The sequence below is a fragment of the Lagenorhynchus albirostris genome, chromosome 5, assembly GCF_949774975.1.
Source record: "Lagenorhynchus albirostris chromosome 5, mLagAlb1.1, whole genome shotgun sequence".
Taxonomy (NCBI): Eukaryota; Metazoa; Chordata; class Mammalia; order Artiodactyla; family Delphinidae; genus Lagenorhynchus; species Lagenorhynchus albirostris.
The window spans coordinates 106,103,475-106,175,563 of record NC_083099.1 but is presented as its reverse complement, the minus strand read 5'-3'; the positions used below and the strand labels follow the sequence as shown (position 1 = coordinate 106,175,563).

At 35.5% G+C, this 72,089-nt stretch overlaps 1 pseudogene; it reads right to left on the bottom strand.

The window, feature by feature from the left end:
- Positions 1–49,426: 49,426 nt before the first annotated feature.
- Positions 49,427–69,879, bottom strand: LOC132520285 (eukaryotic translation initiation factor 3 subunit E-like; annotated as a pseudogene).
- Positions 69,880–72,089: the final 2,210 nt, after the last annotated feature.

Sequence of the window (72,089 nt, the reverse complement as noted above, 5' to 3'; positions counted from 1 at the left end):
AGGGTCCCATGATCCAGGGACAACTTCCCTGGGAGAACACATGGCACGCCTCAGGCTGGTGCAACGTCAATGCTGCAGGCTTCCCCCGCATTCCATACCCCTTCCTCCACAAGGCCTGAGTGAGGCAGAGACCCCTAATAAGCAACTCCTTTAACCCCGTCCGGTCTGGGCAGGAACAGAGGCCCTCAGGGGACCTACAGGCAGAGGCAGGACCAAATCCAAGCTGAACACTAGGAACTGTGTAAACAAAGAAGAGAAAGGGAAATTTTTCCCAGCAGCCTCAGGAGCAGAGGATTAAATCTCCACAATCAACTTGATGTACCCTGCATCTGTGGAATACCTGAATAGACAACAAACGACCCCAAAATTGAGGCAGTGGACTTTGGGAGAAATGATATGTATATTTTTTTTTCCTTTTTCTCTTTTTGGGAGTGTGTATGTGTATGCTTCTTTGTATGATTTTGTCTGTATAGCTTTGCTTTTACAATTTGTCCTAAGGTTCTCTCTGTCATTTTTCTTTTGTTTGTTTGTTTTTTTTTTTTTTGGAGTATAGTTTTTAGCACCAGTTATCATTGGTGGATTTGTTTTTTGTTTGGCTGCTCTCTTCTTTATTTTTCTTTTTTTTTATTACTTTTTAATTTTTTAGTTTAATAACTATTTTTTATTTTAATAACTTTCTTTTCTTTCTTTCTTTTCTCTCTTTCTTTCTTTCTTTCTTTTCTTTCTTTCTTTTTCTCTTTCTCTCTTTCTCTCTTTATTTTTTCTCCTTTTTCTTCTGAGCCATGTGGCTGACAGGGTCTTGGTGCTCCAGCCGGGTACCAGGCCTGTATCTCTAAGGTGGGAGACATGAGTTCAGGACATTAGTCCACCAGAGACCTACTGGCTCCATGAAATATCAAACAGCAAAAGCTCTCCCAGATCTCAATTTCAGTGCTAAGACCCAGCTGCAATCAATGACCAGCAAGCTACAGTGCTGACACCCTATGCCAAACAACTAGCAGGACAGGAACACAACCCCACTCATTAGCAGAGAGGCTGCCTACAATCATAATAAGGTCACAGACACCCCAAAACACACCAGCGGACACGGTCCTGCACACCAGAAAGACAAGATCCAGCCTCATCCACCAGAACACAGGAACTAGTCCCCTTCACCAGGAAGCCTACACAAACCACTGAACCCACCTTAGCCACTGGGAGCAGTCACCAAAACAACTGGAACTACGAACCTTCAGCCTGTGAAAAAGAGACCCCCCAAAATAGTAAGTTAAGCAAATGAGAAGACAGAGAAACACACAGCAGGTGAAAGAGTAAGGTAAAATCCCACCAGGCCAAACAAATGAAGAAGAAATAGGCAGTCTAACTGAAAAAGAATTCAGAGTAATCATAGTAAAGATGATCCAAATTATTGGAAATAGAATGGAGAAAATACAAGAAATGTTTAACAAGGACCTAGAATAACTAAAGAGCAAACAATGATGAACCACACAATAAATGAAGTTAAAAATTCTCTAGAAGGAATCAATAGCAGAAGAACAGAGGCAGAAGAACAGATAAGGGACCAGGAAATAAAATAGTGGAAATAACTACTGCAGAGCAGAATAAAGGAAAATGAAGGAAAAGAATTGAGGACAGTCTCAGAGACCTCTGGGACAACATTAAATGCACCAACATTTGAATTATAGGGGTCCCAGAAAAACAAGAGAAAAAGAAAGGGAGTGAGAAAATATTTGAAGAGATTATACTTGAAAACTTCCCTAATATGGGAAAGGAAAAATCAAGTCCAGAAAGCACAGAGAGTCCCATACAGGATAAATCTAAGGAGAAACATGTGAAGAAACATATTAATTAAACTCTCAAAAGTTAAATACAAAGAAAAAATATTAAAAGCAGCAAGGGAAAGCAACAAACAAAATACAAGGAAATTCCCATAAGGTTAACAGCTGATCTTTCAGCAGAAACTCTGCAAGCCAGAAGGGAGTGGCAGGACATATTTAAAATGATGAAGGGGAAAAAGCTACAATCAATATTACTCTACCCAGCAAGGATCTCATACAGATTCGACAGAGTAATTAAAACTTTTACAGACAAGCAAAAGCTAAGAGAATTCAGCACTAACAAACCAGCTTTACAACAAATGCTAAAGGAACTTTTCTAGGTAAGAAACACAAGAGAAGGAAAAGACCTACAACAACAAACCCAAAACAATTAAGAAAATGGTAATAGGAACATACATATTGGTAATTACTTTAAATGTAAATGGATTAAATGCTCCCACCAAAAGATACAGACTGACTGAATGAATACAAAAACAAGACCCATATATATGCTGTCTACAAGAGACCCACTTCAGACCTAGGGACACATACAGACTGAAAGTGAGGGGATGGAAAAAGATATCCCATGCACATGGAAATTAAAAGAAAGCTGGAGTAGCAAATCATATCAGACAAAATAGACTTTAAAATAAAGACTATTACAAGAGACAAAGAAGGACACTACATAATGATCAAGGGATCAATCCAAGAAGAAGATATAACAACTGTAAATATTTATTCACCTAACATAGGAGCACCTCAATACATAAGGCAAGAAGGAGGGGAGGGGAAGATGGCAGAAGAGTAAGACTCGGAGATCACCTTCCTCCCCACAGATACACCAGAAATTCATCTACATGTGGAGCAACTCCTACAGAACACCTACTGAACGCTGGCAGAAGACCTCAGACCTCCCAAAAGACAAGAAACTCCCCACGTACCAGGGTAGGGCAAAAGAAAAAAAGAAAAAAACAGAGACAAAATAATAGGGATGGGACCTGCACCAGTGGGAGGGAGCTGGGAAGGAGGAAAGGTTTCCACACACTAGGAAGCCCCTTCGTGGGTGGAGACTGCGGGAGGCAGAGGGGTGAGCTTCGGAGCCGCGGAGGAGAGCACAGCAACAGGGGTGCGGAGGGCAAAGTGGGGAGATTCCCGCACAGAGGATCGGTGCCGACCAGCACTCACCAGCCCAAGAGGCTTGTCTGCTCACCCGCCAGGGCAGGCTGGGCTGCGAGCTGAGGCTCGGGCTTTGGTCGGAGTGCAGGGAGAGGACTGGAGTTGGCTGTGTGAACACAGCCTGAAGGGGTTAGTGCACCACGGCTAGCCGGCTAGCCGGGAGGGAGTCCGGGAAAAGGTCTGGAGCTGCCGAAGAGGCAAGAGACTTTTTGTTTCCTGGTGTGCGAGGAGAGGGGATTAAGAGCGCTGCTTAAAGGAACTCCAGAGACGGGCGCGAGCCACGGCTAAAAGCGCGGACCCCAGAGACAGGCGCGAGCTGCGGCTAACAGCGCAGACCCCAGAGACGGCAGGAGACGCTAAGGCTGCTGTTGCCACAACCAAGGGGCCTGTGTGCAAGCGCAGGTCACTATCCACACCCCTCTTCCAGGGAGCCTGTGCAGTCTGCCACTGCCAGGTTCCCAGGATCCAGGGACAACTTCCCCGGGAGAACGCACGGCGGGCCTCAGGCTGGTGCAACGTCACGCCAGCCTCTGCTGCCGCAGGCTCGCCCCGCATCCGTGCCCCTCCCTCCCCCGGCCTGAGTGAGCCAGAGCCCCCGAATCAGCTGTTCCTTTAACCCCGTCCTGACTTAGCAAAAAACAGACGCCCTCCAGCGACCTACACGCAGAGGTGGGGCCAAATCCGAAGCTGAGCCCCTGGGAGCTGTGAGAACAAAGAAGAGAAAGGGAAATCTCTCCCAGCAGCCTCAGAGCAGTGGATTAAAGCTCCACAATCAATTTGATGTACTCTGCATCTGTGGAATACATGAATAGACAACGAATCATCCCAAATTGAGGAGGTGGACTTTGAGAGCAACATTTATGATTTTTTCCCCTTTTCCTCTTTTGGTGAGTGTGTATGTGTATGATTCTGTGCGAGATTTTGTCTGTATAGCTTTGCTTCCACCATTTGTCCTAGGGTTCTATCCGTCTTTTTTTTTTTCTTAATATTTTTTAATTTAATAATTTTATTATATTTTATTGTTTTATTTTACTTTATCTTCTTTCTTTTTTCCTTCCTTCCCGCCTTCCTTCCTTCCTTCCTCCCACCATCCCTCCCTCCCTCCTTTCTTTCTTTCCTTCTTTTCTTCTTTCTTTCTTTTTTTCTTTCTTCCTTCCTTCCCTCCTTTCTTTCTTTCTTTCTTTCTTTCTTTCTTTCTTTCTTTCTTTCTTTCTTTCTTTCTTTCTTTCTTCTTTCTTTCTTCCTTTCTTCCTTCCTTCCTTCCTTCCTTCCTTCCTACTTCTACTAATTCTTTCTCTCTAATTTTTCTCCCTTTTATTCTGAGCCATGTGGATGAAAGGCTCTTGGTGCTGCAGGCAGGAGTCAGTGCTGTGCCTCTGAGGTGGGAGAGCCAACTTCAGGACACTGGTCAACAAGAGACCTCCCAGCTCCACATAATATCAAATGGCGAAAATCTCCCAAAGCTCTCCATCTCAACACCAGCACCCAGCTTCACTCAACGACCAGCAAGCTACAGTGCTGGACACCCTATGCCAAACAACTAGCAAAACAGGAACACAGCACCACCCATTACAAGAGATGCTGCCTAAAATCATAATAAGTCCATAGACACCCCAAAACACACCACCAGATGTGGACCTGCCCACCAGAGAGACAAGATCCAGCCTCATCCACCAGGGCACAGGCACTAGTTCCATATACCAGGAAGCCTACACAACCCACTGAACCAACCTTAGCCACTAGGGACAGACATCAAAAACAATGGGTACTACGAACCTGCAGACTGCAAAAAGGAGACGCCAAGCACAGTAAGATAAGCAAAAAGAGAAGACAGAAAAACACATAGCAGATGAAGGAGCAAGATAAAAACGTACCAGACCTAACAAATGAAGAGGAAATAGGCAGTCTAACTGAAAAAGAATTCAGAATAATGATAGTAAAAATGATCCAAAATCTTGGAAATAGAATAGACAAAATGCAAGAAACATTTAACAAGGACCTAGAAGAACTAAAGATGAAACAAACAATGATGAAAAACACAATGAATGAAATAAAAAAGACTCTAGATGGGATCAATAGCAGAATAACTGAGGCAGAAGAATGGATAAGTGACCTGGAAGATAAAATAGTGGAAATAACTGCTGCAGAGCAGAATAAAGAAAAAAGAATGAAAAGAACTGAGGGCAATCTCAGAGACCTCTGGGACAACATTAAATGCACCAACATTCGAATTATAGGGTTTCCAGAAAAGAAGAGAAAAAGAAAGGGACTGAGAAAATATTTGAAGAGATTATAGTTGAAAACTTCCCTAATATGGGAAAGGAAATAGTTAATCAAGTCCAGAAAGCACAGAGAGTCCCATACAGGATAAATTCAAGGAGAAATACGCCAAGACACATATTAATCAAACTGTCAAAAATTAAATACAAAGAAAGCATATTAAAAGCTGCAAGGGAAAAACAACAAACAACACACAAGGGAATCCCCATAAGGTTAACAGCTGATCTCTCAGCAGAAACTCTGAAAGCCAGAAGGGAGTGGCAGGACATACTGAAAGTGATGAAGGAGAAAAACCTGCAACCAAGATTACTCTACCCAGCAAGGATCTCATTCACATTTGATGGAGAAATTAAAACCTTTACAGACAAGCAAAAGCTGAGAGAGTTCAGCACCACCAAACCAGCTTTACAACAAATGCTAAAGGAACTTCTCTAGGCAAGAAACACAAGACAAGGAAAAGACCTATAATAATGAACCCAAAATAATTTAGAAAATGGGAATAGGAACATACATATCGATAATTACCTTACATGTAAATGGACTAAATGCTCCCACCAAAAGACACAGATTTTCTGAATGGATACATAAACAAGACCCATATATATGCTGTCTACAAGAGACCCACTTCAGACCTAGAGACACATACAGACTGAAAGTGAGGGAATGGAAAAAGATATTCCATTCAAATGGAAACCAAAAGAAAGCTGGAGTAGCAACTCTCATATCAGACAAAATAGACTTTAAAATAAAGACTATTAGAAGAGACAAAGAAGGACACTACATAATGATCAAGAGATCGATCCAAGAAGAAGATATAACAATTGTAAATATTTATGCACCCAACATAGGAGCACCTCAATACATAAGGCAAATACTAAGAGCCATAAAAGGGGAAATCGACAGTAACACATTCATAGTAGGGGACTTTAACAACCCACTTTCACCAATGGACAGATCATCCAAAATGAAAATAAATAAAGAAACACAAGCTTTAAATGATACATTAAACAAGATGGACTTAGTTGATATTTATAGGACAGTCCATCCAAAAACAACAGAATACACATTTTTCTCAAGTGCTCATGGAACATTCTCCAGGATAGATCATATCTTGGGTCACAAATCAAGCCTTGGTAAATTTAAGAAAATTGAAATTGTATCAAGTATCTTTTCCGACCACAACGCCATGAGACTAGATATCAATTACAGGAAAAGATCTGTAAAAAATACAAACACATGGAGGCTAAACAATACTCTACTTAATAATGAAGTGATCACTGAAGAAATCAAAGAGGAAATAAAGAAAAATACCTAGAAACTTATGACAGTGGAGACACGATGACCCAAAACCTATGGGATGCAGCAAAAGCAGTTCTAAGAGGGAATTTTATAACAATACAAGCCTACCTTAAGAAACAGGAAACATCTCAAATAAACAACCTAACAATGCACCTAAAGCAATTAGAGAAAGAAGAACAAAAAAAAACCCAAACTTAGCAGAAGGAAAGAAATCATAAAAATCAGATCAGAAACAAATGAAAAAAATGAAGGAAACAATAGCAAAGATCAATAAAACTAAAAGCTGGTTCTTTGAGAAGATAAACAAAATAGATAAACCATTAGCCAGACTCATCAAGAAAAAAAGGGAGAAGACTCAAATGAATAGAATTAGAAATGAAAAAGGAGAAGTAACAACTGACACTGCAGAAATACAAAAGATCATGAGAGATTACTACAAGCAACTCTATGCCAATGAAATGGACAACCTGGAAGAGATGGACAAATTCTTAGAAATGCACAACCTGCCAAGACTGAATCAGGAAGAAATAGAAAACATGAACAGACCAATCACAAGCACTGAAATTGAAACTGTGATTAAAAATCTTCCAACAAACAAAAACCCAGGACAGATGGCTTCACAGGAGAATTCTATCAAACATTTAGAGAAGAGCTATCACCTATCCTTCTCAAACTCTTCCAAAATATAGCAGAGAGAGGACTACTCCCAAGTACATTCTACGAGGCCACCATCACCTTGACACCAAAACCAGATAAGGATGTCACAAAGAAAGAAAACTACAAGCCAATATCACTGATGAACATAGATGCAAAAATCCTCAACAAAATACTAGCAAACAGAATCCAACAGCACATTAAAAGGATCATACACCATGATCAAGTGGGGTTTATTCCAGGAATGCAAGGATTCTTCAATATAGGCCAATCAATCAATGTGATAAACCATATTAACAAATTGAAGGAGAAAAACCATATGATCATCTCAATAGATGCAGAGAAAGCTTTTGACAAAATTCAACACCCATTTATGATAAAAACCCTGCAGAAAGTAGGCATAGAGGACACTTTCCTCAACATAATAAAGGCCATATATGACAAACCCACAGCCAACATCATCCTCAATGGTGAAAAACTGAAACCATTTCCACTAAGATCAGGAACAAGATAAGGTTGCCCACCTTCACCACTCTTCTTCAATATAGTTTTGGAAGTTTTAATCACAGCAATCAGAGAAGAAAAGGAAATAAAAGGAATCCAAATCAGAAAGGAAGAAGTAAGGCTGTCACTGTATGCAGATGACATGATACTATACATAGAGAATCCTAAAGATGCTACCAGAAAACTACTAGAGCTAATCAATGAATTTGGTAAAGTTGCAGGATAAAAAATTAATGCACAGAAATCTCTGGCCTTCCTATACACTAATGATGAAAACTCTGAAAGTGAAATCAAGAAAACACTCCCATTTACCATTGCAACAAAAAGAATAGAATATCTAGGAATAAACCTACCTAAGGAGACAAAAGACCTGTATGCAGAAAATTATAAGACATTGATGAAAGAAATTAAAGATGATACAAATAGATGGAGAGCTATACCATGTTCTTGGATTGGAAGAATCAACATTGTGAAAATGACTCTACTTCCCAAAGCAATCTACAGATTCAATGCAATCCCTATCAAACTACCACTGGCATTTTCCACAGAACTAGAACAAAAAATTTCACAATTTGTATGGAAACACAAAACACCCCGAATAGCCAAAGTAATCTTGAGAGCGAAAAACGGAGTTGGAGGAATCAGGCTCCCTGACTTCAGACTATACTACAAAGCTACAGTAATCAAGACAGTATGGTACTGGCACAAAAAACAGAAATATAGATCAATGGAACAGGATAGAAAGCCCAGAGAGAAACCCACACACATATGGCCACCTTATCTTTGATAAAGTAGGCAGTCATGTACAGTGGAGAAAGGACAGCCTCTTCAATAAGTGGTGCTGAGAAAACTGGACAGGTACACATACAAGAATGAAATTAGAACACTCCCTTACACCGTATACAAAAATAAACTCAAAATGGGTTAAAGACCTAAATATAAGGCCAGACACTATCAAACTCTCAGAGGAAAACATAGGCAGAACATCTATCACATAAATCACAGGGAGATCCTTTTTGACCCACCTCCCTGAGAGATGGAAATAAAAACAAAAATAAACACATGGGAATCTAATGAAACTTAAAAGCTTTTGCACAGCAAAGGAAACCATAAACAAGACATAAAGACAACACTCAGAATGGGAGAAAATATTTGCAAATGAAGCAACTGACTAAGTATTAATCTCCAAAATTCACAAGCAGCTCATGCTGCTCAATATTAAAAAAAAAAAAAAAAACCTAATCCAAAAACGGGCAGAAGACCTAAATAGACATTTCTCCAAAGAAGATATAAATATTGCCAACAAACACATGAAAGGATGGTCATCATCACTAATCATTAGAGAAATGCACATCAAAACTACAATGAGGTATCACCTCACACCAGTCAGATGGCCATCATCAAAAAATCTACAAACAATAAATGCTGGATTGGGTGTGGAGTAAAGGGAACCCTCTTGCACTGTTGGTGGGAATGTAAATTGTTACAGCCACTATGGAGAACAGTATGGAGGTTCCTTAAAAAACTAAAAGTAAAACTAGCATACGACCCAGCAATCCTACTACTGGGCCTATACCCTGAGAAAACCGTAATTCAAAAAGAGTCATGTACCACAGTGTTCATTGCAGCTCTATTTACAATAGCCAGGACATGGAAGCAACCTAAGTGTCCATCGACAGATGAGTGGATAGAGAAGATTTGGCACATATATACAGTGGAATATCACTCAGCCATAAAAAGAAATGAAATTGAGTTATTTGTAGTGAGGTGGATGGACCTAGTGTCTGTCATATAGAGTGAAGTCAGAAAGAGAAAAACAAATACTATATGCTAATGCATATATATGTAATCTAAAAAAAAAAAAAAAAGTTGTTCTGAAGAACCTAGTGGTGGAACAGGAAAAAGACACAGACGTAGAAAATGAACTTGAGGACAAGGGGAGAGAGAAGGATACACTGGGACGAAGTGAAAGAGTGGCATGGGCTTATATGTACTACCAAATATAAAATAGATAGCTAGTGGGAAGCAGCTGCATAGCACAGGTGATCAGCTTGGTGCTTTTTGACCACCTAGGGTGGTGGGATAGAGGGGTTGGGAGGGAGATGCAAGAGGGAGGAGATATGGGGATATATGTACATGTATAGCTGATTCACTTTGTTATAAAGCAGAAACTAACGCACAATTTAAAGCAATTATACTCCAATAAAGATGTTAACAAAAAAATAAAAATAAAACTATGTGTTTTATTTTTCTGTGAAGATAAAAAACAAAACCAGAAACAAAACATGACTGTAAAAGAGATGAGGGAGGAGTGACTTGAGTTAATCATGCTAATATATTTTGATAGTGACTTTTATAAAAAGATCTTTGCAGCCTTTTTATTCATCTTAAATCAAAAGTGAGTGTGAGTGTGAATATATATATTTGAAGAGATTCAGTCTAATAGTTGCAGTCCTACAGCTCTCTCCTTTAATACAAATTGCAATTTTGTAGCTCTTTAGCAGTTTAAATATTTTTTTTCAATATTGCTATTAATATTCTCCAAATATTTAGTAATGTGTTTCTGCAATATTTAAAAAATTGTTATTTGGAGATATATCTATATTTAAACTTTTACTGTGATGAAGTTAATCTACAATATATTGTTTAGTTAGGGCTTACAATGTTAATAGAATGGATAAAATGGAATCTGAAGAAATATAATTGTTAACAAGGAAGCAGAGAATTCTGTAAAATTTTAGATAATTGACAGAATCAAATGGCTGGTTCAAGTAATCTGGCATGCCAAACCATCATTCCTGGAATCTAATCTCAAGTTTAATTATTTCAAGAGTAAGTCTTTATATTTTAAAAATCAATGTGTTTACTCCTCAGCTCTAGGGTCTAGTGGTGTGGAGAAAAGCTTTTATAATTTAGCAAAAATAGATGTAGACCGGGTTAAGTTAATAAAATATTCCAAAGAGTATGACTGCAAAGTAAAAAATGTTAGTAAGATCTTTTTAGGATCAAATTTATTTTTAATTATTCCAGATATGAATACTAAATCATAGATTTCAGACAGTAAAATGTAAACTCACCAATCTTATTCGCATAGTGTTCTTTGCTAAGTGACAAAAATATGAGTAGCAATTTCTAGATCTTAAAAGACCTAACAGTGAAAAGAAAAAAATCTTCACAGCAGTTTTCCTTTATATTATCTATATCTTAAAAAAAAATAGGAATAAAAAAATATTAGGAATTATACATTCAGAGTACAGACCCTAAACTTTGAGTAATGATCATTTCTTGGTAATCTCATCTATGTTTATTTCAGTAAAGCAATCATAAAAGAAAATTTGGTGTTTTTGTGGCAAGCATCTCAAAATCCATCCACATTTTCCTGAAGTCAAGAAGAAAATGTGACTAGGAGAAAACCCACTCTGAGCAAATAAGTTTTCTGAATCTTTAATTTGATGGTAGCTATGTCTGGTGTGTTAGATAATTTATATGCTAACACCAAACATTCCCAAGCTTTCAAGTATTTCAGAATGCTGAAACAATCCACTTTTTTTCCTCCTGCAACCCACTCTCCCCCTAATGCTGACTTTAAGATTTTGAAATCCTGTCCTTTCTTCTGAGCATCTGGCATAAATCTCCATCAGACACGAAGAAGGAGGGGCAAATTCTGTGGTCTGCATGAGAACAGCCCGACAGCTGCCAGTTTAATCCCTTGACGTTGCAAAAATTCCTTCAAGGAGGGAATCCCACTTAACATGCAAACAGTAAATCCTGATACATTTGGTTTCTTTCCATTTTAGTGATATTAATTAGAATGAAACAAAACAGTATTCATTTTTAATCTTTTTTTTGAAAAACATTTAAAATTCTAGAAAAGAAATTTTGTTATGTCAGCATCTAGATGACTCAGATTTACATAGTAAGTTTAAAATTATATTGCACATTTGCAGAATGTCACCATCTGACATCTTGATAAGTGTGACAATACTATACTGCAATAGTTTGGTAAAAAAAACTTTGAGGACTTGAATGTAGGATAAGGATAGGAAAAAAGAAGAGGTGCCGTGGGTGGACCTAGATAATTTTTATGCTTTTATATTTGTGCTTTTATTCTTTTCTTGAAGTATCCCATAGCTTTCACCAGATAATCCTCACCCCAGGGGGCACTGGTCTGGTCCATCCTTGTGATTCTGGGTAGAACCACATTTACTAGAAACCTTCTAAGCTTTGCTCCCCAAAGTTGTAGCTGTTTGTCCTTCATGACACATTCCCTGACTCCAGTCTTCTTTTGGGAATGCCTTCTCCCAACTCACAAGCCTTGGAGCCAAAGAGATAGTACTAAATGGAGACTTCCAGAGAGAAAGTCAAATACCGTTCCCCATTTATTCTTCTGGCATTCACTCCAAAACCATGGCGGAATTAGTTTACTCCCCTCTGCGGTCAGTACCCCTGGGTACATTGGCCATCATCCAAATTAGAGCTGAGCCTGCTCTGAAATCACTGTCTGTGTCTTAGCTGGGAAAAAAAAAAAACTTAGAAGAATTGACCATTTCTAGCTCCCTCTTTGTGTTTTTAATCTTTAAGGGAAATTGTAATTATGTGTCAATTTAACCCAAGACATCAGAGACAATCTTGGGACAATTAGAATCTCATTAAAATCACTATCGGGTGCAACCCTTTATTTACAAGCCTCATTTTTTTAAATTGCTGTATGAGTTTAATTTTATTTTCTCAAGATACATCAAGTGAGTTTAGGAGTGAAGAATAAAATGGATAAATAAATAGGTAGGTAGATATAATATGCTAAATAGAAAATAAAGAGCAAAACACATCATTCATATATGAAAACGTAGAATCAAATTAGTGAACAATGTAACCACATGTAAAGATATTCCTTCGAAAAACAAATTAATGTTTTCATAAATGTAGATTAGCAAAAGTAATCTGTATGTAATATTTTAAATTAGGTTATTTGGTTGCTTGTTCAATGGAAATAAATGGGTCTGTGTGGGCCTAGAACATATGTAGAAAAACTTAGTGTGAAAAATAAGAGGTTATATATTGCCTAATATCATGAATAATTCTGAAGTCAATTAAAGCATTCCAGTAGGTTTGTTTTTCTTAAAAATGAACACATGAGGAAGTTACCAACAATGCCATAAACTTGTTTGAAGCAGCAACTGAACTGTAGCTACATTCTCCAATAGTTGCCACCAGTTGGAATACAAGCCTCATTCTTACTTTACATTCTTTGCAGCCTGTCTCAGAGTAATAATAGCTAACACACATATTTACCGTCATTGGGTGCTTTTCTAAGTGCTTTACAAATATTAATTCATTGTGTTAAGCACTCTGGACACCTTCTCAGATTTCTCTGATGGCCTCCCTCCCACAAAGTCCTCCCTTTGCTAGGTCTCTTCTCTACTTTCAGAGTCAGATGAACCTCTCCACAGGTTTCCTTGAGAAAATACCAAGGGCTGGATGACAACCTCAAATTGCATGAGAACCAGCTCTACATTGAGGTAAAAACTTTGACTGATGGGAACAACAGATAATGAGTCATGAGGATAACTCCTTTCTCTTTCTCCCTCCTTTCTCTTTCCTGTGGCTGTTCCTCATTATATCTCTTCCAGGTAATTCCCATGTACATAATAAACATGTCTACCAAGAGACCTGCTTTATCTCTAGGTGGCTTGCTGTGAAATAGAACCCAGATTGATAAACATTATATAGCATAATTTTACCTACTTTGTTAACAACTGTTTCCTTTTTCTCTCACTCTTACCACCCTAGGATGGAAACACAAAAATAAAAGGTTATCCTCTTAAATCTTCCCTCCTGCTCCATTTTCTAGAAGGCCTAGACTAAGGTGATCATTTAATTTTCATAAAAATCCTGTGAGGTAAGTACTATGAGTTTGCCCATTGTACAGATAAGAAAACTGAAGCATAATGGGATTTTAAGTAACTGATGCAAGTTAGCACATCTAGTAAAGAGCAGGCCAGGATAAAAATACAGGCAGTTTGGGTCCAGAGCACATGCTCTTAAATCAATGCTGTATGATGTTATCTGGATCGAGAATGCAGCTTGGAGCCAAATCTGTATGTCAACTTCATCTCCATAAACACAAAGAATTATTAGTAAAATTTAAAAAAAAATTGGAGATAGTTGTCTTGGATCCTGGAAAATGCCACAGAAGAGATGAGAATTGACAATCCTACCGTGTCAGTTAGATCTGCTATCTAATTGAAATATCTTTGCCAAAGGGTGTCTGCTAGCTCACTGCTTCTGTTTATATATAGCAGGGTAGAGGGTTTTTTAGTACTATCAGTTCCAGAATATTCTAGAATTACCAGAAAGCCCCGCCAGTAAGTATACTCTGGATTACCATACTATTCTTTTAAATAAACTTCTGGGAGAAATCCTAAAGTATATCTCTTCCTCTGTATATCCCTCATGTAATAACATTTCTATTTAATCTTAATTAATAAATCCAGCCATAATTTAAGACTAAGCATTTATTAGTGACTGTTCCCATCAACTTTTGGTTATATATCTTTTTATATAGAAACTTCCCTTTTCAAAGTCAAACCTAATGAATCCTCAAATTAATGTAGCAGTGCAGACTTCTACCAGCCAAACCTAAAAAGCAGTTGTAATAAAATTATAAAACAGGACACTCAATACCTGGCTGGGAAAATATAAAATTAATATTTGCTGACTGTGGTTTAGAACTTGAAATGTTAACATAAAAAAGTGGGGAAATCTAAACATTTGTTCCTAGTAAAATTTTTTCACCTATATACAATAATAAATCTGACAGCCTACTTGTTATTGCAGAATGGACTATGGTTTGCTTCAAGTACATACAAACCATTCCATTCATTCCAAAAAATCAATTACAGTTCTTCCAGGAAATTGTGGGGGAGTTTCAAAATCCAGCTGAATTCTTTGGAAGTTCAAACCCCAAACTCCATGTTCTTCATGCCCATAAACTAAATATTATTTTTTGAATCCTTAATCCTATACATCCCACATTCACATCATCAGATTTTACCATTTCCTCCTTTACCACATTTTCTCAGCTTTAACATTTCTTTTCCACTCTCAGAGCTGGGACGCACTCATTTTCAGGTTGTGATTCAACCAGTATGGTCTGGACTCTGTTATTGCTATATTGCATCCCACAGATTTAGGGAGGAGCATTTCCCTAAGTTACTCTGTGAATTGAACCCCCTGCCCCAAGCTGTGATACAGTTCATAGTCCCTCACAATCCCAGTTCTCCATTTGATCGAGAATATCTCTTCACGTACAGCTGGATTCAAATTTTTAAGTCACTTCCATGTGTTCTCCTTCCCATGTACAACCATTAACACTATTCTTCTGTTGATCTTCACAACCTGTCACACCAAGCTTTCAATTAAGTGTGAAGTCCATAGACAGAGTGATGTTGAATTCATTTGTATATTTCTCTTTTGGGTATTATGTTGGGTTTTCTCTAGGTATATTTGACTTTTTTTATCCATCCAACCAAATCTCAATAAGCATAATGTAATAGTCATTATTCTCCAAAGTAAGATATATATATACATACACACTCATATATAACCTATTGTATCCTGTGTATGTGTGTGTATATATATATATATACACCATGTGTGTTTATACCCTATGTATGTATATTTATATATGTATGATACATACACACATGCACACACACAAAGAGATTTATTTATTATAAAGAACTGGCTCGATTATGGAGACTGGTGAGTCCAAAAACTGCATTGTAGACTACCCAGAAGAGCCAATGATGCAGATGAAGTTCAAGGCAGTGTGGCAGTTTTCTGGAGAGTTCCCCTTGCTCAGGGAGGTTGTAGTCTTTTTTTTTAAACTCAGACTTTCAGCTGATTAGGTGAGGCCCACCTGCAGTATGGAGAGAAATCTGCTTACCCCAAATTCACCAATGTAAATGTTAATATCATCCAAAAACACCCTCCAAGTTGATACATAAAATTAACAATCCCACACAATAACTGTCCCTATTATTGCACTTATATTTTTTCCCCAGGTCACAATAGCCAGCACCCAAGTTCTGTTTAACAGTAGATAGTTTACAACTTAGGTGACAAGCTCACATTATATGTTGCTGATGTCTTAGAAATAAATTAGTCTGGCAAAGATAATTTTGCATGGCATAAATAAAAATATAATGGGTAATAAAAATAGATTTTTATGAGCTTTGTTTTTATGCTATATACTTAGAAATTATTAGGACTCACAAATAGGTTACAAAAGCAAATTTTAATTTCCAAGCTCTATATCACATTTAAAAAATAACTTTTTGGTAACTTGCAATATAAGGTAGAGACAAAGCTCACACTGAAGTCAGACTGCTTGGGATTTAAATCCTGGTTCTTTCCATTAGAAGCTGTGTTACTTTAGGTAAGGCACTTAATCTCTCTGTTCCTCAATTTACTCACTTATACAATAATATTAATAGAATCTTCTTTATAGTCTGTGCTATTGTCTAAATGTTTATGTCCCCTCAAAATTCATGGTTGAAACCCTAAACCTCAACGTCTGATATTTGGAAGTGGGGCATTTGGGAAGTAATTAGGGCAAGATTAGGTCCTGAGGATGAGACCCTCACAATGAGATTAATGTCCTTTCTTGATGAGACAGATCTCTTTCTTGGTTTTCCATGTGAGGAAACCAGGAAGAAGACTTTCACCAGAACTTGACCATATTGACACCCTGGCCTTGGATTCAGCCTCCAGAACTGTGAGAAATAAATATTTGTTATTTAACCTACCCAGGCTATCTTATTGTTATAACAGCCCAAACTAACTAAGATTGGCCACTCAGAAAATTAAATGTAAAATCCTTATAAGGATACTTGGCTCTTATTAAGTGTTATGCATATTTGTTAAACTGAAAAAAAAGGAAAGAAAATAATTGTCCTGCATTAAGCAGAGGTTTTCTCCCCTGCTATGAATTGACTCTGGAGAAGTACAAAATCAGCATGACTATCTTAGCTAATAAAATCTTCACATTCACTTAAACACTTTATGGAAGTCAAAACAATGATCTTTAAAGTGTTTGCATGAGATATTTTCTTAGGTGGTTAGATTTGTTTGTGTGAGAAGGTTAATACTAGCTCACTCTAGTGGAGAAATAAGTTGTCTGTGTCTTTAAGACACTCTAATCACAAGCAGATGAGCAGACAGTTTAATCTTTTTGGTAAGGAAAGGGCAAGTTTGGTGAAGTAGGCCGGTGAGGTATTTGGCATTGTAGACACTAAATAATTTATTAACCAGTTTTCCTTTTCCAGTTTTCATTCACTGGATGTCATGATACATAAACCCATGTGCATGGAAAATATCCCTGAGAGAGAGGTGGCAGAAAAGTTGGGTAATGTCTTCTTTTGCTGTATTTGTTACAGTATAAATTAGAATATCCAATCTCTAATCTATTAAAGAACATACTTGCCATTTTTTATGCTCTAGGGCAGATAATAAATCATGCCATGATCAAATATTAATACTAATAATTATATCAGGCTGCCCTAAGGACTTTGAGATGTTTCCAAAGTTTGAAAATTTTTTTTTCTAGATTTCTAATATCAAATGTAATCTCTAAACAGCTCCTACAGAAAAATCATATCTACTGTGCTGGGTCAAAAGACAAGAGAGCACATATCAACCTCCTTAGACTTAGGTGAGCAAGCACAAGTTGACTGACCGAGGAGATTTATATGGCTTCTGTACCGCAGTTGCATTCAATCTCTGCTTGATCAGCAATAGATGCTGATGTCTGTTTCTAATTGCTGACTGACTCTCCAGCTCTTGTACTATAAAAGATTGGGTCACAATGACCCAGAAGAGTAAAAACCTGACAGTGAGGTAGCTCAGCATTTCCACACAAATGTATCCTCTCATGTTTATGGCAGACTTGGGGTCTGAATCCATACCAAGTAGAGCATACAGGGGTGTCTCAACACACAGAAATAGGAAAAAAGATCATGAGAGCATAGCATTAACTGTAGTGGGGAAAATATGTAAAGAAGCTATGCTCCCATGCCCACTTGAGTCAAATATAAGAGATTGCTCTAACCCCCAGCATGCTCCTAGCCAAACATCACATGTTCACGGAAACGTGAGGATAGTTCGAGAAACAGAGAACGGAAATGATCCTACTCTTTCCTTACTATTGAGAGAAATTTTCAACACAATTTTCACATTGATTTATAATAGTTTAATATATATTTGATATTACTCTTTTAACCTATGTGTTGCAAGTGTAGGCTTACAGAATTTCTACCTTGTGTTGGGGACATTAAGATGTTAAATGTATTTTCATTTTATGTTTAATTTGTGGTTAAGAGGCTTTCTCTACACTAAGATTGCAGATTATATACCCAGGATTTTGCAGATACATGATTTCATACTGTACATTTAAATCTATTACTTATTTTGTGTAAGTAGTGAAGAAATGTCCATACTTATTTTTAACACCGTTTATGTAATGATCCAATTAGTCTTTACTAATTTTAAATGACGTTTATGACACTAAATTTCCATTATACTTGAGTCTAATCTAGTCCATTTAGATCTATGACCTATTGATCTATGTCCATACTATGTTTTAATTTATGAAACATTATAGTACAATTACTGTTAGTAAAGTATGTCTTTATATTTTTCTATTATTTCCCTGTTTCCTTATGTTTATCCCTACAGATGTCCTTTAGAGTCATTTTTTTCATGTTAAAAAAATACATTAAGAATCTGACCAGGATTGATTGCATAGCACTAATAGATTAACTTAGGAAAGTTGACAAATTTCAGTATTTTCCTATTCTAGAACAAAATATATTTTCTCTGTCTAGTAATCTTCTGTTCTATAATAGGTTTCAGAGTTTTAATTGTATTTATTCTATATTGTTCTATCGTGCTCTGTGTTGGAAATATTCCTAGGTTTCCCTTTACCTTTTTTGTAAAATTTTTATTGTGTTTATAGATAGGAAAGCTACTAAATTTATTTCTGGAAACATTTAAGTGAATTTCTTAATAATAAAAAGAATCTTCATAGATTTATTAAAAAAAAACCCTCTGTATACTATAGATACTTTATTTACTCTTTGAATAATGCCTGAGGAGCATATACAAAAAGAGTTCTCAGACTCACTGAGATATTTCCAAATTCCTTCAGCACTTAGAGGTCCATAGGTTTGTGAGCAACTGGATCATATGACTATTTAAATTCATTCTTCCTGGATGAGTCTGTATTTCACATTGACATGAGTCTTTCTTTTTTAATAAAGACCATTAAAACACAATTGATGTCATAGAATTTGAGAGCTATTGAGAGCTACAGACATTATGAAGTCCAATCCATTACATATTTCACATACATCAATATATTGAAGTCTTTAAAAATATTTGTCTTTTTCCATTTTTTTTTAAATGAAATACAATCATCATCATTCCATTGTTCCAATTACTGGGCTTCAGTTGATTGTGTTAAAACATGCTCAGTTGAGCAGGTGGCCAGGGACCAACTAGAGTAGTGGCCCTTATTTTACAGAAACTATAAAACTGATACCAACTGATACTGTTGGTGCCTGCAAGGCAGTTCACTTCTTCAACAGTAAATCTGAGTCTCTGGGTTCTCTAAGGTTGGGCAGAGCCTGGGAGAACTATTTATCAATGTCAAAGAAAAGATTACTTGGAGAGGCCTGGATAACAGACTGACCATCCATGATTCAGCAAATTTCCTCTACCAAGCTTCCTAGTAGCAAAAGTCATAAATCCATCTTGTTTAGGAAACATATGGATCATTATTTTTTATATCTGTCAAACCATGAATAGGTCAATCCCTATAGGTTCATAGTCAAGAAACAAGTCAGATACTAAAGATGAGAACTAATCCCTAGGCAACTGCTCAGAAACTAGGAGAGAAGACTCATGTTTTTGATAGACTCCTTAACAGGATATATTATTCAAGTACATTAAAAAAAATAAGTATATATGTCAAAACATCAGCTGAAGAAGACTAAACTTCCTTGCAGAAGTTCCTTTTAACTGACAAAGGTTTATTTTCTCTTGTCAGCTGTTTGAATGGCAAAAGTCTACTAAGGTAGTTTTCTCTTATTCTTGTCTATTCTTGCAGAATAGCTTTCTCTTAAAGACTTGTTTAACCTACAATGAGAATCACCTAGGGTTAAAGTTAACTATGTTTTTCATGTTATTAATGAAGTATGGTGAAGCTACTGTTAGCACCATCTACTCAGTCACTCAAGCTCCCCAGTTCCCCTTAAAAGTGGATTTCTAATCACTTCAGTCATTTTCTGTTGGCCAAAATAATAAAGCAAAAATCTGCATATACTAGGCTCTCCATTATCTGGCGACTGCCTTATTCTAGCCCAACACCTGCCTGAGGTGTGGCAGTTGTGTTGACTGAGTGGCAGGGAAAAAAACATGGATATTTCAAGGGACAGAATTAAATCAAGTTCAGAAACTCAGATGAAGTATAAGAAGGCTACAAACTGATTACTTATGAAGGCCATATCAAAGGCTTATTTTACATATACAGGTGAGTGGACGAAACCAAGCATGAAGACAGTGATCAGGAATCTTTGGCTTTATGTCCAGCCTTATTTCTAACCATTCCTCCCTACGTACTTCATCATGCTATTTTATGACTTTACGTCTTTGTTGAGGTAGCACCTCCTAGGAAGGCTTTTGCCATCTGGCCAGCACGGTGAACTCCTACTGACCTTTTACAACTGAGCTCTGATTAAGCCTTCACTAACTCTTCCACTACTTCTCTGCCCCCAAAACCTGACAATCACTTTCTTTCTTTTTCTTCCCCCATGACTTATTTATTTTTTAAACATTTTTATTGGAGTATAATTGCTTTACAATATTGTGTTAGTTTCTGCTGTATAACAAAGTGAATCAGCGTATACATATATCCCCATACCTCCTCTCTCTTGCATCTCCCTCCCACCCTCCCTATCCCACCCCTCTAGGTGGTCACAAAGCACCTAGCTGATCTCCCTGTGCTATGCAGCTGCTTCCCATTAGCTATCGATTTTACATTTGGTAGTGTCTATATGTCAATGCTACTCTCTCACTTCATCCCAATTTACCCTTCCCCCTCCCAGAGTCCTCAAGCCCATTCTCTATGTCTGTGTCCTTTTTCCTGTCCTGCCCCTAGGTTGGTTGTGACAATCACTTTCTGCCACCACTTTAGCTGATACTTAAAGGCAGGGCATAGAGATTGAGGAATGACTCTAAGAACCTAGAGATCATGAAAATAAGATTTGCCTAAAAGATTTAAACTTCAACATTAATGTGTAATTAATTGCTACAGAAATATATACAGTCACAACAAGGAGTCAGAATAATCTCTGGGCTATGGAAATTCCACATTAATAGAATTGTTGATACTAGTTCAGAGTGAGAATAGTGAGGAATTTGAGTGAAAAGGAATGTGATTCGCTCCCTGCCAAATTTTTCAGTGAATGAGGAGGATTAAACTAGGAATCAGGAAGAGAGTAGACAAAGGAGAGGCAAAAGATAACTGAACATAACACCGTGAATCTTAAGAAAAACATTTTATTTATAAAAGCTTGGTACTAATCATCATGGAACTGCAACCGAGAGAAAAAAATGACAAAATCCTACTTTCTGACCATCAGGAAAGTGAGTTCAAAATTGAAAGATGCAGACAGTGGTATCTTCAAGGAAGAGCTATATTTCAGCTAAGAACAATGTAGGAAAAGTAGCTGGCATATAATTTGTGACTCATGGTTAAATTTAGTCCTAATGGTTTCTTAGACATGACTGAATACTGAGCCAATAAACACCCTGCTTTGGATGGAGTTTGCCAAGCAATAGAGTCTTATGCAAAATATCCTGCTAGAACTACAGCAGCATCTTGTCCACCAGGCTTTGTGGAAAGGGACAAAATATACTCATACAGATGAGGGTCCAACAGCAATAGTCCCTTACTGTGATACTCTGCTCACAAAGCAATATCCTAATAATTTGGCTTTTAATACAAATTGCCTAAAGGGAGAGGATATGCTTGGAAAATAAATATGAATGTCTAATTTTCCTATAATTGTATTTCTTAACATAAATTAATGAATTTATATATATATATGTATATATATTGGTTTTATACATCAGTGTTTTGTGATCATGGTCAGAATAAATTGGAAACCCTATAGGATCATTTCTGGTACACTGAATATATCACTCTTCAGGCATGGCCAGCTTATGAGCTAACTCTATATTTACTTCTATTACTGAAAATAATTCCATTAACACTAAATAGATCTATACACTAACAGAGGGAATCTATTAGAGAAATACCTCTGTTACCCTGAAAATAAATTATATTTTTTGTGCGTGTCTTGCCTACCAATCTGTGAGATTTGGAGGACAGAAATCGTGTCTTATTCTCTTTTAAATCCAGAGCATCTAGTGCAGTATCTGGTATGTGTCAGGCAAAAATTTAATAGTTTATGAAAGAAATTAAACAGTGCTCTATAGACTGAATGTGTGTGTCCTCCCAAAATTCATACTTGAAACCTAATCCCCAACGTGATGCTGTTTGGAGGTGGGGCCTTGGGGAAGTGATTAGGTCACTAGGGCAGAGCTCTTATTAGTGAGAGTGCTGTTATAAAAGAGGCCTCAAAGAGATCCCTAACCCCTTATGCCATGTGAGATTACATTGAAAGAATGGCTGTCTAGACACCAGACACCAAAACTGCCAGCACATTATTTTGTACTTTTCAGCCTCCAGAACTGGGAAAATAAATGTGTTGTTTATAAGCTACCTAGTTTATGGTATTTTGTTACAGCAGCCCGTAAAAACTAAAGTAAAGTGTTATTCAACTGGTGGCATTGCAGGAAAAAAATGCCCCTTTCCACTGAACAAGGTTATATAGTATCCATAGAATCTAACAATTGCTTTCTTGAAACTCTATGTAGAAGGTTGTACTGCCTAACAGGTCTCTGTGGCCGATTGAACTAAGTGGCTGACATATGTAAATTGGAACCATGATGCAGATCTATGTGGTTGGTCATTTCATCAGTCCTACGTGGGATGGGCTATTTAGATTTGTGACCACAGGTCAGACAGCTTAACTTCTTGCCCCTACAAACATGTGGTACAGGTGGGCATCATGGAACATCTCCCCAGTTCTTTCAGTGAATGTCAGAAAGTTTTTCATTTTAATTGAATGGCAGATTTAATACAGATGTGGTTTAAACTGTCTACCATAAGTAATATATGTTTAGAACAGAATAATTAACACATGAATGATTTTGATAACTTGAGCTGCAAACACTAAACATTTTCTACAGAGTTTCAGGGACTTTTCACCTGTATTACAGCAAATGAACAGTTTCCAGGACAAGATTTTCTTTCAAATCAAAACATCTTCTCCCACCCTCCCCCCCGACTCTAAGTAGTCTATAGAAAGTAAATGTTGTCGTTGTTGTTTTTTTAATCTACAGGCTTTGAATTTTTCATAATGCTTACTTCCATTGATTATCTTAACAAATACTTTCTTAATAAGATGGAAACAAATGCAAAAGCCTCTGTAAGACAGGAAATTGGGCAGAGGACTAAGATATTAAGGCACAGAAACCAAGGACTGAGGGATCCACTCCGCAAAGCCAATCAACAGAATGGTCAGGAGAAGAGCTGAGTTGATAAATCTAAGGCTGAAAACATGAAGATCCAAATATGAGAAAAATTAACGAGGGGTGTGTGTTGGCAGGGGCGGGGTGACAAGGAAGAAATTGTGAGAAACACACAAAATCAGAGCCTAAGAGAAAAACAAATACCATATGCTAACACATATATATAGAATCTAAAGATAAAAAATGGTTCTGAAGAACCTAGGGGCAGGACAGGAATAAAAACACAGATGTAGAGAATGGACTTGAGGACACAGGGAGGGAGAGGGGTAAGCTGGGACAAAGTGACAGAGTGGCATGTACATATATATACTACCAAATGTAAAATAGATAGCTAGTGGGAAACAGCCACATAGCACAGGGAGATCAGCTAGGTGCTTTGTGACCACCAAGAGGGGTGGGATAGGGAGGGTGGGAGGGAGATGCAAGAGGGAGGAGATATGGGGATATATGTATATGCATAGCTGATTCACTTTGTTATACAGCAGAAACTAACACAATATTGTAAAGCAATTATACTCTAATAAAGTTGTTTTAAAAAAAATCAGAGCCTATTGGCCAATCTAACGTCAAAACTCGTCAATCAGGTAAGAATTATGAGTCCCACACACTTTATGCCCAATCTTGAGCTAGTATGAAATGATAAATTTTAGAGAAAAAAAAATATCATTCCTACCTTCAGAAAACATATTTTCTAGTTTGGTTCTCAGCCTAAGTGGTCAAAATTAAGGTTTTATGTGGCCAAAACAGTCACTAATCAGTGAAATAATAAAAGCAATGACCTGATGAGCTCAAAGCAGGGATAAAAATGTGTATGGATTGCAGATCAATGTCTGAAGTCAAGAGGGTACAGACCCCTAAGTATAACTACAAAGGATTAACACAGAAAAAAGCCTGCCAAAGCAAAAGAACTGATCTTTACATCCTGTTTTGCAAGTTAATCTCTTTGCCATCAGCCAACTCATTTGCCCAAAGTTCTCAGAGAAATAATAAACAGTGGAATTGGCGATCTTAACATGAGCAGATTCTGATTTTGCTGAAATTGTTTTGAGGTTTTTTAATATCATCAAATCACCATCAAAAGACGTTTCTGCCCCCTCCCCTTCTGGTGGGACTATCCTGTAGACAGAATCCTAAAAAAGATGAATTACTCCTATTAGATAAATGAAAATTTGTCAGTGATTTATTAAATAAGAATTGCGCTCTCTTGCCTTAAAACATAAATTTTAGTCTTTGTTATCTTTTTGCTTCACTGTAAATTTCTGTATATTTTCCTCTCTGTAATATCCTAAGTTTGATTTATCCAATATCCTCAAAAACTCATATGAAAGACAAATGAGTTGATGCTGGGCATAGCTCATAAAACATGTTTGGAGAATAATTTTTGATATATAGGAAACCTTTCTGGTCAATTTTGCAGCTGGTTTTCAAAGGTCATTTTTTTCCACCGAAATTCAGTTAGTCATATAAAGTGTGAGTTAGTCATGTCTATCCAATTGGCAACATATCCTGATCCAGTAGCATGTGGAACTGGTGATAGGTATGTCAAAAATAGCAAATATACCTTCAGTCTCTTCTTGCCCATTCCACTTCATGAAGTTCAATTAACCAAAGAAGAATTTGGTCTTCTAGACAAAATTTCAGTGACTACTGAAGTAAAGTTCAGTAAGGTTTGTTTGGGAGAATAATCAATGTTTATTTGTACCTTAAGATAGAGTTTGCATTGTCCTTTTCATTCGTTTTTTTTTAAATCATAAATGGATGAAAACTCACTGTAAAATTTTTTTTAAATCCCAAAACTCAGAATATATGACTATCTTTTTAGATACTTTTAAAATGCCTTTTAAACAGAGTTGTGTTTGCCAAGGGGTGGGGGGAGGGGAGGGATGGACTGGGATTAGCAGATGCAAACTATTATATTTAGAATGGATAAACAAGGTTCTACTGTATAGCACAGGGAACTATATTGAATACCCTATGATAAACCATAATGGAAAAGAATATAAAAAAGAATATATATATATATATATCTGAATTACTTTGCTGTACAGCAGAAACTAATACATTGTAAATTGACTATACTTCAATAAAAAATAAAATGGCTTTTAATCATTTTTCTTATATAATAACTTTCACATTTTATACTCAGGCAGATATTCTCAGGAATACTATAAAATCTCTTAAGTGTCATTTATTATTTTCTAACATTTTGAGATGAAAAACATTCAAAAGAGAAAAAGATAAGTAGGCTTGTAAAAATTTTATCTAAAAAAGGTTCTTTTTGGTAAAGCTTGACTGATATTGGTATTTTATAATAAAAACAGTGTTTCATGCTACTCACTGAATAGTATTACCCTCCAGTACAGATCTAAAGAAGCTATAACTATAAAAAAAAATAGTAAGAAGCTCTTTATGATAGGGAAAATGCAGAGAACTTTTTTTTCTAATAGGTCAAGCTACTTAAGAAAGTAAAAACAAAGACAGTTTCTTGTTCATGGTTCCACTAACAGTTTTACGTAGGCTGAAAACTGGCCTCTCATCCTGTGACTGGGAGTCTGCTTTTGTTTTTTCTGCCCTCCCTGCCCCTATCCTGCTGAAAACAAACATGGCTTGAGAAAATGCCTAGACACAGTGATCTTATTGTGCCAGTCTTACTGCAGTTAGATGATTGAGAAGCACAACATGCTCCACAGATATGGAAACCATGTAATTCTGAGCTTCTTCCAGGAAAGAATGAGCTTTGATAGGCTGGAACTAAAGCTTTTCTAAAGGTGTAAAATAACCATGAATTTCCTATTACTATGGACAACTATTTCAGATATTCACAGCCAATTTAAGCATGGTGTCTAACAGCTGTTCATAGTTTTCCTGGCTTTGAGAACGTATACCTTCTAATAAGAGAGAGGGGTACATTCCCCACTCTCTTTTTTTTTTAAGTTATAACCATGTTATTTTTGCTTAACATCTGGTTCACTAGTTTGCTTGATTTCATGAAGTTTGAAAATGTATATGGCCCATTTACAGAGGACATGTAGAAGTACCACATGATTTTACAAGTTTCAATTTTGCCTCAGAAATGCATTTTATATTTTTAAAATTTCTACGTATTTAACACAAATTTATATTATATGCAAAGTTTGAGAAGCCTTACAATTTTACCTAATTCTAAGGACAATAATTTTAACTATATGAATAACTATGCCCAGAGATGCAACCCATATAAAGTACTCACCCATTTTCATTTTAATTACATTCATTAATAGAATTTTAGTTCAGAGAGAAAATTGAATACAATGGAAATAGAAAGCATTTTTACATACCCTATTAAACAGTCTATTTTTTCTTTGAATACATAGCAGTTTGAATATTTACCTGGAAGCTTTCTATGTCTTTTGACCGCGAGGGAACTTTTATTTATAATAAACATACTAAATTCTTGTATTAATTCAGATCTGTGAAATTGGCTTCAATCTGAGAAATGTCAATGCCATAGATAACAAAAGCCTAGTACATAATATTCTATACATATTGCTCAATAATATAAATAGGAGGTGATGATGATGAGGGCATGTGTAGTGAAATTTGGGTGCTAGTTATAAATTTAATGTGAATTTCTGGAAATGTGAATCATGCAGTACTAGCATTTTTTCCCCCCTCAAGAATATTAATCTTTCAAAGTGGAAATGAATTGCCTTGGTTTTGGGGGACAATTTGTACCCATGGCTACTTTATACTAGAAAAGTACTTGTGGACTTAAATAGATGACTGAATCTATTTGTGTACCCTGCAAATCATTTTATAATCGGCACTTCAGTTAATCACTCTTTACATCCAATTGAGGGAAAATTAAGAGAATTAAGGCACTGTATGTACTTTAGATAATTTTTTACTTGGGAGGCTTTTTACTAGTTTGCTTTGAGAACTCAAATTGATAAAGTTCAAATGTTATTGCATTTGCTTGGATGATCATATTTCAACATCATAACCAAGGAGTATTATTATTTTATAAAATACACATAATTAAAAACTACATGATGTAACAAAATGTGAAATGCAAAGCTAGATTCACTATACGTACATTTTCAATCATTTTCAAACGTTGATTTCTTTTGTTTTTTTAAGGGAAATGCTCTAGTGAATGAAAGAAAGACTGTCTTTAAAATATTCTAACAGTGATCGTTGATAGAAAGAATAAAATATTAAGAAATGCTTTGATACTTTAATTTCAAAAATCAATGTTTTTACTAATATTGAAATGTATATTTTACAGAAAAATGTTAACTCATGTCAGCGTTATTAAAGCTCCCTTGTACTTCTCCAAAAATAATTTATCTGATACAAAATTTGGCATTGAGGAATCTGAATTTTAACCCACCTTAAATCTAGTGTTGAACCCAATAAATGGAATTCAACCATACTTTTTAGAATTACATATATTTTTAATTGTATTAGGGATTAATATATTTTCTCATTTTGATATGTAAAATTTCTCATAACTCAAATTAAATATAAAATTATAAAACTATTTAAAACTAAGAAAAAGGATGTTTATTTCTTCAAATAATATTTGCATTCATTTATCTTAAAAAGTATCAAATTCATAAATAATAAACTATCCTACACCTTTAAAAAAATTATTACTAAACCTGAATATACAAGAGTTTTATGGTTTTTTCTCTGATAAATAAAATCACTCCTTTACAAAGCAATAAATCCATAAATCCAAACATGAATCAACAGTGTACAATGTTACCTTCCCACATCAATCATAATAATAACTAATATAAATAACAATATTAGTTATTACTTATAATAATAAAATAATGTTAATAATAACTAAGCAAGTCATAGATGATAAAATTTAAATGAAAATACTGTTTTACTGAGATATTTATCCTAAGTAGTCAGCTGGGCTCTTTCTCACTGTTTTAGGTAATTTGTATATGGTTGCATAATATAAAGTCATATATTATCAAAATTGCAAATTGCCGCAGGTTTTGGAAACTTGAAGCAACTTGCTGGTAAAGCCATATAGTAGAGAAACATCTATTTTCATGGCAAAAATGGTCTCTGAAGAGGGATTATTAGCAAAAAAGAAAGAAAAAAACTATGGAAGTGAAAGAACTTTTGTATCTCCTTTTTAAAAAATGCTGTTATTGTGAAAAATTATAATATGTCTTTCACTGTGCTCAGTGGATCATATCACAGGGGAGGAAAAAGGCTTAATAGCATGAAAAGAAAATTTCAAAATCTGCACTTTGACAAGAGCATGCATTTAGAGTAGGCCACAGATTGGCACATAAGACCACTTTTAACAAAATGAGTCAGTTGAGATCACAACATTTATTTGTTGAAATCAGTGTTGTTTTGAAAATCAGTGGTACTTTTACAATCCACCTAGAAAAAAATTGGTCTAATTTCTTAGTCCTGTTTTTATCCCCAAAATAAACCCTTTTTTAAAAAACCATACTGTTAATTCCATTCATTAGTCTACTTTAGGAATGTGGACAAATAGAAGATAGCAGTGATAAAATAGGGCAAAGGAACCCAAAATTATGTGCCTTGTTCAGCTTTATCTTCAATAAACCCGTATGAGTTATTCTCATTTTCCAGGAATTCCTGACAATCTTAATCTCATTTTACCATCATCCAAATTGGCCACATAGGCAAAAATGGCCCAATCCTCGTTCCAGTGAGTCTAGTGAAGACATGGCAAAAGTTGTAAGAAAGCTTAATTGATTCTTACTTTGCCAATCATTGATAAATTCAAAATTTAAAAAGGCAATCACTCCAATAAAACAAAAATGAAATTCTACAAGGATACATCTATTTACAAACTGATAAAACAGCTTGGCCAATGGAGATGATTAAAAAGCAAACAAAAATTTAAAACAACATCTACAAAAAAGTGGTCCTTTGAAAGGTTTATCTGGCAAGTGAGTTGACCAATGACAGACAATTGATCAATTTAGGATAAATCACAATGTGGTGGGAAAAACTTAGCCTTTGAATCAGACATGGTTTAAAACTTGGATTCTAAACTTGTCATCATTTTAGTTCCTCTGAGTAAGATAACCTTTATTTCAGCCTTGGAATCTTCATAAATAAATAAATGATACATCTTTCATAGGACTATTGTAATAATTAAACAATATAGGGATTGGCATAATGAGGGACAGTGTCTAGAGAACCTTGTGAAATTTGTACACAAGTGTTACGGGCTGAACTGTGTCCCCCCAAATTCATATGTTGAAGTTCTAACTCGCAGTTCCTTAGCATAGGACTGCGTTTGCAGATAGGGCCTCTAAAGAGGAGATAAAGTTAAAATGGGGCTTTTAGGGTGGGTCCTAATCCAATATGAATTGTGTCCTTATAGGAAGAGGCAATTTGGACACTCAAAAGAGATGCCAGGGATGTCTGCACACAGAGGAAAGAGCATGTGAGGACACGGCCAGATGGTGGCCACCTGAAGCCAAGGAGAAAAGCCTCAGGAGAAGCTGACACCTCAGTATTAGACTTCCAGCCGCAGAACTGTGGGAAAATAAATTTCTGTTGTCTGGTATTTTGTTGTGACAGTCCTGGCAAACCAATACAATACACATATAGAGAAAAAGAAATGTAGCCCAATGTAGGTATATGTCCATTGCTGTATGTCATAGTTTCTAGGAACATGACTCAGGAAATGTTCCAAAAACTTTATGTATATTCTTTTATTTAATCCTCAAAATAGCAATAATGAGTTAAGTGCTATTTTACAAAGAGGAGACTGAGTCACAGCTTTCAATAATCTAAGGTCACAGAGTTTGCCTAAAACCAGAGCCTAACCTCATAACCACTATGCTCATAACAAACATTCAGTTCTATGGGTGTGTATACAAATTGTACATCATTATTCATTAAAGAACATGAAGCCCTGAGCCCTTGTTAAGAAAGAAGGAAAAGTCATATAGACTTTAATCCGTATTTGGACATGTATGAGTACTTGTTATCAGTTCTATTTTCATAAGAACTTTTCAGTGATCATTTTCATGAGGAATGTAGATGACACATGTGGTTTTTAAAACACAAAGAGTTCTTTTTAGCATAGCCTAGACTATAATATTAGAGTCCTTTAGCCCCATCAGCTCCAAGTATCCACTGGATAATTCCATGAGCACAAATAAAAAGTAGATACAACTCAGAAGGAAATAAAAGCTGACTACATTGTCTGACCCTTAGTTAAAATGCTTAGATTTTTAACTTGAAAAAAATGTATTTCATTTTGCAACAGTAATTTGGTGGAAGGATTTGAATAGATCAAATATCTGAATTATATATCAATTTAACAGAAACTTAGTTTGATCATTTGAATTATTGTTAATCAACTATTGGTATGGAGAGGCCCTAGGGGATATAAAATAAGAAATTGATACAAATGTTGAGCATCAATTACTCATAAAAAAATTCACCTAATAAAATTAAAATAGCGTTTTAAGTTATGAAAAATACTTATTACAGGTGCCAGACACTTTCTTAGATCTGACATAGCAATTAAAAAGGCAGAATTCCAGGCTTCCCTGGTGGCGCAGTGGTTGAGAATCTGCCTGCCAATTCAGGGGACACAGGTTCGAGCCCTGGTCTGGGAAAATCCCACATGCCACGGAGCAACTAGCCCCGTGAGCCACAATTACTAAGCCTGCATGTCTGGAGCCTGTGCTCTGCAACAAGAGAGGCCGCAATAGTGAGAGGCCCCTGCACCGCGATGAAGAGTGGCCCCCACTTGCCGCAACTAGAGAAAGCCCTCGCACAGAAACGAAGAACCAACACAGCCATAAATAAATAAATAAATAAATAAATAAAATTTAAAAATAAAAAGGCAAAATTCCTTTTCTCTATTTTTTATAAATATGAGAAAATGTTCACTAAAATTTATTTAATAGCATTACTTTTCATTGAAATGCCTTTTTTCTTTTTAGTAGAGCAAAAAGAAACTTTACTTGATGACCCTATAAACATAATCATAAATTCTAATTATTTAGTTCTGCTAAAGCAGTATTTTCATTAATTTACTTATCAAGTCTTTTTCTTTATGTGTCTTAAAATCTAGAATGGTTGTACTTTCAATAATTTCTCTAGCTATAAGAGTTGAACATAACCATTAGGGAAAATTTAAATAAATAAAACAAATAGTCGCATTTGTAATCCCTCCACCCCTATAGGTCACTACTATTCAGATATTGATGTATTACATTTTTCATTTGTTATTTGTTTATATGTGTTTGTGCCTGAAAATTTGATTCATGTATGCATTTATTCTTTAATTTAGCAAATATGTATTGAACAACCACTCTGTGCAAGAGCAACAGAATATACCACCCATGACTCTGTATTCTGAAATGGAAAGTTTGTTGATGGAGAGAAGGCTGAGAATCCAGATCTGGACATGCTAAGTTTGAGATGTGCATTAAACACTCAAATGGAAAAGTTGACCAGGCAGTTGGATGTAGAGCTGTGCAGTTCAAAAGACAAGTCTGGTCCAGATATATAACATTTGGGAGTAGAAGGCATTTAAAACCATAAGGCCAGATAAAGCAACAAACACATTATAATGGATAGAGAAGAGACCAAGGACAGATCCCTGAAGCACTTAAGAGGGTGAGGAGAAAAGAAGAACCAGGAAATGTGACAGAGAAGGTGCAACCAGTGAGGGAGGAGGGAGAGCGAGGGAATGAGGTGTCTAGAAGCCAAATAAAAGAAGGTTAATAGGGGCTTCCCTGGTGGCGCAGTGGTTAAGAATCTGCCTGCCACTGCAGGGGACACGGGTTCGAGCCCTGGTCTGGGAAAATCCCACATGCCACGGAGCAACTAAGTTTAATATAGTAGGAGAGAGTTTTGGCTCTGATAGTGCTCCTAGGGCAAGTATGAGAATAAGTAAGAAGTGACTGTTGGATTTAAGGTGAGGAGGACATAGGTGATCTTGATGAGAACAGTTTCCATGGAGTATTATGGAGGAAAACTTGGCCCCAGTGGAATGAAGGGAGAATGTGAGAAGAATTAGAGTGAGTGTGTATAGGCCACTCTTTCCTGGAGTTCTGCTGAAAGGAGAGTTAAAAAAAGAAGAAAAAAAAAAGTGAGTGGTACTCCAGGAGAAGGTGGGAAAGGGCTCAAAATAAGTTTTTCTTTTAAAATGAGAAAAATAATATATGGTTTGAATAGTAATTGAAGTTAGCTAAAGGGAAGCAAAAATGTGGTGTAAGAAAGAGGGGGGAATTGTGATGCTCATGAGAAAGAAAGGAAATGGGACATCCTTTAGTCAGATCTATGAAAAAATGAGTTCTGGAAATAGGCAGAAGGGCAGAATATGTGAGGGCAGGTGAGGTTAGTCATGATTAGTGACAGTCTGCAATGATCCCTTTTGACGACTGAGGAAATGGAGTAGGGATGGGAGGGGATAGGTCTGGAAGGATCAAGGCTAATGTTCATGAATTTCAGGTGAGAACAATCAGGGTGGTTATTTTCTCTGCTCATGTTCATCTGATTGGGCACAGGAAAAGAGTAGGAGAAATTGTGGATTTAGGTGGTTATTGGCTAGACCATGAAGTGGCAAAGAAAGCAAAAAAAAAAAAAAAAGATTTTTATCCAAGTGTTCTCATTTAACATTAAGTCATAAGCCTTTTCTGTGTCATCAAATATCATTGTAAACGTTTTAATGTCTGTAAATTGTTGGGCTGCACCCCACAGACCTGTAAGCCCATCCTCGAGATGGGAGACAGCGACAGAGACATCAACGGTTTATTGGGTAGGGAATCCTACCTGTCTGAAGCAAAAGGTCCTACAGCAACAGCCCATCATGTATGGCAGGCAGGCAGGCAGGCAGGCAGGCAGGCAGGACGGCAGGACGGCAGGACGGCAGGATGACAGGACAGCAGGACAGCAGGCAGGACACGATAGCAAGCTTACTCGGGGGAGAAAGAGGCTACCATTTATAGAGGGAATTGACCTCAGGTTGGCTCATCAGTTACCTGAGAAACCAGTGGCTGGGGCAGGGGGCAAGCATGTTGGCAGTTACTGATTAAGCCCAACGATTAAGAGGATTGGATAGTCATGTGAGTAGGGTGTAAGTGAAGCAGGGTCTGGTGGAGCAGAAGATGTACAGAGAGCAAGAGAACAGCCATCTTGAGTGGCCTGACCATCCATAAATAAATACATGAACAATAGGTTTAAATATTTCCCTATTGTTGGAGTGTTTTAAATGTTTTGACTTATTATGTATACTATTTCAATAATTATTGAATTTGAGGATCAAAATTGAGAACCAATTGAAAGAAGAAAGGTATCTAAAATCACAAAAGAAATTGCAAAGGAATAAATTATTTTAGTGAAGAAGCTATTGCTATAAAGCAATTCATTCCACAAAATTCAGTGGCTTCAAAAACAGCAGCTAATTTTTCACTCATACGTCTGCAATTCAGGTAGAGCTTGATGGGAATATCTTTTCCTGCTTCAACATCCATCATACAAAACAACTTTGACTGGAAAAATTACTTCCAAAGTGGCACCATTTACGTGGCTTTTGCTGCTGACTGTTGGCTAGCGGCAGAGCTGAAGATATTTGAAAGATTATAATATATCTTAGAAATCAATATTTCATGATGGATATAAATTCAGATTTGACTGGAAGAGTTTTCATATATTCCGTTTGTCCAAAAAAAGCCTTTTAAAAACTTAATTCTACTTTCCTTGGATAATTATTTTTTGCCTCAGTTGTGTTGGAATTTCTTTCCTATCTCTTTTTAGTATACTTTGCTTTTCTTTGTATGGCCTATTAATATGAATACTTATTTATTTTCATTCTCTATTTATAAATATGAAAATTTTCAAAACTATGCTTGTACCTCTGAAAAGAGTTTTGGACATATACAGCTTACCATAATGTTGGCTGCTAAATAATCAGTCATCATAATTTGCTATTTTATACAGTACTTTCTAGCAGAGATTTGCTTTGCTTTGTTCCTTTTCTGTGTTTATTTTCAACTTGAGGTGTTTTTTTTTAACATCTAACTTTGATGATTTAATTAAAAATGGAAACTAAAACTTCTTCTTTGAGAAATACACTGACGTTTTATTTGTGATGTGATCAAAGTTCACATTTTTTGAAGAATTTTTCATGAACCCTTTATATGAAGGTGTATTCTCAATTTTTAGTTGCTAGGTTTAATGTTTCCCCTTCAATTTAACCTAGTGATTACTCAAATATTTTCTTTTATTCTAAGTGTATTACACCAATTACTTCATTGGCTAAAGTTTTTAATATGTAACAAAATCTTTACAACAGACTGATGGTTGAGAACTGATATATAACAACAACTCTTGTAGAAATGCAATATTTTCATTCCAATTAATAATCTGTTACTGGGCTTCCCTGGCGGCACAGTGGTTGAGAGTCCGCCTGCCGTTGCAGGGGACACGGGTTCGTGGCCCGGGTCTGGGAAGATCCCACATGCCGCGGAGCGGCTGGGCCCGTGAGCCATGGCTGCTGAGCCTGCGCATCCGGAGCCTGTGCTCCGCAATGGGAGAGGCCACGACAGTGAGAGGACCGCGTACCACAAAAAACAAAACAGTACCACACACACAAAAAAATAATAATCTGTTACTATACAATTAGTATTTGGGAAAATATAATCTGAAAAATCCATTCACTGTAAAGCCGTACAAACAACTTAAAAGACCATTTTATGATTTCTTTATTATTGTGGAATAGGAAAGATATCAATCTCTTACACCTAGAATCACTCTGTGCCCTAATCCTAAATTATATATTGCTTCTGGGTGTTAGAAAATTTTATATATGAATTTGATTTATCTCTCCCTAATAGTTAAAAATACTTAGGAAATACTCTTTGAATGTATGAAGACCTAAAATGACAGTTCTTTTATTCACAGGATGCCTCTTCCTACACATGCAGCATCTAATATTTAATGGTATCTCTTTTGATAAAGTACATCTTCAATATTCATGATTTTATGATTTCATCAATTGTACAAATCATTTTATCCACCTGGATATAAAGTATAAAAACACTATATTAATCATGTCATTAATAGCACTGCAGTCTGAACATGTTTTTTGAAATCACATATCCTGTCTTTTGACTCTCATTTTGCAGAATAGACCTCAGGATATATTTTTACACTGTTATTGTAATTTTCATTAGAAGAGTATTATTTAGTTCTGTTAATACTTTAGCACAGGAACTATTAATTAAGTAATCATGTTTCCTAAGTTTCTTATTGATAAGTTAAAAAAATTAAATGACATATCTGTATGAATTATTACCAAAGTCACAACTATTTGACCTTCATCATTTGGAAACTAAGAAAATGACTCAGGCTATTTCTCTGGATCACGAGAATGCTTTCTCTGTGAACTTCATTAACATAGGTATTTTTCTGTCTTCTGGTTTGGAATTACACTTGTCACAACTCATTTTCAGTGTGAATTAAACGCTTCCTAGGTAATATAAATAGATATATTCTTGCAGGCAGGGCTCACTAATAGCTAACTATTCTTACCGACCAGCCTCTGTGGTAGAATTCGTGAGGTTTGTAGGTATATTTTAATGTCATTTCAACAAATGAACCTCTGTGACCAAGAATAAGCCTAGATTGTAGAGATGGTTTACTGGGCTGCCAGAACTATTGGAAAAGTGAAATAGATCTTTTTTGTTTGTTTGTTTGTTTTTTAACAAATCATGTTTATATTTTAAGTTTACTATTATTATTCGTAACTTCATTTTTTTCTTTTATTATAGCTCTAAATATTATTTTCATCTTCAGTCTTCAGCAGGTTACTTTTTCCCCTCAAATGTAACTATGTACTATATCAGAGAGTGAATCATTTTTATTGCCATAAAGCACTATATTTAATTCCCCCAAGTAAAGTCATATAGTAAAGACGAGTTTTATTACATTCTCTATTCTACAATTTAAAATACTAGTACTTTGTTAATAGTACTGCTGTAGTATTTGTCAGTTTTTAAAGACCCAATGTCCATGTGGGAAACTTTAATGTTAACCTTATATTCCTTCCAAAGAAATCTACATATCTTGACAATTACACAAACACACATACACACACATGATATCTCTGCAACTGAAAATGTAATCTAAATATGTGTCAGCATGTACTGTTATGAGTTAGATCTGTGACAGCAGATTCTTGACTAGAATCCTGTGTTCTCCATTTAGTACCTGTTTATCCTTTTGTAAGCTACTAAATTTTTCCAATTTTTGAAATTCTTACCTGTTCAATGGGGTTTTTACCCAGGAACACTGTGAAGATTTAGGGACATAACATACAAAAAGGATGAGGTCCTAGTACTACGTAAGCAATTGCTTTATATTAACTATTTATTGTGGTATTTTTTCATATCAATGTACTTTTAAACGAAAGATAAGGATATATGCATATATATGTCTTTGTAAAAAAAAAAAGTTACCACAATTTAAGCAGTATCATGATGAATATCACAAGGAAATCTAAACAGGCTCTAGGTATTTCAAGAAGAGAAGATCATTTTTAAGTGATGCTTTCTGAAAGGACTCCATGAATGAATAACATCCTTCCCAGTCACTGAAACAGATTCACAAGTTTATTTTGTTATTAAAATAAAATATATGGATAACTGATTGGCTGACCAAAGTGTACTTTCAATAACACTAGAATTAGTACATATTTTTGAATTAAGAATGGATTTAATTCAATGTATATAAGCTTTATAATTTAATTCTCTATTATCTCTGAGTCCTTCAGGTGTGTTTGAGATGCAAAGTACAATTGTTTTTTAAAGTCACAGGTTAAAAAGTATGTGAAATACTTTAGGAAACATTTCAATTGGTTGCTGCACAGATAATAACCTTCAGCATGTGGTCGTGAATTAAATGCAAAATAACATCAGGAGCCCTGCTTCAAGAAATAATTAGGCCTTCTGCAGAGCCACTCAGTAAAATTACATTATTGTGTTCAACTGAGAGGAGCTGTGTAGAATCGTATTTGTAAAATATAATTGCAGGGACAGCTGGCCTGAAAAAGGACGAATCTTAATAATACACGTTGCTGAGGTTGTTGGTTGTTTATTGCCCATTATGAGAGTGGTTGATGAGAAGAACAGTCATCTGTTGCATGGGAAAGAGAGATGAATTCAGGAAAATGATGATGTAGCTTCTCATGCAGTTTAACTGAATTTTAAAGTGAAATGTATTGTTAGCCATGCAAGCAACATGCCTGGAGGATTTGTGCTCCTTGCTCCCACTCCTGAAGCTTCAAATCTTCTCTGTGGCCTTTCTCAGTTGGCTTCTTCTTTTATTTTCTTAACTTTCCTCTTGTAATGTAAACATGGGAAAGAGAAAGTGGTGGAAGAACAAAGGAAAAGCATACAAAATAGCTCCACCCCTTCTGCATAAAGCTTTAATAGGGAAATGGTACCACACTGAGATTTTTTGAATAGATTGATAATAGCATGTTCATTTAAACCAAATGGGGAGCCACTGTATGTTTTGCCATTTTAAAGTCAATTTCACTTTTACTTAAAGGCCTTCTAGACTTTTTTTCCACCCTTTGTCAAATAGGATGATTGATTTTATCAACATAGTGTTTCAATGCCATTATAAACTTACATGTGCTAAAATAAATGTCTTGACACCCTCAGGATCATGAATTATACAGATTATCACATGAAGTGTGGAGGCTAGTATTTCACATACAATTTACTGTCATGTGAATTAAATCAAGGGAAGAAAAAGAAAAAATTTTGGTTGATTATCAACTCCACAGAGAGCTATAAGATTTAATATGACATTCAAAAGCAAGTTAATTTTTAAATGGCTTTTGATTATACAAGTGAATATCAAGTAAATATTTGAGGTAATTATCCCTTAAAACCAAAACATTAATAAATGCATTTTATTAGTCTTTATTGAGAACTGAATATTTCTATATTGAAATGAATATGTCTATATTAGACAATGTCATAATACCTTTCTCTTTTAAAATATTGGGGTGACATAATTTTATTTCTAAAAACAAAGTTTGTAATTTTCAGGTAAAATATCTAAAGACAAAGTTTTAATTCTTCAGCAAATATTTATTGAGGCACTGTGTGAGAGTCACTGTTCTATGCAGTAAACAAAACACAGTACACTCAGGGAAGTGATATGCAAAAGTGAAGGTGGACATTTGTAATGTCAGCAGTGATAAATGTAACAAGAAAATTAAGCAGAGTAAGGAGATCAGTAAAGCATGTACACACAGGTTGGTCAGGGAAGTCCTCTCTGAAGAGGTGACATTTAAGCAGGGCCCCATCTTTGATTCTGGTGGGTTTTTTTTTTGCAGAATTATTTAATATTTTTATTATTCTGAAATTGAGGGGAAGCCAAAGCTGCCAGAAAATTGTAAGATATACACGGAGGAATTCTGTTCTATCACAGGAAACCAAGTCAGATGACTTGGATATATGTATAGATGAGATTCACAGAATGTTTTTATTAACTTCACTTATACAGAAAATATGATTTGAATGAAGCAGTGGGAGATATTAGGAACCGGTTTTTGAGTTATTATATCTTATGATCTTATGAATCAAGAATTCAGGAAGAGCTCAGCTGGGCTATTCTGTCCTGTGTGGTTTCGACTAAGGCCACCTTGGTGTTCAGCAGAAGACAGGCTCATCTGGAAGGTCTAAGGTGTCTTCGTTCACACATCTGGAGCCTTGGTATGGATGACTAAAAGGCTGAGGTTGGCCAGGGGCTGCCAAGGAGGGTGACTATACGTGCCAGTTAGCATGGCAGGCCCAGGGTTGTCGGGATTCCTGTGTGGTGGCTCAGGGTTACTCAAGAGAATGTTCCAAGAAACAGTAGGTAGATGTTTCTAGACTCCTAAGATCTAGACCCACCCAGCACCTGCCCACAGCATCATTGTGCTGTATGTTATCGATCAAAGTGGTCACAGTACACACACAGATTCCTAGGCTCCAATTCTTCATAGAAGCAGAGTCAAAGAGTTTGTGGCTACCTTTAATCTGCCATAATATCCGTTTTAAAAATGACAAAATTTACTCAAAAACAGTGATAATAAGCAAACGAACCTAAAGTGATTGGATAGCTCTATAGATTTGTTGCATTTGGTGTGGGTGTATGTTTGTGTGTATAGTATTTGAACCAAACCTAAAATGATATTGGTGTCATTAGAATATGGCATTTTCCCAGTTGTATACTCTAGAACCCATAAATTAAAATCCGGTCGGAGAAACATTATTTAATTATATATTGAGTGTAGTGACATGAATCTATGAAATACAGCAAAAATTAATGCACTATTGGTGTTTGTCTTATAAAAGGAGATTTATAGATGGTTTATTTTCACCTCCATGCTGATTTTAGGATCTTTCAACTCTCATATAAAAGATACAATGACCACTCATTGTGACATACTGATCTTTATTTTTAAATTCCCACTGAAAAAAATTGTAAGCATGATGCCCATATTTGACTTAAAGGCTGTGTCGTATCTGCCTGAGAATTAATTTGCAAACCATTGTTTTGGTAGCCCTGAGCTGTCAATCCAGTCAGTATGGTCTCTGCTTCTGATGTCTTCTTTGATAGATAATTCTAAGTTCCAAGCAAATCACTCAACCAATTTTACCTACAGTAGCAATAAAATCATCCTAGTATTTTCCCTAACTGTGGTATATTTTTTATTCACGTTCGTTCACTAGGTCTACTTTAATAGGACAGATAAGATCACTTAGAATATCTGCTATAGCCATGGAAGTGCTTAATTTAGGGATTAAGGATTTATAATAATTGGGACCTAATGGTAGTTATGAGTTAATATTTTTAAATTAATATTTTCTATGTAAAAATGCTTTATCTAAGATATTTAAATAGCCAAACTTTTACTGTGATATTGTTATATCTTTGTTAAATTAACATTTGTTAAGTGGAGCACAGGGTACTGAATGATGAGTTATGGTTCAACTACAGACCACAAGAAAGTTGAATTAGAGAAGATTATTACTCACAGGTCCTGGGGGAAGTACATGGCACTCTCAAGAAGTTACATGGATTTCTCCAGATATATACCCAGGAGTGGGACTGCAGGATTATATGCTATTGCAGCACTATTTATAACAGCCAAGACATGGAAGCAACCTAAATGTCCATTGGCAGCTGAATGAATAAACATGTGGTATATATACAAAATGGAATACTACTCAGCCATAAAAAAGGATGAAATAATACCATTTGCAGTAATATGGATGGACCTAGAGATTATCATACTAAGTGAAGTAAGTTAGAGAGAGAAAGACAAATATATGATACAGCTTATATGTAAAATCTAAAAAAAATGATACAAATGAACTTATATACAAAACAGAAATAGACCAACAGACATAGAAAACAAATTTATGCTTACAAAAGGGGAAAGTAGAGGGTGGGAAGGATAAATTAGGAGCTTGAGATTAACATGAACACACTACTATATATAAAATAGGTAAACAGTGACCTACTGTATAGCACAGGGAACTATACGCAATATCTTGTAATAATGTATAAGGGAAAAGAATCTGAAAAATAATATATATATATATATGTGTGTATATATATATATATATATATATAGGGAAAAGAATCTGAAAAATAATATATATATGTGTGTGTGTATATATATATATATATATATATATATATATAACTGAATCAGTTTGCTGTACATCGGAAACTAACACACCATTGTAAATCAACTATACTTCCATTTAAAAAAATTAAATTAAAAAAAGTTACATAGAGAGATCAAGACAGAGTGCAGGCAGAGAAAGAGGCAGGCCCTGGAGCACATGCTTTTATTAGGGTTCCTGGGAGAAGTGCTTTGGGGTTCCCAGGCTAAGGCAAGATTGGTTAATTCAATTCAAAAGCGTGGGGTTTTGGTAAGCTCTACAGGGGTCTTATCTAAAGGGAGCACACGGAGAAGGCAGTGAGAGGTGGGAAAGATTGTTGATCAAAAGAGCTGTTGGGGAAGTATTATCAGAAACTTAATTTGCTTGTGACTCTGCGGACTGTTATTTGGGGCACTTTCATTAGGGGCTAGTGTCAGTTTAATACCCCCATAGGCTACTTAACAAAACAAAATGGATGCAGAGGCAACAATACCATAGGGTAGCTTAGCTAAACTCTCAACATATATATTAAATAACAAAATGTAAAATTCTAGAACAGTGTTGGCTCCACTATAACAGTTTTCTGAATTATCTAAATTCTGGTCTGTTTGGACAGCAAGATTTATATTTTTCCTGAAATCACTTGAGGTTTAGCAGGGATTCCTATTTCTTTATATTTAGGAAAATCTGAAGATAGCTACGTGTGCTATTCTGAATGCAACACACTTGCTTTTGACATTTTCTTTCATTTTTTTCCATGTGAAGTCCCTCTGACACTAGGTGTGACTAGAGCCTATATTAATAGGATCTTTTAAGACAACTTCTCCTAACTTATTTCTAAGGTAAAGAACCTGGAAGACATATGTCTGCATGAGTTGGAAAACAAAAGTTCCACTTGCATTTTTGCTCATTAAACATACAAAAATTATTCAGAAACTGACCCAAGACTCATGCCAGTTGGAATAAATTAAAAAGGAAATGACTTTCTTTCTCCTTGTGCTGGCCTTATGGAACAGTCTCATTTACTCTTCAAAACATGTTATAAAGTTTGATCTTGACCAGGAAGTTGAGAGAACGTAATCACAGTCTGTTCTCTTTAAACTGGCTGGGTCTGCCAGCCAACTTCTCTTCTGGCATTCCCAGACTCAAATTAGTCTTGTGATTAATTAATAACCACTTTAATTCCTTTCTTGAAAAGCATGATAAAAAATATCATATCCCAACATTTAAATGCCTAGCATTTAATGTCATATAATCACCTGAAGGTGAAAATAATATCTGCCTGGCTTGATTTCAGAGTTACAGGAATATCTGGGTCTAGATATTTGGGAATATTTGAAAGCCTAATGAAATTTTTGGGTTTTATTTTTTTTCAAAGTTATTCTCTTTTTTTCTGGGCTTTGGCATTAGGTAAGTCTATCTAGAGATGATTTGATAACAAGTGATTTTTATAGGAAGCACTCATAGCTTTGAGCAATTTATAGGAAACATTCATAGCACTGAGTGTTCTTTTAGATTTACCCATTTTATTTTCTAGAACCCAAAGGTAATTTTTATAGTGGTGGATCCATGAGCATTAAAAAATAAGTGTTAATCCTTATTGAGTTGCTACTCTAAGTGCTTCTTTGTGTATTAACTCATTTAATCTTCATGATACCCCTATGAGGAAGATACTTTTTTGAAGGGGAATAAGGAGTCATCCCCAAATATAGATGGGGATTCTGACCCAGAGAAGGTCACAAAGCCAGTAAATGGTAGAATCAGGATTTGAAGTCAGCCTGTTCAGCTTGCCTGGTCCTTATCTGCAATATTGTTCTTCCTCTCTATATTAGATTTAGGAAGAACTATCTGTAGAGATTCAGTGGCCTTAGGATAACTCATAATAGAACCAACATATTCAAAATTGCTTGATATGAGTCATTATGTAATTTTCAAGTTTTCAGGTCTATGAACTTTGTTTATGCTAAACTCAATACCTTAGAGCATGTAGGAATATATAATCATAACCTCTTTTGGCAATGGACACTCCTATTCATAATTTCCCATGTACAATATACGAGAATCATTTGGACAGAAATATATGTATATATATGCATATAATAGGAAAATGTTATTATGATTATTATATTTTAAAATATAATTTTCCTTTTAAGTTTACCTTGTTTGGAGGAGTTTCTAGAAGGAAAAAAAAATAAGTCAAATTACATTTTAGAATTTCATTTTCCTAAATTAATGTTTTACCCTCAGTGACCTCATGAAGATATTCCAGAAAGGCTGGGGTCGGGGGACATCTTTAAAAGTTAGAAATATTTCATGTATTTTGGTGTTCAACACCATGGACTTTCAAGTGACTGAAGCACTGCTAAGAAAAAGTAAAAATCTGATGTCAAAACAGTAATTGCTTTTTTTTTTTTTTTTTTTTTGCCATACGCGGGCCTCTCACCGCCGCGGCCTCTCCCGCTGCGGAGCACAGGCTCCGGACGCGCAGGCCCAGCGGCCACGGCCCACGGGCCCAGTCGCTCTGCGACACGCGGGATCCTCCCGGACCGGGGCTCGAACCCGCGCCCCCCGCATTGGCAGGCGGACCCCCAACCACTGCGCCACCAGGGAAGCCCTGCTTTTTTTATATTTGCAACTGATCATAGAACTTAAGAGAATTTTGATCTTATGGATATGTCAAACACATAGTATTAGATATATAGCCAAATTTACTTTAGGAAATTTTCAAGATGATTTTAAAATCATCTTAAAATTAGTTTTTATATTATAGACCATGGAAATATTTCTTAAATATAACGACAGAAATAGCAAGATAACATTTTTCAAATTGGCTGTTTCTTAAAATTTGTTAAACAAAGACTTCCTTGTGGAATTAAAAAAAAATTAACACATCAGCAAAATATGCTAGCTAACTTTTAGCATGTGTGAGATGACTAGCACATTTTACTTAAATTGCTATTACACAGTGTGGTGTTTCTGCTCTGACTACCTAAGGTTTGGACTTATTAAAGTATAAATTCAAGAAATTTTTATTTGAAAGAATAATAACTAGGTCCCCAAATAGGTCCTCCTTATGATCTCCTCAGAAGTGAACAGTTTTTTTTCTTTTTTTCCAGGTTGTTTAGCTTTAGCATTTGGTCAGTGAGTCAATAAATATAGAAGTTATGACTTCTATGGCTATTGTAAAACATTCGATGCTTGGTGTGGATATAAAAGAGCAGGAGATTTTGAGACTTTATCTTGCCAATGTTTTGTGAGAACATCAGAATGTCCCTGAGGCTGGGACCATATGTTTTTCATCTTGAGTCTAGCACATTTTCTGACACATAGTAGGCAGTTGAAAGTATTTGTTGAATGGAAAAATGACTGAATGGCTGAATGTACTAAACTGTTCCTACTTAACATTTACAGGTTATTTTTTAAACTGTTAGAGTGAGGAATATACTCATTGAAAACAGCAGAAAATATTTTCTTTTCACAAATCTCCAAGGATTTTTAATAGGTATGTTAGTTCCCCAGTGTGCCAAAAGTTTTAGTCACTGTTCTCTTTTTAATACAAGCATCAAGGAAGTCTTTGGTTAAATCTCAAAAAACTTAAATTTGTTTTTCCAATTGTTCTCTTTGCAGAAATGTTAATTCACATGTTGAATTTTCCATTGTTTACATATCATTAACAGCTTTTATGCATGATGACTGACAGTTACAAGCAATTTTTCTTAAAACAGTTCTACCTATTGAATATCATGTAACCATTATTTTATTTTACATAAACTTCTCAACAACTCTAAGATGTAGGTATTATAATTATCATTCCTATTAACTTAGGCCTAGAGTTATTAAAGAATCTGACCTAGTTTGTTCCACTATTAACGGGGCCAAACTTGTCAGATTTGAAATTGTTACTATGATCTTTGACAAGGCTATTTTTGCTGGCATTGTAGTATGTGTATGTATGTACCACATTCATTGCTTTAATGTATTTTTTTTAAATAATTGGTTCCTAAGTTATGTATAATCAATTTAGAGCCCTTGCTTTAGCAAATTCATTCCTTTACCTTTAAGTCTAGAATCAAAAGTACATGGCTGGAAATGTCAATTTTTCAGAGTATTTTATACAAATAATATAACTTATTTTTTATATTTGAAAATCTATCATATTTTCTTTTAGGTTTCCACATTCTTAAGCATATATGTCCAGAGATATAAAAGCTTGAGGAATAAAAACAAATTTTACTTTGAAGCACCAGATTTGTTTTTCATATGTTAAAGTCTTTGATTTGTTTTGTTTTCCTGATTCCCCAAAATGCTTACATAGTCCTGCCTGGATACAGACAGTTGTTTATGATATTCTAGTATTTTTCAGGCAAAGAAAAGTTTCTTTTTTTTTTTCGTACTTTTCTTTTACTAATGTAAGTCAATATACCACTAAAAACTGTGCAAGAAATACTGAATTAAGGAACAAATCAAAACCATTATTGTTTAGAGATGAGTAGAAAACACATGTATTTAAATCACCAAAAAAAGTGCTCATATTACTTCTTCAATTGGGACAATTCAGATATGACTAGTGATGGAGCAGACTCTCTGAGAGCCGTAATTTTATTCCCATTATGTCATTTGGATGCTCTTAGCTGCTTATGTAGCAGAGCCACATCATGACCATAGAACAGACTGTTTCTTATCAAAAGCAGCAGCACTATAACGTATTCTCCATAAAAAGAGAGGAAAAGTACTGCCATGTTTGCATTCTCATTATTTTTATAGCTGCTTCTATTTTCAAAGTTGAATATTCATCAGGGTGATTATTATATCCAATGCAACAGAAATAACTGTACAAATCAAAAGTTATTTTTATTATTGTAGAAATGTAACAACTGATTTAGGAGCTTAATATAAAACTCCAATTCTATTATAGTACTCTTATATCCATATTTTTGCTTTAGACTGTCTAGATGGACAAATAAATTGACCACTTTAATCAATATGTCACATTTATAAGTCAATAAAATTCATAAATTTATATGGATGGATTTCCCTGATTGTTTATGCAGATAATCAATCCTTTAGTCTATCTACATATTTATGAAGTAAATTAGAGAATAAATGAATGAACTAAGCCTACTTCAGCTGTTTGTGAGAAAAGCCAAATCAATGAGGCAGTGAGACCATAGTGAGAGACCATGGATGCCCATTTGAATATTATAGGTCCTAAGAGAGAAAATCTTTTCCTTATTTTAATTATTGATGTTCATTGGCATAATTTGAAAATTATTGATTTAGGAGTCAGAGGCCTGATTGCTGGTTGGTTCTGCCATACAATACTGTGTGACCTGTTGTCATTTATTTAACCACGTTAGATCCCAATTTCATCATGGAGACCATCACAACTTTCTTTGACTCATAACTTTGTGGTGACTATCAAAAGATATAAGATACTGTGCAAAAAATAAAAACATTGTAAAAACTGCAAAGAGCCTTAATAATAGATTTTTCTTATTAACATAAAATCAAAAATTATCTGGAATTTGCCTCATTTAGATGGAACCCTAAACCCCAGTAGCCTGTTTCTTTTTAAACCTTCGTAATTTTCCATGTCTACCCCAAGAATAGCAAATAGGAATTTTCCTTGAGGAGTTTACAGATCATAGCGATTAACAAGGCAAGTGAGCATCTGTCATTAGATCAGATGACTAAACTAAAACCATTATTTCAGATTGCCTTAGGTCTCATGTACTCAAACCAGCAGCAGTAGTCTTGTGTGTATGTGTGTTATGTGCACGAGCTTCTTTGGGCTTGTGTGAATTTTTGCCTTTATAATAAATATATATTATCCTTTCAACAAAATATATAAAATTTCAACTTCTGAATAATCCACTACATGTTGGAACTATTCTTAGCCAGTACTCTACGTCTTAGAGGAAACCTCTCACACAAAGAAAATAGATTTATGTTTCCCACAGGACAGCAGAGCTGGAAGACATTATACAGAAGAAACAACTAGTTTGTTCAAAAGGACCAGTATTGAAAAGACACACATTTTATGTTATCATGTAGAAATGACGAATGATACTTCTTGTAGATGGTATCAGATAACAATAAGAGGAAGCATATCTGACAGCTACAATATTGAGCCCAATTAGACAAAATGGGACAGCAGTACCTAATGGACAGCACACATCTGTAGTTACAATGTGAAGTACTCCATGGAATTTGAGAATTACCCAAGAAAGTGTAGGGAAATTTCACACAATCTGACTTTGTCTCTAGTTGATATTTCAGTTGCAGAGACACCATAAACCTGTTTTGATGCTGGAGTAACAACACTCCACCAAAAAAATCTAAGTATCATAAAACGAATGTTGTGATTACTAGAAAGAAAGAAAATGTTGTATATTCAAGACAGAAATAACTTTGTTTTCCAAGTAGTTAACGATAAGAATATATACTATTTCTTTTGTTGCAAAAGTAGATTCAGTCTTGAAATATAAAAATAAAATTCAGCGATACAAATGGCAAGGAACTAATTTATGATGACCTCATAGATATGTACTCTTTATTAAGAAACTAAAAAATGACAGTGTTTAAGTTGTGCTGGGCTTCAGCAGCTGTGATTGTATTATTATAATCAGCTATCTAATTATGTTGGAATGGTGCAAATTTTTTTATGTTTAATAGCTCAGTGGTCAAGATACCTAAAACTAGCACAATTAGAGATTTGAAAATGAAAGTAACTTAGTCTAAAACTTTTTAGAACAATATACATATATTTTTGTAAACTAATGTAAAACTGATTTTAGTATTAATCTGTTGTTCAGTTTCAACTACACCTATTTGGAGAGTTGTGACTACTTTCCTATTTGGAGAATTGTGACTAAAAATAAATTAATTACCCTTTCTTTAATCAGCACGTTTAACCCAAGAAACTTCATTTACAGTGTCTAGTTTTAAAATAAACCACAATGCAATGAACAAATACAATAACTGAGTACTGAACCTATATTTTAAAACCTCTGATATATTTTTTTCTCTGATGTTAGGAACAATGAAGTAAAACTTAAGAAATATACAAAAAGATGTTGCAGTATTTTCTTCTATAAAATTGGCAAACAGTGTTTACTGTGAAGCCAATAAGGGCATTTGGTATGATCTCCATCATACCACTTTTTTTTCCAGCATGCTTTCAAGTTTCCCTAAGTTACACATGCTATTTGGGAAAGAGAAACATAGGCAAATTTAGTAGCATAATTGGAAATGAATGGGTCATCACGTGTGGTTGTAATATAAAATATTTTAGGAGTAAAGCAAGTAAAGCATAATGGTTTAGATCTGTTGCTCTCAAACTTTAGTGCACATCAGAATCACTCAGTAGTGACTCCTGAGTGGGCCCAAGGATTTTTATTTCTAACAAGTGACAAGGTGATGTTAATACTTCTGAATCAGGGAGCATACTTTGAGAACTACTAGTTTAGAGGTCCATGAGTTGCTAATTTTACTTCTGAATTAAAGTTAGTTACAGAATGTAAAAAATTTTATTGCTTATAATTAGTAGAACAAGATGTTCAATTTTAGCCTAATGTTAAAATCCTATGAGTGAAAGGGTAATTGAATATAAACTTAAAGGGTATATTGAGAACAGATTTATTACAATGGAGTCTGCAGTTCATATGACTGTATAACAGAGTGCCTGCTCAGAGCCCTAAAGATGAAAGCACTGTTGATATTGGCATAAGACCAAGACACTCCTAAGAGGAATAACTAAAGCAACAATCAGTGCTTGTTGATATGTTATAGTAACATATCAACAATACACCCCAAATGGAGACTAGAGGAGCAAAGCAACACCATGTGACAAAGTTAAAGGAGATGCTGTGTAAGAAGAGACAAAAGAAAGGTTTTTGAAGTCTCTATTTGAAGAGTGACTACAAATGGTCATGAATTGGTACATAGATCAAGGGTATCCAGCTGAAGTGGATAGGGGGAGTTAAAAGTCCACCTCCAATCCTTGCACCCAGATACCTGACATTGAGGCAGGGGTGCAGTTTTAACTGCACAAAATCATCATTTGTCCAAATGGTACATCTTTTTCTATTTCATCTCCCTACTTCAGGAGTCTATGTTTTATTTTATTATTTTTTATTTTATTTTTTAATGAAGCACAGCCAATTTTATTCAAAGTCTCCAAAATTTATATTTAACATGTTAATTGTTTCTATAATGTTTCACCTTTGTAAAATGGTTTTATTTCACCTTTCTTTTATAGATTTTTCATTTTTTCTGTACAGTTCTTCAGTAGAAGCCAGAGTCCTGAGTTATACAGTTAGGAACTTCTGACCTACTATTCTGATTTTCTTCTCAATATTCATGGCCAACACCTGGCTTTTAAACGAAAAGCTTTTGGTCTTTTCAATCACTTGCTGAAAGGGTGAGACTGCATTGTTACCCGTAAGCACATGACATAATTTAGAATCAATCTTGGCATCCAGTCTTGTATTTCTAATCAAATTTACAACCCACCTTTCAGCTTCTTCTGGAGACATGTTCAGTTTATCTGCCAACAGGTTAATGCTGATACACTGATGGATGGACAAAAAGTCTTAAATATGAAGAGACAGACATTTTTAATGAAGTCCTCAAGACAAGCCACCAAGAAAAAATCATTCACTAGCACTGATTCACATTCCCTCAGCTTTTTCTGAGCCCCATCAAAGTGAAAGTTAACATATAAGCATTCAACAAACTCTGTAATTGGATCTTTACATGTGTAAGACTCCTGTTGAATAACTTGGACCAGATATTTTAGCACCTGTGGCGTTTTCAAACATCTTTCTTTGTTATGACTGTTGTGGTCAAACAGTGGAGAATATGTGGACACATCGTCTGAATTGCATTAAGATACTGAGGATGGTAAAGGAAGAGATCGATAACATTATCACGCCCTTGGGGTTATTGAAGAAAACAAACAGAGACTAATGAATGAGCCGTGTTCGCTGCTGAAGAGACTGAAGTGGAGAACTCACAGAATTGTATCTATGGTCTCTTTTAGCCATGTAAGGTCTTCCATGGCTGCATCCCAATTCTGCATTAAGATTTCAGAAACCAGTTTTCCCCAGAATGAACTCAAAGCATTTCTATCCGTTGCTGGAACCAACACTCTAAAGAAGTAAAGATATTCAGCAGCTCAAGAGTAATTTCCACATTTATATAGGAATTTTGCATACCAAGAGTGTCTCTAAACATTCCTGCCTAAAACCATGCTTGTCTGCCAGGTAGTCAAATCGCATCTGACCATCCCTGTTTGACTGCATTTGCTTTGTAGTTTCTGGATCTTCAAACATCTTCACAATTGGTTCTGTTTCTGCCTGAAGCTGTTTCAGTTGTACAGCAACAGTGGTTCTTTTTTCTCTCAAAGCATGAGGAATATCATCAGAACAAAGGTTTTGGCATACATACATAGCAAAGGCTACCGTGTTGTTATCACTAAGAAGATCCAATTTCCCTTGTAATGATTGTTTTTCATTATATATCTCCTTTACAGAGAGAAACTCAAGCAATGAAAAGACTAGATGCCGATCCAAAAAGTGTGCAATGTGAATAGTCAAGTCCTACTCCACCTTCTTGCCAAGGAAAAGTAAAGTGTAGGAGTCTATGTTTTAAATTTAAACCCAGTAAGCCAAGGAATTTAGGACAATTTGTTAGTTCCTGAAATATGGAAAGAAAGCAACCACAATTAATGCTGGTGCTATAGTATTGGGTTGGCCAAAAAGTTCCTTCAGATTTTAAGTTAAAAATAAGACACATTTTTCATTTTCACTAAGAACTTTATTGAACAACTTATTCACCCTTTTGTTCCACTACCTTCTGCTATTTTCCAGGCAACTTCATAATTCCATCTCCCCAAAACTTTTTATTTTTTTGAGCAAAGAACTGTTCCAGGTGCCTTTTATAGTCATCCAGGGAATTGAATTTTTTTCCATTAAGAGAATTTTGTAAAGACCGAAATCAATGGAAATCTGAAAGTGCAATATCTGGTGAATACAGCAGATGAATCAGAACTTCCCAGCCAAACTGTAACAGTTTTTGCCTGGTCTTCAAAGAAACATGTAGTCCTGTGCTATCCTGATGGAAGATTATGCATTTTCTTTTGACTACTTCCGGACATGTTTTGTCGAGTGCTGCTTTCAGTCAGTCTAACTGGGAGCAGTACTTGCTGGAATTAATCGTTTGGTTTTCCAGAAGGAGCTCATAATAGAGGACTCCCTTCCAACCCCACCATATACACAACATCACTTTCTTTGGATGAAGACGGCCTTTGGTGTGGTTGGTGGTGGTTCACTTCATTGCCCCACAATCTCTTCCGTTCCACATTATTGTGCACTATCCACTTCTCATCACCCGTCACAATTTGTTTTAAAAACAGAATGTTTTCCTTACGTGTAAGTGGAGAATTGTATGCGGAAATATAGTCAAGAGTTTTTTTGCTTAACTTATGTGGAACCCAAACATCAAAGTGATTAACATAATCAAGCTGGTGCAAATGATTTTCAGCTCTTGATTTGGATATTTTGAGTATGTCGGCTATCTCCCACGTGTATAAGGTTGATTGCTCTCAGTTATTGTCTCGATTTGATCACTATCAAACTTCAACTGGTCTACCCGACCGTGGAGCATCATCCAGTGAGATATCTCCAGCACAAAACTTCACAAACCACTTTTGACATGCTCAATCAGTCACAGCACCTTCACCATACACTGCATAAATCCTTTTTTTGCGTTTCAGTTGCATTCTTACCTTTCTTGAAATAATAAAGCATAATATTCTGAAAATGTTGCTTTTTTCTTCCATCTTCAATATTAAAATGGCTACAGAAAAATTCACCAATTTTGATAAGTTTTTTTTTAATGCATGCTGATATGATAGCTGTCACAATACAATCTAACAAAATTGTTTCTAATGAAGTTAGACAACTAAGCACTACTAGAGCCATCTTATGGAAAAAACAAATGAACTTTATGCCCAACCCAATAACTTTATGGTTACATGACCTTAACTAAGTGGTCTAACTCCTCTAGGCTACAGTTCCCTAAAACATGAATTGAAGTTGTTGGAATGAGTAATCTCAAATGCTCTTTCATCTCTGAAGTCTAATAATCCTATGTTTAAAATAAAGTAAGAGAGCATATGAATAAAAAAGATCATGAGCATTGACACCAGGCAGATCTGGGTTCAAACCCACATTCAGAAAACTTCCTTGCTGAATGGCTTTGGATGCATCATTTAATCTCTCTGAGATTCAGTTGACTTATCTGCAAAATAGAGAAAACAATTCTTGCTTCATAAGAACAAGTAAAACTAAAGAATAATGAGTTCCAATATAAATATTCAATATTTTCTTAAAATCATTGAAGAAAAAAATTCTCCCATTATATTTCTGTCCTTGGTAAGATGAAAAATCACATAGAATGAAAAATCACACCTACCCCCATATCAAATCTCCCCTCTCCCAATACTGCAAGGTTTAAATACAATAGTTATTTAAAAAAAAAAAAAAAGATTGGAAAGAATGAAGGAAGAGGTAGAAAGACATGGAGAAAAGAAAAGAGAAAGGGCTGTGGGGAAAAAAAGAAATATATTTTTTAATTCCAGAAGAGAACTCTTTCTCCTTAACCCAAAATGATTAAGTTAAATCATGACAGTACAGAGATATATAGAACATATGGAAAGTTACATACTATAAAAATTAAATTGTCAACAGCTATATATAAAAGGTATGACTACAAAAGGAATAAACATAAGCACTATAAGAAATATTTAACAGGTAAATACTACTTAAAATAGTTTTGGAAGTCCTAGCCAGAGCAAGTAGGCAAGAAAAATAAAGGCATCTAAATTGGAAAGGAAGAAGTAAAACTGTCACTCTTTGCATATGACATAATATTATATGTAGAAAACCCTAAAGTCTCTACAAAAAAACTGTTAAAACTAATAAATGAATTCAGTAAAGTTGGAGGATACAAAATCAATATAAAAAATCTACTGTATTTCTATGCACTAACAACAAACTCTCAGAAAGAGAAATTAAGAAAACCATTCCCTTTATAATTGCATCAAAAAGAATAAAATAAAAAAATATAAAAAAATAAAAAGAATAAAATACTCAGGGATAAATTTAACCAAGGTGAAAAACCTGTATTCTGAAAACTATAAGACACAGATTAAAGAAATTAAAGAAGGCACAAATAAATGGAAATATATTCCATGCTCATGTATTGGAAGAATTAATATTGTTAAAATGTGCATACTACACAAAGCAATATACAGACTCAGTGAAATCCCTATCAAAATTCCAATGGCATTTTTTCCACAGAAATAAAACATCCTAAAATCTGTGTGGAGCCACGAAAGACCCCAAGTAGACAAAGCAATCTTGAGAAAGAAGAACAAAGCTGGAGGCATCATACTCCCTGACTTCAAACTATATCATCACACACTCCCTGACTTCAAACTATATTGCAAAGCTATAGTCATCGAAACAATATGGAACTGGCCTAAAAAAAGAGACATAGATCAATAGAACAAATAGGTAGTTCCCAAATAAACTCAATGTATATGGTCAATTAATTTATGACAAAGGAGCCAAGAATATACAATGAGGAAAGGACAGGCTCATCAATAAATTGTGTTGGAAAAACTGGACAGCAACATGCAACAGAATGAAACTGGACCACTGTGTTACACCATACACAAAAATTAACTCAAATTGATTAAAGACTTGAATATGAGACCTGAAACCAGAAAAGTCCTAGAAGAAAACAGAGGAGGTAATTTCCTTGGCATAGTTTTTGTGATTTTTTTTTTTTTTTTGGATTTGAAACCAAAAGCAAGGGCAACAAAAACAATAACAAAAGTGGGACTACATTAAACTAAAAAACTTCTATACTGCAAAGGAAATCATCAACAAAATGAAAAGACAACCTACTAAATGGGAGAAAATATTTTCAAATCATATATCTAATGAGGGGTTAATATCCAAAATATACGAAGAACTCATACAACTCATTAGCAAAAACAATTCAATTTAAAACTGGGCACAGGGCCTGAATAGACATTTGTCCAAAGAAGACATACAGATGGCCTACATGTACATGAAAATGTGCTCAGTGTCATTAATCATCAGGAAATGCAAATTGAAACCACAATATCACCTCACACCTGTTAGAATAGTATTATCAAAACGACAAAAGGTAAAAAATGCTAGCGAGGATGTGGAGAAAAAGGAACACTTATATACTGTTTGTGCGAATGTAAATTGGTGCAGCCACTATAGAGTATGTAAGTCCCTCAAAAAATTAAAAATACAACTAACATATGATCCAGCAATTCCACTTCTGGGTATTTACCTAAAGAAAGCAGAAACACTAACTCAAAAAGATATATGCACCCTCATGTTCATTGCAGCATTAGGTACAATAACCAAGATACAGAAACAACCTAATTGTCCATCAATGAATGAAAGGATAAAGAAGATGTGGTGCATATTTGTATACACTGGACTATTATTCAGCAAAAAAAAAAAGAATAAAATCTTTCCATTTGTGACAATATAGGTTCACCCTGAGCATATTATACTAAGTGAAATAAGTCAGACAAAAAATGACAAATACTGTATGGTCTCACTTATATGTGGAATCGAAAATAAAAAATAAAAAGAAGCTCATGGATACAGAGAACAGCAGATTGGTGGTTGCAAATGGATGAAAGGAGTCAAAAGGTACAAACTTCCACTTATGAAATAAATAAGCCATAGGGATGTAATGCACAGCATGGTGACTATAGTTAATAATACTATCTTGCATATTTGAAAGTTAAGAGAGTAGATCTTAAAAGTTCTCGTCACAAGAAAAAAAATTATGAAGCTGTGTATGATAACAGATCCTTCCTAGATTTACTGTAGTGATTATTTCTCAATATGTACAAATATCAAATCATTATGCTATGTGCCTGAAACTAATATCATGTTGTATATCAATTATCTCTTTATAAAATAAATTGTCAACAGCTGTATATGAAAAATATGACCACAAAAAATGTATGGAAGCACTATGAGAAATATTTAACAAGTACCTATAAAAGAGAAGATCAGTTATTAAGATGGAAAATTCTCAAGAGTGTTTTTAAAGGATGGTAAGTGGTATACTATTTTCTAGAAATGCTGGAAACATTGTTGCCATAGAGGCTCCAACCAAATTTTGTTTGAATCTTGATTCCAACACTGTGCTCCAGTAATGTGACTTTGGGCCACAGCCTTGATACCAACACCTATCAAATGTAGATTATACTACCTACTTGTCTAATGAATCTGTTGCTTACTAGCCTGGTGGTCACATAACAAAATCAATTTAAATGCTCCCAGTCAGTTTCTGATCTATTTCTAAGTTTTATCTCTTCTGCGAATTAAATGAGATAATGCATTTAAAGTACTTGCACATAGTAGTCATTCAATAAATAATTAATATAAAGATTAGCATAAAAGTTCCAGTAACATGCAGTTAAAGATATATACATGTGGATACCATCGTTTCAATTATTTTAACACCCTAGGATTTTTAGCTCTGTCAAATGAATCTAAAATATTTATGGTTTCTTCAAAAACTGATAAAGGTTAAATGAAGATGAATTAATTTTCTAAAGATTCTATTACTTTTCATGGGACAAAGGAAAAACATGGCTACCTTAAGTTTCACATTTTCCATGGAAGTCAAGTCATAGCACTACCATATCTGAATGTTGGTCAATGTATCCAAATATCTAAACATAATAACACAAGCAGTACTTGCCTAAAACACAAATAAGTCCACTATTTATGTGTAGGCTCTGAACATTGGTTTTTAGAAATCTCAAGAATATGATAATATCTCAAAAAATATCCTTTTATCTTCTTAGTATCTGAAATTCCAAAATTTAGTGCTTCTTTAAGTTTAAAGCTATGATCCCTCTTATATTCAAATACTCCTGAGAAACATCCTTTTTAATGTAATTATTGGTCCTTCATACTTATTCTCATCTATAATCATGATTTTTGACCAATTGCTTCCCCTGACACAGCCAGCCTCATAGTCTAGGTGACTTTTCCACTCCTCTTTGGCTGTGTACTTATAGTCCAACATAAGCCCATTTGAAATGATTAAACAGCAGTGATACTGCTCACACTTCGAACTAAATGTCTTTATTTTTATGTTTTATTATATTTTATAAGTAAATACATAGGTATATTTTACAGATCTTAAAAAATGCAAGTCAAAGAAAATCAGTATCATATTTCACTCAGAGATATCCTATGCAAATAGCATCAAAGAACTCATACCCTGCTGTTTTCATATATCAGAAGTATTTTCCCTGATGATTAAGTATTTTTATAAGTAACTCTTCTAATGAATGTATAATATGCATTCACACACTTGTGCTATAATTGTTTTCAACAACCCTGATTGCTAATGCTAATTTTTCTGCATGACAATAAATATATTTATAAATAAACACGTGAGAACCTACGTATTACTTTAGCTTCCTAAGAGGGGAATTCCTGAACCAAGGTTAATAAATCATCTACTTTTGCTAAGTACTTTATTTGCTTTCCTGAAAGATCATAGAAGTTAACTTTAAATAAGATCACTGTCTAAATCCTTCCAGTAACACTTAATTTTAGTTTAATGGAAAAATAACAAATTCATGTTCATTGCAGAAAATTTAGAAGATACAGGGAAAAATAAAAAGTTCTGAGAAATTTTACCATTTACAATGAATAGTTGTTCTTGTTTTCACCAGAGCTTTTCCGTGCATATTACACACATATTTTTTAAAGGACAATACAGAATATACAATTCTGAGCTCTACTTTCTTTTTCTCTTTACATGGTATCATAAGCATTTTCTAATGTTCAATTATCTTGTTTTCTTCTTTATCCCAGTAGTCACCACTGTCTACACTGTTACCTTAATCAGAAACTCAGAGCAATCACTCCAGACACAACTTTCTCTCCTTTTCCAACATCAACAGCTTAAGCCCTCACATATCCTCTCCTAGAATAACTCATGTGAGCTTCAACTTCCCTCCAACCATATTTCACTGTTTCTCTCACTTGTGCTATTGCAGGTACCCCTTACCAGGTCTTTCTACCTCCAACCCAGCCATCTTGTATCCCATAATCCATGATGCTAGAGAATCTTCTTTCTAATATTGAGACAAAATCCTGTTATCCCAATGATTACAATGATTCATTTAAGATAAAACCCTGGTTTTTCAGTGTAACATCGTTCTCATTCACTTCTTTAGCTTCCTTCATCTCTTGACATTGTCCCAGTTATAACTTGCCCTCAGGAAATGCTAACCCACTTGTTCTTCCTTGATTGTGTGTTGCTCTCCATGAGTATGTAAATTCCCTATTAAAAGTCTCCTGTAGAGACTATGGAGGCCCACAATACCTATATTTAAGTCCTGGCTGTGCCTGCTGTTGACCTGCTGTTGACCTTGGGCAATTCACTTAACTTGTAGTTACTTCAGTTTTCTCACTTGTAAAATTAGGTTAGTAACAGTGCTTACCCATGGGATAGTGATGAGGATTGAATGAGTTCATATTTGTAAGGAGCTTGGAACAGTAACCCACACAAGTAAGTGATGTAAATGTCTCTTAAATTGAGGCTTTCACGTTGCCTGTTATAATGCTTAGCTTATACACCCTGCTTAACTTTGAGATCGCTCCAAAAGCATTTTTATGAAACTAGACTGAGATGCCTGCCTCTACTCTTTGACCTTTGTCCTATCACTCTGCACACAGTGTTGAAATCGTGACTCCCAAAATGGTCAGTTCATTGCCAAAATCTAGCACAAAGCCTAAGAAAGGCCCTGTTGGTTGTGGGCCATCAGTATCTGTTTTGCAAATGAACTGGCAATTTTGATTAAGGTCTTGTTCACTACTTGTTCTTTTCATGTGCACTGTGTTTTCAAGACCCTAGTTTAAATTTAAGAAAATAGTTAAAGGACCAATCCTTACAATAGATTACAAGCATGCAATCTAATTTTAAAAAGAGACCAACTCAGAATCCACTTTTATCTGGCATTTTACTATATTATTTTCATGCAGAAAGCAAGTAGCACATGCCACATAATACTTTAAAGATTAGCAACCCACCAGTCATATTTACTAAGATTAAAATTTGTAGCAATCAGAACTAAGCATGATAAGAAGACATGAAATAGACCCTACTTTTAAAGGTGCTTGGGGTGCTCTTGAGTTTCAGAGTATACATCCACAAGATTATTTAAGAATACTTAAAGACCTGTGACAGGCTATAATTCAGAGGATAAGCAAACTAGAACAATGTATTATCCATAAGTATAAAGAATACATAAATGGAACCAGTAGGACAGAATCATTCAGCTCAACAATGAAATGACTTTTAATTCAGATTATAAAGTCAGACAATTGTACAAGGATTTGAAGAGAGGTTAAAAATAGCTATGAGAGATGAATAGCACACTTAGTCACGAAAGTAGAAATAAAACAGATGAACTGAAAATAAGATTTTTGGAGGATGTAAAGCAGTTGGCAAATTCTCTCTGTCTGACATTCTATGAGGAAATGAAATAGGTGAGTATGCTACAAAGCCTGGAATTCTCTTTCCATACAAGTCTTTAAGGAAAGATGAGTAAGATAAAACCACTTTGTAAATGAAGATGTTGCAAATATATAGATATTCTTGTAACACCACTAATGTTATTATGAAGTTTATAACAACAATACTAATAGTAATAATAACATAGTATAACAAAGGATATAATGGTGAAAATTACCATTATATTAATAGAATAGGGAAAGCAATATATAAGGACAAATATAAATAGTCTAGATTATGTTATTTACATACTTGAAAAACTGAATACCTGAGTATCTAACATGAACTATACCAAAGAACATGCTATTACTTTCCTAATAAAAAGAAAGAGCTTCAAAGGCAAACAAATAATTTTCCAAAGTCTTTTGGTCTCCAAGTCACTCTTACACAAGAGGAATTTGATGAGTTAAGTGTAAATGAATAAGAAACATGTGGATTACATTTTCTTTAAAAATACACAAGGGTTTAAAAATAAAGGAGAAAAAGTGTTTGGCACAATGCATTTTCCGTAAAGCCAAACCAAAAACATTTGAGACAATTTTAGATTGTAGTATGACCTTCAACATTGTTGTGTTTGTCTATTAACCTAAAAATAAACACTATTTTTCAGTAGGAGAACTGAAGCCATAAAATATACACCAAGGTATGGATATGAATGAATAACTTCTTAAGGATTTTATTGATTTTTTTTTTTTAATAATCTCCCATCCAGAGATGTTGAAGCAAATGCCCACCACATGTGTCATACTCTGTGTCTATTCCATTATTTCTTCATAATGTTTCTGGTTCATGTATTAGAGGAGACAACATCTGAATATGTGTAAAAAAAAAAATGTCAACCTTCCCCTAGTGGTAAGATTGACTTAACCTCAACTTATAGTCTTCAAATAGTTCCTGTGTATTCTCAATTTGCATCATTTTTAATACTTTGGTCCATGCTTTACTCCAATTACTGCCTATGTATTTGTTGGAAACACATTGTCTATGATGACACTCTTTTCCTGTAAATAGGCAAGAATTGTACTGAAACTTGAAGAGCTGGGTTATTTTGAGATTTACTGGTGGGTAAGTTAAGATTGTGGAACACACCATTATGCCAGGCAATGTCCAACTTCACAGCCTGCAACAAATGGAGAGAACAATTAAGCAAGAACACCAAAAAAAGTTGGTGTTTTTATTTTTGTTGTTTGCTGCAGTCTCACCTGGTGTTTCTATTCAAGCATGCATGGCACTTCAGTGATTTGGGATCACTGCTTTGTTCTTCTTGAATTATTGATATGGTAATGATCATTTTGTTATTCCTCAAATTCCCCCAATCATCATGCAATACTTCATCAACTTTATTCCTTTTATGCCAAGCACAAAGTTTTGTCAGTTATTAATTTGTACCTTTCCTCAAAGTCATCCTTCCTTTTTTCTTTCCATGGCCAGCTTCCCAAAGGAGACACTTATCTCTCTACCTCTAACCTGTAGTTACAAAAAAGAAGAAATCATCAGTCTCCCTTCCACTTCAAGTATGAACCCGTAGCCTGATGACAGGAACTTGGGGTTTGGGCACTTATTCTGCATTTCTGGGCTGCTTTGCTGATACTGGTTATTCTATCACTTTTCTACTTAATAATCTTTGAAAACACCCCATTGCTCAAAAGCTAAACTCCTAGCCCAGAATACTAGAGAGCAGTATTTACTCAGTAAATATTTGTTGAAAGAATGGAAGTATTCCTCTCATTTATAGCTGTCTAAAATCTATCCCCAAACCACCTCTTACTACATTTTGAAGCACAAAACTCTGTGGTAGGCAGAATGGCTCTCCAAAGATATCCATCCCCTAATCATCGGAACCTATGGATATGTTATGCTACATAGTAAAAGAAGGTTTGTAGATATAAATTAAGGTTACAGACTTTAAAATAGGGAGTATAATATGGATTATCCAGGCATGTTCAATATAATCACATGAGCACTTAAAGGTAGAGAATCTTTTGTGACTGGAGGCAGAAAAAAATGTGGCAGAAGGGAAAGCAAGATATATGTGACAGAAGGGAAAATCAGAGAGATTCCAAGCAGGAGCCCATTTGATGTGCCCTTCCTGACTCTGAGATGCAGGGACCCACAGGGAAGGACCTAAGAGCCACTAGATGCTAATGACAGCCCCCAGCAGACAGCCAGCAAGAAAATGTGGACCTCAGTCCTAGAATCACAAAGAACTGGATTCTTCCAAAAACTTGAATGAGTTTGGAAGAAAATTCTTCCAGGGCCTCTTGATAAAAGCCCAATTGAACAACATCTTTATTCCAGAGCAGAGAAGAGAAACAGAGCAGAGTAAATAGCCAAGCGAACAGAACTGTAGGATAATAAATTTGTGTTATTTTAAGCTAAGTTTTTGTAATTGGTTACAGAAGCTATAGAAAACTAATACACTCTCAAATAAGTCATCCTTGAGTTATACCCACGTGTGTCATTGCCTTCACCTCTGATTGGCACACTACTTATGACAGTAACACTCCTTTTATATCAATTCCCAACCCAACTCTAACTCACAGAAACTTCTTTAAAAAAATTGCACTGGGTCCCTCCCAGCAAAATATTTTAATTAGTTAAAGGTTTATAAAAGAAAATACTTAGGAGAATTTCTTTGGTTTAATTAAAAGAACAGTATACCTTTTGGATTACTTGATACTATATATGACTTTCTCTTTTGATTTATAACTATAGGCATTTAAGAAAAAAAATTTAAGCCAGTGCTTAGCAAACCTAAATATGCATGTATAATATCTAGAGATTCTATTAAAATGCAGATTCAGATTCAGTACGTCTGGGGTAGGACCGGAGATTCTTCATTTCTTGTGAGCTTTAATTATATTCTGTCACTTATTTTTTTGTGTGACTTTGGGTAAATTATTTCAGAATCTGAACCTAAATTTTCTCATCTGTAAAATGGATATAATAAGTAAAAATGTGATCACGAATATAAGGGAAATGCTGCTTCTTGTGCCCTATGACACAACCCCTTAGCCTACTGTAATCTAAGCTGCATTTTTCATAGACAGAGCTCATCACACTTATCACATCCCATATGAAACTATAGCCATATTTTTCTACTTTTCTGTTATAGCAACTCAGGAAGTATCAGCAAAGCAGCCCAGAAATTCAGAGAGTGAATGCCCTTGGATGAATCCATCCATCAGTGGAGCTAGGGATTAGTAATCAAGGTCCCAGGCTTTGCTTCTTCATTCAACAAGTACATTCAACACAGTTCTTTAGAGAGAATGAAGCCCACAGTGGGATTAAGTGCCAGTTGTTAACAGTGAGAACAAATAGCTTCCTTTCCTGTGTCACTTTCCTCATCTCTTCATTTCTGTTTCTGGGTATCACCTTCTAAATAAGCTACATTTTAATAAGTCCTTGTCTTAAGTTCTGCTTTTAGCACGGAGATCACTCATACTTTCACCTGTTTTAGAATGGGATGAACAGCAGCAGAGAGAGAGAAAACATTGGCTTATGGTGTAACTTCAATATTGAACTATGTGGGGACAATGGCAATTTTAAAGACCATGGAATAAGCCGAATTTTTAATTTGTTTGTGTGTTTGTTTGTTTTTTTGTTTATATTGGAAACCTTGCAGAAAGAGGATGACAGTCTGAAGTTATCCACCTATGAATTCAGGGAATGCTGGGAAAGCCAAAGGGCCTTCATGGTAATTTATCAAAACTTTTGTTTCCTACAACTAGGGGTAACCTTTGCTGAAATTCAAGCACAGGATTTAATAGTAAATGTAGAAAAACTGCAAAGGAGACAAAGTTCGGCCTCAGTGTCTTCTAGGCTAAAGTTATGGTGAAGATACAGAGTAAGCAGGAGCCTGAGGTCTGGAATGGTGATAGCTGTTGTACCCAAGAAGGCATGCATTAGTGAGAAGAACACTAGTATCTTTGAGAAGTTCATTGTGGCTGTCCTCTGTAAGACAGAATTAGCAGGAGGAGATGATGCCATGAGAGATAGGGCCCTCGTGTCAATGATGATGACACGGTTCCCGAATAGCAAAGACCAGATGGTGGCACATAGCCATCAGGAGCAAAGTCAGTATAATTACTATAAAGCACAGCAATACTAATATGATAAACAAGGGGTCCTTAAATTACGGGGTTCTTTGACAATTATAAGACACTGTGATATGTCTAGGAGTGAAATAAATGAGCAGCCAGCAAGGGTGAGGCTGGATATGAATAAAAAACCTCAAGAGAAAATAAACCAAGGCTTCTATTAGCTTCTGCAATGAAAAATCACTATTCCTTGCCCAGTTTCCAGATCTGAGCTAACCTCACACACAGGGCCTGGTGACCCAAAGGGAGATAAATTCTCTTGAGGAAAGACTCTGTCATGCCACCAAAAGCATGTATAATAAATGTTTCGCCAATCTCTCCTTGAAAGAACCTATGGCCTTAAAGTAACTGCATATTGAGGAGGAAGAATACCCAAGATCTATTGTGAGGCGTTGAAAACTGAGCCTTACTTGATACTGAAATTAAAGTGACCGTAATCCCTAATATATTATTGCAAGGCGGTAAATGGATTTCTGGCCTAAACCTATCTTGCAATGGATCCAATCATTTCATGGACTTACCCTATGTCATTTTGGTTCTGGTCCTGACTGTGACCAAATTAATGCATTTTTCCATCTCTCAGTTTCTCACCCCTGCAATGGGATGATAATAGGAGTAGCTAATGACAGGGCTATTGGAGAACTGAGTGACTTAATACATAGGAGATCTTAAAACAATTTGTTACATGCTAACAACACAATAAGCTTTATTATTTTTTTGGTTTGTTTTCCTTCATTCAGCAACGGTTTATTGAGCACCTGCTATATGCAGTCACTGACCAGGCACTAGAACTATAAAGATGACTGTCATGGTCTCTGCCTTCAAGACGCTGAGAAACTGGGAAGAAATGAATACAAGATGGAAAGGACAGTACAACAGGATAAATGAATATATTTCCCTGGAGCAGTCTTTTCAGATGAGATGATATTTTAACTAGCTCTTGAAGGTTAAGTAAGAGCATTCTGGGAAGTTGTTGCTGCTGCTACTGCTGATAATGATGATAATAAATAGTAATTAATAATACAATCTTTAGTTAGTGGGTAACATTTACTTGCCCCTCAAGATAGGCCAATTTGTAATATCAATATGTATTATTTTGCTTAATCTTTATGAGTTTGGTTTCATTTTTTGTTTGTTTCTTTATTGAGGTATAGTTGATTTACAATGTTGTGTTAGTTTCAGGTATACAGCAAAGTGATTCAGTGTACATATATATATATATATATATATATATACACATATATATATATATATTCTTTTTCAGATCTTTTTCCACTATACATTATTACAAGGTATAGAATAGAGTTCCCTGTACTGTAGAGTAAGATCTTATTGTTTATCTATTTTTTATGTTGTAGTGTGTATCTGTTAGCCCCAAGCTCTTCATTTACCCTCCCCCTTCCCCTTTGATAACCATAAATTTGTTTTCTATGACAGACCTAGAGGTTACCATACTAAGTATAGTAAGTCAGACAGAGAAAGACAAATATCACATGATGTCACATGATCACTTATATGTAGAAACTTAAAAAATGAAACAAATGAAATTATATACAAAACAGAAACAGCTTCATTTTTATCTTTAGCCTTGAATTTAGGAATCTGGGGCAGAGAGAGATTCTGACATTTTCCCAAGGTCACTGGGAGAGTTAATGGCAGAGCTGCAGAGCAAGCTGGGGCAGAAAGGCATTTTAAGCAGTGAGATAAACAGTAGAGAGCATGCTTAATTATGAAAAAGCAAGGCTTGATGCTGAAGGAGAAAAAATTCAGAATGGCTTGAGTACTCGGTGTTCAAGGTGTTAAAAATGGTGGAAAATGGTGAAGAATCCTGAATATTTTGCTAAAAGCTTGAATGTAACACAGAAGGACCCAGTAGGAAAGGAGAAGCTTGTGGAAGTTTATGAGGAGAAAAACAAGAGTAATGCTACCCTTTACAAAGAAATTTACATCCATCATACATCATCTCACTTAATTCTTTCAACAACCTGTGATCTATGTAACAATATTTTTGTTTGGAAAAAAAAAGGAAGCATACATTTAGAGACTTCAGTTTTTTTCCTAAGGATTTAAGGATGACAACTCTGGAGGCGGTATACTTGAGTCACATCTTAATTGGAGGGAAGGGTTAGAGGGAGGATATGGTAAAGTCAAATGTGACTGTGGTTTCTGGAGTAGGGCACTGAGTTAGAAATGACACCATTAAATGAGATTTACAAGAGCGTGTGAGGGTTACAGAAGGACATAAGGAATTCAGGTTTTGCAAAAAGACTTCGTACGGATTATCAGACTTCCTGGTAACAGAAGCTTTTAGATGAGCCGTTGAAATATACATCTAAGTTCTAAAGAGACGATAGATTAAAATGGCAAAAAAGGTAATTATTTGAAGAGTATTAATGAACTTTATGCCTTTACTTTTCTGCATATATAACCATCATGCCTACTGACCTGAGGTCCAGGGTTATAGGCATCAGTCACTGGGGGATGAGAAAATTAAAGTCTGTTTCAGAAGTAATGTAAAGAGAAAAAGAGATGATGACAGAGTACCAATAATATTTTACAATAAGACAGTGACTTTAAATCCCAACACTGTAGAGAAAAATAAAGATTAGCTTGATTTCTTTAGTTTCTATTAATATACGAAGGGCTAAACTAGGTGTTTTCCAGTAGAGAAAGCAGCCACATTCCCCTGAGGTCAAGATGGAAAGAAAGGTGACAATGTGATAAGTGAAATAATACTTCACCCTGACCTTGAAGAAAGGTCAGGAAATGGAGGTGGGGGAGAGAAGGAGATTGCCTTGTGACTCAATATTCCCTCTCTGTGGTAGATCTGGAGGTGAGGAAAGTCTATTAGACAATTTGAGGAGAGTACCAAATTCAGGGACTTGTGACTCACTCCCTCCATTGAGATCATTTGGGTAGACACAGGACACTCTGCAAACTGTGGTAACGTGAGGTACCCCAGTCTGATCAAGAAGGTGGAGCAAGGACTTCCCTGGTGGTGCAGTGGTTAAGAATCCGCCTGCCAATGCAGGGGACACAGTTTCGATCCCTGGTTTGCGAAGATCCCACATGCCACGGAGCAGCTAAGCCCATGCGCCACAACTACTGAGCCTGTGCTCTAGAGCCCACGAGCCACAACTACTGAGCCCACATGCCTAGAGCCCATGCTCCACAACAAGAGAAGCCACTGCAATGAGAAGCACTTGCACCACAACGGAGAGTAGCCCCCACTTGTTGCAACTAGAGAAAGCCAGCACACAGCAACAAAGACCCAGCACAGCCAAAAATAAATAAATGAAATAAATTAATTTAAAAAAAAAGGAAGGTGGAGCAGCATGGTAAGAGACATGGTTGACACTCTCTTGGTCCTGCCATAGTTCTATAGAAGAGGCACCACGTTGGAAGTCACCAGGTCTGTGAGTAGCCCTACTGTAGTGGGATGAGTTAACTTGGGTCAAGACCAGACAGATGCATGGAGAAGAATTGCATGTCTCTGCCAAATGAAACTGAGGGTCAGCTGAATTAACCAGGTGGGAGATGCCTATGCTCCTGGAAGGACAGTCACAACCCTAAGTTCAAAATCGCAAACTTTAGTTTCAGGGGCATGTAGGAGGCTTAACTACAAAGTAGACAAGACTGATGGCAAAGATATCAGTTAGTGCATGTGCAGTAAACAGAGGGAGGCTGAACCAAAATAAGACAAAACTAAGAGCCACCATGAAGATATATGAATGACATACCCCTTCCTCTATCCTGAAAATTCAACTTCTTAGCAAGTGAAGTAAGAGAAGGCGAAAAATAGCTGAACCCAGTTTCTATTTGTTGTCATTGCTCTTTGTGCCTATTTTTATCTTCTACATTTTTGTGTGTGCCTTTTGTGGTTTTAATTGAGATTTTATATAACTCCATTTTGTCTCCTTTCTTTGCATATCAGTGATACTTCCAAGACCACTTTCTTACTTTGTTTTCAATTTTGCATTTTTAAATTGAAATATAGTTGATTTACATTATGAGTTTCTGCTGTACAGCATAGTGATCTCATATTTTTATAGATTATACTCCATTTAAAGTCATTATAAAATGTTGGGTATATTTCCTGTGTTGTAAACTACATCCAAGTCCACTTTCAATTAATACTTCATGGGTAGTGTGAGTACTTTAAAATAACAAAATAATCCTAATTCCTTCCCCTTATCCTTTGTATTACTATCATCGTTCATTTCACTTATATATAAGCATACATAACAAATATACATAAGATACATACATAAGCACAATTAAAACTTTTTTCTATTTTTAATTTGAAAAAAAATTGTTAGAACAATGAAGACTAAGAAAAAAATTTTTTACCTTCACTTATTCCCCTTCTTTATATAAATCTGAGTATCTACATTATTTTCCTTTTCTTAAAAGAGGTTGTGTTTTTTTAATATTTGTTGTGAAGCAGGTCTAGTGGCAAGAAATTTCCTCAATTATTGCTTGTCTAAGAAAGTTTCTATTTCTCTTTCACTTTTGAAGGATAATTTTACAGCATACAGAATTCTCACATGTTGTTTTTTTTTTCCTCTCAATACTTGAAATATGTTGTTCCACTCTCTTTTTACTTGAATGCTTTCTAAGGAGAAGTTGGATGTAATTTTTATCTTTATTCCTCTGTAGATATGGTGTTTTCCCCCTCTGGCTTCTTCCAGGATTTTTCCTTTATCTTCGATTTTCTGTATTTTAAAAACATTACCCCAAGATGTACTTTGTTTGTTTGTTTTTGCTTTTATCCTGCTTGTTGTTTTCTGAGCTTCTTGGAACTGTGGTTTGGTGTCTGACATTACTCTGGGGAAATTCTCAGTCATTATTGTTTCAGATATTTCTTCTGTTCCTTTCTCTCTTTTCCACCTTCTGGGGTTTACTATATGTGTATGTCACACCCTTTTGTTTTCTTACAGTCCTTGGATATTCTTTTCTGTTTTTCTTGGTCTTTGTTCTCTTTCCTTTTTAGTTTTTGAGGATTCTATTGATGTATCCTTCAGGTTCATTCATATTACAGCATTTTTTATCTCTAGCATTTCTTTTTTATTCTTTCTTAGGATTTCCATCTCTGCTTACATTGCTTGTCTGTTCTTGCAGGCTGTCTACTTTATCCATTAGAGCCCTTGGCATATCAACCACAGATTTTTTAATTCCTAGTCTGATAATTCCAACATCCCTGCCTTGCCTGGTTCTGATACCTGTTCTGTTGCTTCAAATTGTGTCTTTTCCTTTAGTGTGCCTAGAAATTTTTCTTGAGAGCTGAACAATGGCAATACTGAGTAAAAGGAGCTGTTGTAAATAAGCCTTTATTGATGTGGTGGTGAAGTAAAGAGGGAGGGAAACTTTTTATAGTCCTATGACTAGATCTCAGTCTTTCAGTGACCCTATGCCTCTGGACTGTACTTCACAGGTTTTTTCTCCCCACTTAGTTGAGAAAAGATGCTAAAGTGGGCTTGAGTTAACTACAGTCATACCTTGGTATCTGTGGGGATTGGTTCCAGGACCTGCCGCAGATACCAAAATTCCAGGATGCTCAAGTCCAGTAGTCAGCCCTTAGTATCCATGGCTCTTAATCTGAAGATTCAACCAGCCAGGGATCATGTAGTATTTATTCAAAACACTTCATCTATAAGTGAACCCAGGCAGTTCAGACCCATGTTGTTCAAGAGTCAATTGTATTTCCCTTCTGCCACATGGAAGGCTAGAGTAGGCTAGAGTTGGGTATTTCCTTTCCTCATGTCATTTAACCTCTGATAAAACCCCAGAAGTCTAGGGTCTGGTTAACTAGTTTCTCCTGATGACAAGCCTTGTTAAAAGAAACAGAGTAAGTTTGGGATTGACATGTACACACTGATATATTTAAAATAGACAACAAACAGGGACCTACTGTATAGCACAGGGAACGCCGTTCAACATTCTATAATAACTAAATGGGGAAAGAATTTGAAAAAGAATAGATACATGTATATGTATAACAGAATCACTTTGCTGTACACCTGAAACTAACACATTATTAATCCACTATGCTCCAATATAAAATAAAAATAAAAATTAAAAAGAGTATAGGTATCCCCTGCTTTTTGGAAGTCTGCTTTACACCACTTCACTTTTATGAAAGACCTACCTTAGTACCTGTTTTCACTAACCAAAAGAAATCTGAAGAGTATCTTGGCATTTATGAAAAAAGGTAAAAAACAAAATTAGCATTGCATGTTTGTTCTGCAGCAAGTCATTACAGAGGCAGCGTGCACCCAGAGCAATAAGGGTGGCCCCACCAAGCTCCTTCCCCAGGAACTACACTCAGCATCAAGCCACCAAGGCTTTGAACTGTGCCTGTGAGCATCTGTGCTTTAGCTCGATTTATTTTATGCATCCACTGGCAAAATGTATCCTAAGGTAATTGCTTCTTCGCTTTACACCATTTCAGTTTATGAAAGATTTCATGAACTCCCTTACTTTGAAAAAGTGAGGGAAACCTGTACTCTTGGGTATTTCATAATAGTTCCTTTTCCACCTCCCCCTGTGAGAAGTCTGAGGGGATTTTTCTCACACATTTACTGTGAGAATCTGGTCAAGCTCCTGGAAGTAAATCTCACAATAATGTGGGGGCACCCCTATGACTGAGTCCCTCTAGAATTTTTAACTCTCAGATTTGTCCACGTAAAGCCTCCAGAAATGTATCAAATACAGTTTAGGTTTCTCTACCCCAGCACTGGTTCCTGCAGCAGTTTCTGCTGGTGAGTCTCTGCTCCTATAAGCCAAGACTCCCTGTATTTGCCTGACTGTCTTTCCAGTCCTGGGGGCAGCAGTTTGCCCTGTGGGCATTCCTCTCTCAGGATGAGTTGTTGAGTTTTTCATCCCGTCCAGCTTTTTACTTGTTGTTAGAACTGAATGGTGACTTCCAATCTTCTTCCACACAGAACTGGAAACCAGAAGTCCACCCATGTTCTTTTGCAGTGTGCTAGCAGGCCTCAGAGAAAGAGGCATCACTGTATTTGTGCATGCATGCTGGTGGATGATAGAACAAAGAACATCAGAACAGCAAAGCATTCTTCAGGCTCTCCAAAATGAGAAGGTAATTTGAATGTATTATAGCAAGAGAGCCTTCTTGCTGGGAATTGGAATCCCTCCCCTTGCTGCAAGAGATCTCTGGCCATCCATGAGCATAAAGAGAAAGAAACCCTGGGGCAGTAGCCCCAGAGACTTGCAGTAGAGTCAGTGCTGTCCTCCTTGGCCATTCTTAAGCTTTCACAGACTCAGCACCAAACTGAAGTGCTGAGGGTAGAGAATAAGGGATCTCAGGATTTGTTTGGAGAGAAATGTCTATTTGAAATACATATACTAATAACATCTGATAGAAATGTGATCAAAAAAATCTGATATGGTTATGACTCAAACCACTTTAAATATACCTTCTATGGAAGAAGTATGTTGCAAAAAATCTATATTGGGCCTTTAAGATGGAGGAAATGCCAAAAGAATGTGTATATTTCTTAGGGGGTCAGATAATGGGGGACTACAAACAGCTAAACAAGGTTAGACTGAAGAATTATTGGTTAGTGGTAATTCAGTTTCCTTCATTGTGTTCTTAAAAATATTTCTAGGAATTGCAAATAATGTTGAAACCTTTAAAAGTCTCAACTGAAAGCCGGATGTCTATAAAAATGGTTGGACCATTTCAAATGCTACAGATTTTGCAACTATACTGTCAGGCATCCCAGGATGTTCTTTCAAACTCCCTGGGCAATAAGTAGAGGAAGTAGGTGTAAAAAAGAACAAGTTTGTGAAACAGTTTAAGATTTTCCTCCCTGTTCCCTAAACAAGCATTTATTTAACTACCATAAGGAAAAGAAATACTCTTACTTGAAAATGTGAAAAATCTCATCAGTGCTTGTTTTTGAAATTTAGACTTTGGCTATAGGTAGACACCTAGAAAAGGAGCTGCTTCTAAAGAGACTCTAAAGAGAACCTTAACCCTAAATTACAGTGAGGACGTCCTTATAAATTGTGAGAATCCGAGATTTTATGGAGGCTGGGAAATAGTAAAAGAGTTCAAATTTACACTTCCAAGGGTAGAATAGGAAGGCAAAAAACATATAATATTGATAAATGCCTATATTATGATAGAGGCTTTTACATGGTATCTTGAAGTAATTCTTTAACCTATGTATGAATCGAAATTTATTGTCCAGCTTTGAGATGATAAAAACAAAACTCAGTAAGGACAGTAGCATAATCAATATTCACTAGAAATCAGAGCCTGGGTTCAAAGCTACCTCTGCCTTGCAGAAGATTTTTCAACTAATCTATGCTTCCTGATGTGACAAAACCCACAACTTTTTTAATGAATTCTTCAAATATATAGGAGGATAAAAGTTCAAGTAACAAAGAAATACTGAAAACCGATAAAATTGTGAGGGTGTAGTGTACTTTTTACAAGATTTTATGTTTTAATTTGCATTTACCTTGTCTCCAAGACCACCCAGCTTTCTCATTACATCATTGGCCCCAGTATATTCATTTTCTTCTCACACAAGTTTTTCTCAAAACTCATTGACTTCCTATTTTAATTTTTTTTTGCTTGGTTTCAACACTGCTACTTACCTGTTATCCAGAAATTTCTATTCTTTAGTTTCCTGAATCTGGTATGTGGGTTCTTAAATTCCTTACTTTCCTTTTTCCCAGATTCAAGCTTTATTTTGCCAGAGTACACTTTTATATATTTCTTTAAGGAAGAATTTACACGTAGTAAACTATCTGAGTTTTTACATTTCCAAAATGCCTTTGTTTCTCACCTTGATTAATAGTCTTCTTGTGGCTAGATATCAATTTTTAAAACCATTTATTCTAGACATCTATTTGAAGGAATGTTCCATCATCTTCTATCCAATGATTCTTGTGAAAAATATTTATGATGCCCATCTTAAAACCGATCCTTTGTTTATGGCTGTTTAGTTTAGTATTGCTTTAACTTTCATTTTAAGTCCTCCTGCCAACAACTTTTAAGATCTTCTCTTGTTCTAAATTTTGTGATATGTCTAGTTGTGGTGTTTTTTGTTTTTTTCCACTGAATGTTGTTTTGAACTAGAGGGGTTCATTCAATCTTTTTTTTTTTTTTGCGTTACGCGGGTCTCTCACTGCTGTGGCCTCTCCCG